The following is a 72,089-nucleotide window of genomic DNA, read 5'->3' as shown; positions in this document are numbered from 1 at the left end:
AATGTTTCTTACAGTTGAGAGTCAGATACTATTTAAATGCGTATAAAAATAATAATATCAAACGCTCGATTAATTTGAAAAACAAAACATTAAGTATACGACCAATACGAGCATAAAAGGATGTTGAAATTAGTAATAATTAGTAATCTATACAATCAATGCTTTTGTTCTAAATTAATATACAATAATAAAATTGCATATAATACATTGTGTATAAAAATAAATTTTAATAATATATTACTGCGGTAGTTTATTAGTGTTGTGTTTCAAGTCTGAAAAAGTTTCGGCGCGTAATCAAGGAATTACATACGTAGTATATAAATTCACACGCAATTATTATTTAGAAGCATCCGTGATCCAGCTTAGACTGCTTAGTCTAGGCGCACAGGCGCACTACATGGTTTCGCGGCCGTTTAAAGGTCCATGGCCGGAACAAAGTGTATTCTATGGATTTCGACCCCCTGATTACGAATTTTTCGGTCCGAAGTCCGAAAAGTTGGTCAGTCAATTGTTATAAACAATTTTTTAATAACAATAGGTAAATATCGTTTTTTTTCCTTGTAAAAATTCAGGCATATTTTTCAGACAATTTGGAACAAAAAAGGTCTCTACAAGTTTTTACGTAAAACTAATAGTTTCCGAGAAAAAAATTGCTGAAAATTGAAAAAATGCGATTTTTGCCATTTTCAGCACGTTACCACACTAACACATTTACATTTTTTTTTAATCTATTAGTCGGAAACTCTTCTTCAAAGCTTCAACAATTAATATATTATCACATTTGAACGCTATTTTCAGCATACCTTATGTACAATACCATTTTTAGGGGATGTTTCTGAGCAAGCGCCAGTCTGGGTTTCGTGGTCTATAATTTCTATATATCCATGATAACGATCAGGTATATTCAATGGTTTTCGATGTCCCGAACATAAAATTGTTTATATAATTAATGAAAATTAATAACAATTGTTAATAACAATTTGTGCATTTATTATACCTGATCGCTATCATGGATATATAGAAATGACCACGAAACCCAGACTCGCGCTTGCTCAGAAACATCCCCTAAAAATGGTGTTGTACATAAGGTATGCTGAAAATAGCGTTCAAATGTGATAATATATTAATTGTTGAAGCTTTGAAGAAGAGTTTCCGACTAATAGATTAAAAAAAAATGTAAATGTGTTAGTGTGGTAACGTGCTGAAAATGGCAAAAATCGCATTTTTTCAATTTTCAGAATTTTTTTTCTCGGAAACTATTAGTTTTACGTAAAAACTTGTAGAGACCTTTTTTGTTCCAAATTGTCTGAAAAATATGCCTGAATTTTTACAAGGAAAAAAAAACGATATTTACCTATTGTTATTAAAAAATTGTTTATAACAATTGACTGACCAACTTTTCGGACTTCGGACCAAAAAATTCGTCATCAGGGGGTCGAAATCCATAGAATACACTTTGTTTCGGCCATGGACCTCTAAACGGCCGCGAAACCATGTAGTGCGCCTAGACTAGCTATGGCATTGTCTTATTCGGTTTAATAATATAATACAATTTAATATAGATAATTTGATGTACGTTTTTAGAATCTTTTTCAATACATGAAAAAATTAGAATAATGAACAAAATGTATTATACAGTAATAATGAAACACGTTGCAATGTGTAATTCGGTTATCATTGCATTATAGATTTGAATTCTTGCATGCACCGAAAAAATTGTATTCTTAACTTAAGAATATCCCACTTACGTATATAGTATGTTTTCCTCTAAAATAAGCGCTGAGATGATCCTCTTAATTTAAGAGCATCTAAGAATTAGTATATTCTTAAAATGAGAATATAGAGTGTCCCATTTTAAACGATATTCTCAAGTATTTCCTAAACGATACAAACACGTGCAAACACGTGCCTACGTGAAAATTTCGTCCGCGTGGACGCCACCGTGAATATCCAGACTGAGCGTGAAAACAAATGCATATGAGCATCATCGAAAACCGCGTGAAACGCGCGTGATAGCAACGATCCCATTCGCAAATAAAAAATATATTCTTAATTTAATCTGTTAAGAGGAAATATTAAGTACATCTTTCAAGAATACAATTTTTTCGGTGTGTATTTGATTGGGAGAATGTTAAAATTTTAGGTGAAGAGAAATTTTTGCATAAAAGATTGACTTTAGGAATGATTTATATTTTTAAAAAATTAAACGAATGAATGTTAAAAATGGTCCGCAATTTTTTGATCCACTGTATTTGTTTACAACAGCTTGATGCTTCCCTTTTTTAGTTTTTACTATCTTTTTGTCTTTTGGATGTGTTTATACATGCCTTATTATTTTATATAATAGAACTTTTACATAAGTTTAAGTGTATTATCTGTTATTTTTTTACAAAATGACTTGTTCAAGCATGTAAGTTAGTATTATTACTCTTTCAAATCGTTACACTAATTTATTTATATTACACAGTAAATTTGGGAATTCAATGTACAATTAAATTGACGGACACAACGTACTTCTTGTGATAAAAAAGTTTTTGTACAATATTAAATCTCGTCACAGATTGTACTTTCTTAATTTAACATTTAATTCACATGATGATTGCTTATGATATTGATTTTTGTACATTTTATTGGTTATTTGAAATTCTTTTATATAGATATTGAGAAGAATCCTAATTCTAGTGTCTGGCTTTAATTGGTATTATTAATTTACTAAAATATATAATATATATATATATAAACAATTCAATTAAAAGTAGAGAGAGAGAGAGAGACTCTCGAAAATTTATATATAAATATAAATCTTAGTTGGTGTTTGCGATTGATGATCGACTGAAATAAATTTAACCCGACCGGTTTGCTTGTGATACTTTTATATTTATTATTACGATCTATATTATTACGTCTATACAAACGAAAAGATTCGAATAATCGCGTAGCCGATTATTAGCACCTTCGATACTGAATAACCTTTATCGAGATCGACGTTATGCCGAGAGATCGGTTTTCGTTACGCCTTGTGAGATTCAAGTCGTGTAATGGGCGTTCAGCCTCGACACTCCGCCTTCTTAGATATGCCCGCGACATTATCTGCGACTACGGCTTGAAGAGAAGAAACTTTATGAGATTATCGCAAAGAATCCCTATATAGAACCGAAACAATTTGCTGATCAGCTACATTCATCAAATATTGAATAATATTTTGCAAGGGACAAAAAATAACAAACTGTTACAGAGGAAAGAATGGCTTCATTAAAAAGTAAAAAACTAATGTATAGGCTTTTTAACTAACGAAAGATTTACGAGGAAGATTTTTTTATATTTCTTTAAATAAATTTACAATGATATTATTTGATTACTGTTAATATTATCACTTCAACAAGTTTGCTTACAAAATTAGATTTCTTCTGACTAGGTGATGAAATCATGAAAATTTGTAATTATGGATATTACTTATTTGCTGATGATATACCTAGATAAATGAATAATTCGAATTTTATTAATATTTCAGTAGGTACATATTTCATATTAGTTTAGAAGTAATTTATTTTTAATATATTTATATATATAATGTTACTTTTATATTCGTATTTCAACAATTATTAATCAAAGTTTAGGAACCAACCAAAAATTCATGTACATTTAGCTACAAAATATATAAAGTAAGCTATCTTAAATCGATATAAATGAATAATTTTATTTTAGAGAGTATAACACATGTATATATATATATATATTTCTACATTATTTTCTAAATAAAAATCTTTATATTTGGATTACACAAGATAATTAAAAACGCGTATTGTTTATAGATTGATACTCATGCTTATTTTTGGTCATCTTAAAACGGAATTGAATACGAAGTCCGCTAATATTTTGCGTCGTGCTGTAACAGAGAAGCGTCCATCTTGTAACACAAAAAGTAATGCAATTTCCTCAATATTTTGATGAATCGGAGGAACGAGCTGTATACGTAATCTATACGATGAGTCGTAGAGGGACAGTGAAATTGGGATTGGTGGGGACCTCTCGATAGAAACGCATGCGTGAGCGCATAAAACTGAACATCTGCCACGTGCGCGGGCGGTGCACAGTGCGTGGATTCGTGCGTGGACTGAAATCACGAGGGGGGGAAGAGGGATGGAAAGCATGGCCGCATCCGCCATGCGCGACCGCTGAGGAACGATCAACTAATTTCCTGTTTATTTCCAATTTCGATATTGGGACGTTAATTGAGGAATAGAAGCCATTAGAAGACCACGTGTAAAATAAGAGAAGACTTTCGAATTTCATTACATTATATTCATGAAGTTTAGAGGTAAAACGGATCAATTTTCTTTGCAGTAAAATGAACTTCTTTTTATTAGTTGGTGAAGTCATTAAAAGTAGTGCACGAGTATTTATTTATAGTATTCATTTCAAGTATGATCAGCTTTTATATGCGATGAAAGCATTATTTCATGTTGTTATATAATTCTTGTGGTCTTCATTGCAGAGTGAAAAATATCAAAACTTTTACAAATTTATTTAGCTTATATTTGTTTTTTATTCTCTTAAACTACGGAAGATTTTGAGAATTATTAAACTAATTTACTTTGATCGTAAATGCGCGTACATGAAAGCATGTCGTTGATCGATTCATTTTATTTCTTAATTCTTCAATCACAATCATAAATTAGATCGCAATTATAATCGCGATGCTTTTGTGACGAAAAGCGGGTTAATAACGGCACGCTTAGTCTCATCGACAAATACAGAAGAATAATACGAAAAGGATACAAACGAGAAAATGCAGTCGGCAGTAAGGAACGTTAGACGCAATCGATAGACCGCATTGTATTAATTTCCGCTTCAATTCGTCAAGGATTGCCGGGAGAGAAAAAATAATATCCGACTGACTATCTCCACGCATGGCAATAGCCGTGACCAATACCTCCCGAAGTGGATTTGGAATTAGACGCGGGAACCCCACTTCACAGACCGAGCTCCACTCTGAAGCTCGGGTGCTTCGCGATTCTCGAAAACTCCTCGTCATCCCTCTCTTCGAATAACTGCAAAAAAATCCGCTTCGACTACGATGCTTTCTTTTTTCATGCCCTACTTAATCTCCCTAGAAAAACTAGATATTTCGAGGACTGTAATGGGGAACGAATGCGTAAAGGATCAAAGGATTTTACAATAACAAAATTGCTCGAGAGAGAGAGAGAGAGAGAGAGAGAGAGAGAGAGAGAGAGAGAGAGAGAAAAGCGATGCCCTAGTTCGCGGGGATTCGTTGTTCGGCGAACAATTTTTGTGAACGCGTGATTCGATTTCTCGCCACGACGTCCCGAGAGGGAATCAATATTTGGAGCTGTGCGTGTTCCGCCATGTTAGTCCAGCTATGCCAGCCAACGGCGACCCCCATGGGGGATGTGTCTGCGAGGGCAGCTGGCGAGGCGTGTATGGGGGTTACAGGGATACTCGGAGCCATGACTTGCTACATCCACCCCTGTAACACGAGCACGCACCATTACTCATATCGCGGCTCGTTGCACGCCACGGATTCGGGACGAATCCAGGAGGGCACTTCCAGGAAGCCTCGGGATGAAAATAGGCGGCAACAATAGCCGCGACGTCATGTCTAGCTTCGTGCCAGCATATAATAATAGCGTAAAAATATAATCGCGCCAGTGCAATATGTAATGCAAAAATAGAATCGCGTCCATTTAGTTAGAACATTTTCCGAAAATGTAGCGTTTGTATGTTGCGATTTTTGTAACGATTCGAATATTTGAATGAATTTAATTATATATTCAAATGCCATTGTAATGGTATTTGTTTATGATGGTATCTATTTGTTTATGAAATTAGTTTAACGGTGAAGAAGCTTACATGTCAAATTATTTATAATCCGAACCATTTTCTCATAGAAAGGAGATTTTCATCTGCATTTAAATGCTCATATACATATATACATATATAGGCTTCATAATAATTATAGATAAGAGAAAACGTTCGACTCTTGCGACGTACCATCATACTATGCTTTCATGTATGTGTCAAATACATAGATTCGTGAGGGAAACTAACCAACTAATTAAACTAAATTCCATCTTCGGTGAAAACCGACAATTCCCGTCATGCGAAACGACAATACTCGAAATTATCTGGCGAATATCTCGCCAGCTCAGAACATACAGACATGTCTATAATGAAGGCTGACGTTGATAAATATAATTGTAATAACGTATTATGTTTCACTGTAATCGCAAACCGAATACGAATGCCAATCACAACGTTCGTAATTATATCCGCCCGGATTGGTCGAGCTTACTCCAATCCTTCGTCCAAGTATTTTAATTAATCCCTTCGTTAATCTCATATTAATAAAATGGAATATGAGGAAAGAGAGAGAGAGAGAGAGAGAATCGCTATAGAGCGTCCATTTTAAAGCCGCGTCGACGTGCTCAACAAAAGGGCTGGATTCCTTCTCGACGAGCACGAGCCCTCGCTCCTCCGCTCCTTCGCCACGTCCTTCGTATATCTCAAACGTTTCAATCCTATCGACGGATTAAAACATTAACATAAAACTCGTATTAGAGTCAAGCTGCACAGAGTGTTGGAAATGACGACAGTCGCCAGTAACGATGAAAAATTAAGTTCGTAGCATATCCTCCCTCTTTCCCTCTCTTCCTTTTCGAAGTTCTCGCCGTCGTACAATAGAGCTTGTATACAGTCTGTAGAAGTCGTTACCTGGTTGAAATCGTCTACGATTTTGTGAGGTTTTTTGCAAATCATGCTAGTTCTATAAGCGACCGGTGTGCCTCTCGTCGAAACCTCACCGAATTCGACTTTCGACTTTTGCTACCGGATAATAACATAATATCGTTCCTTTTAAGAAGAAGACTTTTTTTCTATCCAATATTTGTAATCGCAGCGATATTTTTCGTGCGTTTATTTTTCGTTATTCTATATCACACGGAAAAGGTTTCTTTGAATTTAATAAATTTTATTGTATCCAAATAAATTTGTTATTTGGAATGGTCCAAATCAATATTTGAATCAATGAGTACACTTGTTTGAATTTGAAATAATATATATTTTGTCTTAAATATATTTATTTGTTTGTATAGGCAATGCCTATCTTCGGCATTTGTGTGACACAAACACAATTGATACAATATAACACAGCATTGCTCGTTTAATCTTGTTGTTAGACTTGTAAACCATTGTTTCCGTAACTTTGACTAAAAAATGTGAGAATATATAATTTCTATCAATATATTTTGCCATTTTCAAATGAATAATTTGTTTCATTCTTCGTATTTATTGTAATCAAATAATATATTATTTGGTTAAGAGACATTACTTCAAATAATAATGTTATATTTGTCAAACAATAGACGTTTCTCGAAAGAAATAACAAAATTTTCATTCAAATAATATTTCGTACAAGCATATGTTGTTTCAATGAAACACATTTTATGCCCATTCCCACCAATATTAGATCAACTTTAATCTTGGTTAAATTTGCTCTTCGTCTTTCTCTAGTTTTAAAAATTAGAAAAAGATGAACACAGTAAGTTAAATCGAGATTAAAATTAATCTACAGTGGTGGAAACGGGAATTAGTCAATTACATGGGAATACCAAATCCAAAAAAAATTTTTCTCTGTATAATGTTGAAAGAAATGTTTTGATTAAATTAACAAAAGGTTCCAAGCCAATTTTGTGAGGCTTAGAATTCTGATTATATGTTAACAAAAATTCTGTTTGATCTCATTAAAATGCCAATCTGTTTAGGATCTTTTGTTGGTTTAATCAGAACATTGTTGTCAGTGAAAAAAATTGTAAATTACTATGAGAACATCAAAATTTACTAAGAATTGTACATATTTTTTTTTTAAATAAATATAATCAACATTTGTATTATCCTACCGGATAAATCATATTAGAACATAAAGTACTCTTGACTAAGCTGGTTAAAACACGAGCTTAAGTACGGGAAAGAATGCAAAGCTAAATATTAAATAAACAAAAGACCGCATTGCTAGTACATTGAGGTGAGGTTCTTCTGGTAGAATCTGGTGTTGGTTTAGGATAGATATGTATCAGACCGCGTGGGTTAAGGTCAGCCTGTCACCTCAAGTACCATTAGCCCTTTCTAGACACCCTCTCCGTTCTACCTCCAACCTGTCATTAATGCATCAAGGTATTTTTTGTCGATGGACTTTCCTGAGAATCTCTCGCAAGCAATAAAGGGAATAGCTATTTTGTATCAATCAGGCATCGGAATGAACCGTGTATAATAGAAGCAATAATGATACACGTAGATACTCGTTTCAAAGGCACACTTATTCGCAACTTTAATCACGATATTCATTACAATTAGTCATTATTCTTAAGAAATTTAATAAAGGAAGTATCTGCTGGAAAAGAAATTTGCACTTCTTGTGAAATAAATGTAATGAATGTATGTACGTATAGAAGTACAATTGAACTAGAAAAACATAACGTGGTGAAAAATATTCTCATTAAATATTCGAAGTATCTCTTAAATTCATTAAATAACAAATGGAAAATAATATATTGATTGTACGGTGTATTAATTAGAATAATTTTCATATGAAAATCGTTATTTACATGTTAATAAATTTCTCCACTTGTCTCCAGAAGAGACGAAAGTTCTTTCACATACGAAAAGTATGATAATAGTTAGAGATTGACCGATTTAAAATCTGTTTTGTCATGTGGGTTACTATGTCCCGCGGAAGAATTTGTGCATCACCACAACTTGCAACAAGGAACTTTGGAAGCTAAACCGTTATAAAGCAGCGTTTGCGAGTTAGACTAAGAAACAGGTATGGCAACAAAAGTTGCTGTATAATATATACACTAAAATATGTACATAAATAAAATATTGTTGTCGAGCACAAGCATTTCTGTAGCAATTCATATTTTTATCAGATCAATAGATTCATTGAATTTACCTGTAAATTTATATTATCGAGACGTGTCCTTTCATCTAAATGTCAGTAAAGATTTATTGTCGAAAAATATTACTGTTTGCAGAATTCAAGTTTTATCCAAAATAATGTCAATTTGTACACCGCAAATCTTCTAGCGCATAGCGCGTTATTCTGAACGTAAAATCATGATAGCACCTGTCTTTCAAAGCACGTTTCTCGCAAACAGACGCTGACTTTGCCCGCTTTTGCGAAATACCCAATAAAACTCGGACTTTATTGGACAAGCAACGCGCGGTACAATAAAATATTCCTTACGAGTTATCTCGATTTGCTCGGTGCAGTCTGGACGTTAAGGAGCATGTCTGAAGGAGAAACACCGTCGCTTCGTATCTGCTCGGTTAGCGAACGCCTCCAATATGACGGGTTAAACCGGAAGGAGATAGGTAACGGGAGACGAAGTTTTCGGAAGTCAAAATGAGAAAAATGCACCTTCTAAGCATGACTCGACTACCGCGTGGCTCTTGTGGTGGACGCGAGGCCATCGAAAAGTGCAAGCTAGACACGAAGAGAGAACGTCATACTATGAGGTGGCAACAATGCTCATTGACGGGCACCACCAGATCGAGAATGACTTGTACGTATGAGGTGTTAGCAAGGTTTCTGACCTCGTTTTCAGAATCTTCCTTGCGTACGAGTGTGTCTTGATTACCTTGCTCTTTCTGTCTGGCAAATCGGGAGAATTCGTATTTTGTGACTGTTTGCTTTACATTTAATATCTGCGATCTCAATTCTTTCTCTCTTGTCGTTTTCAATTTGATTTGATCGTATTTGTATTAGCAAAAATGTAGTAATTTTAATAAATGACAACGTTAAAAGTTCATCTTCATCAGTATAATTATTGGCAGTGCACATTGCTGCTTTCTTAACTTTGGATTTAAAAGTCTACAATGAAAAAAACATTTTTTCTAGAAGGTCTAAAATTTTGCTGGATATAGATCTGAAAATAATTTTGTTGCAAACTCAAACTGATTACCAGAACATCAACATTCTTTTGCAGCATTGTTCATTATTTTGTAATTTCAAACATAATTATTTTGATGGTCCAACAACATTATTTTCAGACTTGTTTCCAGCGAAATCTCTTTTTTTTTTTCTATATAGCATCGCAGTAATGTACAATAAGATCTAATATCGTGCATGCACTTTTATTAGAAAAGTATGAATATTAATGTTAACTATATCTATTACACTGTTTGACTTAGCTCCTCGTGTTTACTTCCACGATTATCGAACCGTATCATGACGTATTCACGGATCTGCAAACTGTTTGCTCGAAAAGAGAGGTGTGACATCGTTTTTGTGAACGTATTCTCGATTACGCGGCATGTCCGTTGTCTGAACGATGACCAACGTTTTTCACCTGCCATTATTCTCTTAATTACGTTACTTTACCGTGAATTTCGACACCCGACTCCATTTTACAATTGCCAGTACAATACACGTCTCATTGTTAGTCAAGATTCAGACTATTCGATGTATAAAACTATAATAGTTAAGCTGAACGCGTGCGCGTAATCATGAAAATATTTAAACTGTAAAATTTAATATGCTTTCTTTATCAAAATACTCTTTTTTTTATAACTAACACGGAAATTTTATGGATTAAAAAATTAAAAGTTTGAAACTTTGTGCAAAACTAAAATAAGTATTATTATTTTTAAAATGTACGAAATTATTATTGACTTTATTACTATTCCGCGGTCAACTATTCATGTATTAATTATTACTCCGGAATGATGCTTAAAAGTGATTGCACATAATTTTAATTTTCGACGATAAGAACGATAACGAATTTATCGCTTCGCACATTGTTGTATTAAGTGTTACGGGGTAATCGCCGAGTCAGATGTATGCTAAAGAAACAGTAAACGGGTTTAGGCCACTTTCCGACGGCATGATGCTATTGAGTGATACTGTTGAATAATAAACTCACACTACGCGTTTGATGAGAAAATGAAGAGAAAAAGTCAAAAAGAGCCCGTGTTAGTGTCAGTCGACGTTCCGGAACGAACCTGGAATATTGGCGGAATATTGGAAAGCACAACTTCATGCAACTACTATTATTTATCAACTGTATAAGGTGTCCCAGGCTGCGTTCTTCAGGACAATTCCGCAGAATTGACTGTGTATTGTTACGTTACAGTTTTGTCGATGGTCCTATAGTTCGTTCGCGGCGGCATATTGGCAGATACAGTGATTTGCACTTATTGGTTAATAAATCAGCGCTATGGTGCTACGTTTGCCATTAGGTGCCGATATTCTTCGACACATTCATGATGAAGTGACGCTGGCATGGTAAATTGAAATAGCGTCACTCTCCTCAATAATCCGGTTCGTTCCACAAAATTGTCCATAGGAAACGACGCGAAACGTTTTAAATCTTGATTGTAGAAAGTAGTAAGTGAGTCAAGTTATACTTAACCCTCAACTACAGTGAAAACTGTTCCTAACAATAAGTCCTAAAGCGTCCTATTTGAAGTACAGAATGCAAGTGAATCTTCGTTTCGCGACGATTGATAGAGGAAGGTTTAAATTTTTACTTATAATTTAGAAGTAAACCACAGCGTGGCAAAAGTGTGTTTCCGTGGTCAAAAAGCCCACAGACTACATAAATAATCGGATTTGGATGAAATTTGAACCACAAATACTTTAATAGATTACAAACAATGCATTATAACTCTAATTTTATGCATAGTCTTTCAGAGTGACAAAAAGTAGTTAAATTGAGAATTGCAAATTGTTACGCAACTAAACATAAATAAGTTGTCATATAATGTTAATTCGTAATATATTATCTAATTTCAGCATACATTATTTATTATATATTATTCCAAAATTCCATGTATGTATAATAGAATCTTAATAAATCATAGTATTAGTAAATAATTTTATTTTAAACAAATGATTATATATGAAAATAAAATATAAATATTAAAATATTATTCTATTTAATTTCATATTAATTACTTCCGATAATGCTCAATTAGTTAATTGCACTTTAAATATACTAAATAAAAATTGTAAACTTAAAAAAAAAACGCTGTTTAAAATCGGTTTTTCCTCTTTCGAAGCAAATATCACCGAAACTGTAAGAGATAGAAAAAAATTCTACAATGAAAATTTCATGACTTCAAGAGTACTTTAGAACTATAATTAGAAAAACTTTTTTTTTTATTATTTATTAAAATTATTTGTTCTTAAAAATAATTTTTTAAATTACAGTTCTAAAGTACTCTTGAATTTATGCTATTTTTATTCTCGAAATTTTATGTATGGGTATATGTTATATGGGTATGTATAAAAAATTACATGTCGCTTATTTTTATTTGGAGAACAACATACTAAAAGCTTATTAAAATCGGAGGGGGGATAGTTGGGTTTTTTCCTTGTTACTTTTAATTATGCGATTAATACTTTATGTAATCACTGTAATTGTTGCAGAAGCAAAGATGAGCAGCAATAATTTTTTGCTATTTATTACGGAATTCTAACTAAAAATTTTGGGCCCAATAACAATTAGTCTTTTGCAATCTTTCTAAATTACAATTCAACTAAAAGTATATTATCAATTTTCTTATCTTTAATTTTTTAAGAAGCAACGCAAATGTTTTATTGATTAAAACAATACTCAATGCATGTTTATATATCTATTATAAAGTATATTATAATATAAATATTATTAAAAAAATACATTCGCAGATTTTTATAAACTTTGATAATTTTTTAATGATATTTATCGTGACGACGTTGAATCATGAATAATAAAAAATGTCAGACATTTTTATTATATTTGCGCACGCATATTATCGCAATATTACTACTTGTTTTTACACTTATAATTGTTATTAAAAGAATAGAAATACTTTACAGAGAGAGTACAAGATTCTAAAAATATTAAAATTGTATTTTTGACCGCGATTTCATCGATTTGCCGCACTGTGGCACCGTATCAATCGTACAAATTGTACAATCTTTTAAAATTTTCGCTTCCAAACAAAATCACTGTACTTGAAGGTTACGATTTGCGTTTGGCATGTTTACAGTTATTACATGATAAGGTATTAATACCTAAGTCATACATTTAAAATAATTTTTTAAAATATTTTAATAAATTAGCAAAGTAAACCCAAGCAAGATTTCTCTCTCACATAAAATTAATTAAATATTGAAAAAAATTTATATTATACATTTCAACTTCGCATTAGGTTAATTTTAATGAACTTCTGATTAAAATCGAATATATTATTTTATTATATCTGAATCAAAATAATTAAAACGCTGTACGTAATCGTAATTGTCCGAAATCTCATAGAAGCAGTGACATGATCAAAATATGCGATGTCAAAGGAATAAAAGTTCAAATATACGTAAAAGTCGTTGTATTATAAAACATTTCGCAGAAAGTATGCATAAAAGTATGCATAAAGAAGAAAAAATACTGAATTTTTTCGGGGTAGAAATTATGTTTCGTTTAATTTCTGGAATTTTCAGATTTTAATCGACAATATACCTCTATATGAAGAATTGTTGAATTGTATCATTATCGCTGATTATCAGAAGGATTATCATAATCGTAAAGTTTATGCATTCATCAGAGATCTATAGCCATTGTCAAGTAGCCTAGAGTGCGCATAATAAGTATACTGACCGTATCGGTAGCAATTATGAAATTATTCCAATATATGCTGGTAGATCTCAAACTGCGTTCGAATGAGAGTGACGACATAAGTATAAGGGGTATCAATGGAGAAGGCATTTGACAGGATTTAGATAGCATCTTAACAGCAGTGATTTACAAGATTTATCATCCGGTGGTTTTAACCTAGTGACTGGCTTTTAGCGTGGCTACAGTCACTGTGAGAATTAAATAGGCATGTTTATACGAATGTATAAAAACAATGCTAATAATAGGTTATAGTAGTGATAGATCTATATTTACTCTTACAAGTTGCCTTTGTGATTTGTATTTTTTTTACTACTATATATATTTGTTATTAAACGTTAGATATAGCAACTTTAAATTATTGGATGCTCCTATATTATTTTTTAATACGAGATATTTAGCGACTGGAGTAAAATTGGTACAAAATTTATGATGAATAAAAAATTAATTTTCTTATTCATGGTAATTTAATATATAATATATGTTTATATTGACTTAATCCTGTGAATTTAAAGTTAGGATAAAGTAATAAAATTTATAAAATTTCTCTAAAAGCACAATATTTTCTACTTATATTTTTCCGACCATATATTTGACGATGTCAATACAAATTTTTGTATTGTATATATACAATCAAACATTTCTCTTGATAATTATGAGTATGCATCTTTGCATAAATTATAAAACACAACTGTATTACAACCCCTACAATAATTTTTTTAAAGGTAAAAGATTGCATAGATCGGTCTTGCAAGACTGATTCCCATTGCGACCGATGTTACGACAAACGCAATTGGCGCTATCCTCAGGGCGAAAGGAAGGGTTGCTAAGTCGAGGGATGACTCGGGGCTATGCCAGGGCAAGATGCACCCCTGACTAAACCCGAGGCAAGGCAACGAGGAGCGGATCAAGCCCGGGTATACGTTCCCGGATCGCAGTGGGGAGTCGGAGAATGGCATTACGGGTAGAGAGACCTTCCCTCTCTTCCCACCTCGCTTCCCTGCCACGTATTGTCTGGCAGCCATATTGGAGTAACAGCCAACCCCGTCGTGATTGGTCCGTTTTTTAACGGAGAGCCCGTGGCTTGGCACAATACTCAACCAGCCCGTGGTTAGGCAATTCCTGGCTATGCGATAGTCTATCAGTCGACTCCATACTGCGTTCGCTTCGAACTCGTCTGTTGATGGTGCCCGGGTATTATGACTTTCTTCAAGATAGGATCGTGTGACGCAAAAACGATCCACGCCACAGGGCGATAAAGGAAATCCCCTATTCCAGCCCCCAATCTAATCTGGTTTAGTCCAGTTTAGTTCAGGCTCCCCAGTTTAGTCCACGGTCTGTGTGCACCGAGTTTCCACAATTTTCCAAAAATCTCACGGGAATTCTTTGGCTGCCGACGGCAGCGATGATGACTTATGGCATTTTAAAGTGATACTGCATAAACCATGTGTGTAACATTTAAAAGTTCTAAAGAATGCGCTGAGGATTAGTCACCTTGGGAATTTTAAGTGCGGATAAATTTGTGTAGACATTTTGTTTCTTGTCGGAGTTATCTACTCTGAAAGATCGATGTTCCATCTGAAAAATAACTCTGTTTTAGCAGACTGACAGTGTTATTTAAGCTCGAAATCTAAAACAGTATGTATAGTGCGAGAACTTAGGCTTATCCTAGCAATTGTTTATGATAAATACGAAATAGTTGAGTGACTTAAGTACTGCCACTGTGCTTTCTCTTGTGAACGGAGTGTTGGATTATTTTCTGGATTCTTTGGCATTCTGGATTAGGATCTAGTGGACACAGGTAGGCGAAAAATGTTTAGCAACTGTATTTGTATATCACAACGCGACTCAGAATATTGCGTAACGCAAGCACGTGTAGTTGCTTTAACGACAATTTGTTTTAATCGTAGCGGTTTGACAACAAATATGCGACGCTTTGATTGATAATGTCTAAAGAGAAGAGCCCACGTATATCTTATATTATCGATTAATCTTATATTATCGATTAATTCCTCTTAAGCACGATGATAATTAAGGATATTTTTCAAATATTCTTTGTTTCTTTAACATCAAATAATTAATATTTTTAAATTGTATACATATTAAATTGTATACATATATTCTGATATATATATATATAATTATAAATAATTATTATTATATTACTCACAAATATTCTAGATGCGATTTGATCTATGATCTATGTTTAAAAACAAAAAATACTTTACAAGTACAACTGATTTTTCAAAATTTGAAAAATACAAATTCTACAACTTATAGTTGCTGATCATATTTTATTATTATTTGAAACGTAGTATTTTATTTTTGAAAAATGATTAAGAATACATATGTTACTTGTTAGACGCTATTGTAGGAAATTTGGTTTGATATTTGTACGAAAGAATATTTTAAATCTATTTGGAATAATTTAATAATTTTTAGTAAGAAATATATACGTACCAATTTATATTAATATTATTGCTGCGTAGCATAGTAGCAATTTCTCTTTTCATGTTTTCCAAAGTTGGACACTAAAACTATTAATTATCTTCCCGTTAGAGTTTAATCGTGTTAAATTTTTAATGAACTTCCATGTTTAGCTAAAAAGATCAACTAGAAGCTTTTAAAGAGATATGATAAGCACAAGACACATCGAGGACACGCGTCTATCCAATCGACCGACCGGTTCGCACACTCTTGACGAAACGAGACACGACGAAACGAGACACGACGAAACGGTCGACAGTTCGACATTGATCAGCGGCAGAATTGATGATCGCAATTACGATTTATCGTTCACGGCAGGTGACGCACGACGATTCGCGCACTCCTTCGGTTCCGAATGAGACGTCAAGCTCCGTTCTGGAGTTGACTGGTACCAGAACCGGATCGTCACCCTTTGTCAAGGGTACGAATGAGATTAACGCGACATGTATACGTATTGTCATCTCCGGGGATAGGACAATCGTGCCGACGCATTTGGCTTTGAGGATTCCCTTCCGGTGTCCCGTCGGATATATACGCTGTGAACGAATTGGAAAGAGGTCGAATAAGAGAGCGTTCTCCTGCGGTCCTCGGTATAGGACCGTCGACACCGAAAATTCTGTCGAGTAATGCAAGAATTATTATCCAACCGTCGGGTTGAAGGGAGAGAAAAAGGAAGAGAGGGGGGCGGAAGAAAATGGTCGTTAAGCGTGCGCGCGAAATATGAGAAATGATCTGTCGACGTTCCCGTGGCCAGGGAAAAAGCCGAACACGGGCTTCAAAGAAGCCGTGGAATTGAAAAAGCCGAAGGGCCGCGTCATTAGATGTAGCGTGATAGAGCGAATTCCGGACGACGGGCTTGGTCGAAGGAAAATTTATTCCGACGGCAAAATCTCAAGCACATCCAAGAAAACTGAAACTTTCTTATTTACTCCTTAAAATGACAAACGTCAGCAATTGCAACGAACTTGACACGATTGGAGACAAACTTTGAAATTTTTGTGATTTAAAAACTAATGCATTATATTATTAAATTATTTTCTATGAAAAATTTGATAAACGTATTCCTTAACAGTATTTGATAGACAGAAATTTTATGTTCTTAAACAAATTAATTCTCTAGAACAATAAGATCATCAAAGAATAATTGAACCTATCGAATCTAAAAATGAAAAATAATATGATGTTCTTATTGTAAAATTTTTTTGCTAAATATCTTTAAATAAAGAAAAGAATTAATAGATTTTCTTATTTTTTTAGCTTAAAATTATCTAAAATATTGTAACATTTATTTATAACGGTTTTTATACATATTTATCTTATCTGTCTATTTCTTTTGATTGAAGAATAAAAAATTGATGTATTTTCTATATTTCCAAGCTAACATATACGATAAATTTCTATTGCGAGAATAAGGATGTAACAGAAATTACATTTTGTAAATACTTGTTATAGAGCAGAGAGAAGCAGAAAATTATACACAATAATAAGTCACAATAAATGATGCTGCACTGGTTAAAAATTATGCTTGTACCAATTACGCGTGGCGCACGTTCGATGTGAAAGTAATTTCACCTCGTAATTTTACGGGGCTTTAAATAGGGTTTACGTCGACCGGGAAGGGGCTGTTCTGACTTCCCTCAAATTATAGACGGCCATTATCGCGCGGTCGGCCTCGCATTTGGGTCAGACAATGGCCGCCACCACTCGTTAATGTAATAGGCATCCAAAAGGTGCGATCTCTCCCTTTACTGGGAGGCACCGGCACTCAACGGTAGGAACCGCGCAGGACGAAAATCCTCATTCACGATCAACCTGTCTGCCGTTTCGTCAGGCGGACCTGTTCAGGTTCCAGGCAGCTCCCGAAAGAGGAATTATTATTTTATGAGATTATTATCTCTAATAACATCGCCCGACTACGAGGCGAGAAAGGAGTATGCTTTTGTGTTTGATGGAAAAATGTTTCACGCGTAGAAGTAGCTCGCTCGAGCTGTTCGATATTATCGATGTTTTGTCAAAAGTCCAGGTAGAGATTCTAGAAGCCTTTTTACTTAATAGACTTTTTGTCGGTTAGTCGATTCGTGTAGTTTATAATAATTTTTTGACTCCGTTTATTTATTACTAATTTTTGACTGCTTAAATTTGTGATTAATTTTTTTAATCATTATCGACGACACGATTGGACTTAGATTCGATTCTCCAAGACTAGTTGATTGATCTATTCTAACGTGATTTACATTATTTAAAAAATTTTGTAAAAATATAAATTTGCGATAAACACATCATGAGTACTATCTGGATTATCGATTCGACCAACATTCGATTTACCAATTTTCTGTCAGCGAATTTGTTCTCTCGGATAGTTTCTTGTTTAACATCACAATATAAACGAAGACATTATAATTCGACTGTTTCTGCGATGGACTTGATTTTTACATCTGAAAAAGGCCAATCCAAGAGCCGAAACATGTCATCTGTGCGATTGATTTTGGTTTAATTATATTTCTAATCTTTTATATATAATTGATATCTTATTTACATTTATCGATATCTCTCGAATTGCCCTCCACTTAATCCTTTTTATTGTTTTCACTTAATGCTCTAATGAAATGTGGACCATTCTGGCAAATAACAATCATAAATAAGAAAATTCAATATGAATTGAAGCTCCTAAAAATCAAATATAATGTAACATTGCTCAATTACTTTCATAATTCATATTTTACACAAATAGATGTTTTAATTGTACGTTTATTATTTAAATATATAAAGTACGATAAATATATATGTTCACTTATTTCGTATTAAATATTTATCATGCAAATTATTGCTAATTTTTTTTACTTACGATATTTACTTATTTTTATCAAACAGTACATAAGTATAATAATATTAAAATTTTACAGATTTTTAGTCTCTATAAATAAATAGTTGAATTAATTTAATCATTTTTATTGAAAACTTTCTCTCCTTATAACATATCTATCGAATCATTTACAATGTGCAAAATTATTTTAGAATTAAGAAAAATAATAGTCTTACCTAGAGTGAGATTCTAAAAGAAATGACAAATGCTTTTTCGAAGCTTTTATTGTTTAAATATAAAAACTGTTATCTGTCTATTTGAGACATATGGAAGTACACTGTTAGTTATTTGTTATGCATTTTGGAAACTACGAACGATTCGAACAGTCTTGTTATCCATGTTATCTTTTCATGCACGCGCGAGGGATTACGCGGTTACGCGATTGGCTGTAGGGCGGGAACATACGAGGGCTGTTAGAACTAGCAGGTGGATCTCCAACAACATCCCTCTTTGTCCCTCAATTAGTTAAGTTTTTTTCCTCTCTCCACTCCCCTGAAAAATTTGTTCTACCCGTCGCTAGCTACCAGTTTTCGAGCGCCGCGCTTCGAATCTATTTTTGTCAAGTCATAAGTTTATTCGTTGCAGTGAAATATTGTGAAATTATTTTTTTCTCACAATTCATGTAGGCGTAATAAGGTCGTAATAAACAATTAATCACAATGCTGCTAATTATTTTGTTGATGGTGTGGATACAAGAAAAGCGAAAATGTCGAAGACTAACAATTTTGTTGTATATCAATGAACAATGATAATAATTTTAATATAGCTATAGAACGATAATTATTTTTTTAAATAAATAATGTGTGAAATAGAATCAAGTATCGCGATTATTCTTTTATATTATTATGAATATAGTCTAATACATGTAAATAATATCAATAATTAATGTGCCGTAATTACTAGTTTTTAGTTTTAGAGATCACATAGATATCAATCTGATTATATGGAAACATTTATTATTTTCCATTCCGATTCTTAATCTTTAATCTTTGCAAATATATAAAAGTATGCAAACGACTTTTATCTTTGAATTTAAATATAATATAAATAGCATATAAATATTCTGTATGCATAATTATATCATATATCTAATCATTATCGTAATATATCATTACATAATTATGTCATTTAACTTTTAACAATACAACAATGTAAAAATAGAACAAAAATTTACAAAGTGTTCCATAATGACTACATTGCTGGATGAAAATTATAGAATGTATACAAAGTAACAGTTGTCGATTTCGTGTCAGGACAAAGTTGCATAATAGGATGGATAAGAAACCTGTATAACATCGCAATCAGACGACTAATTAAGTATTCTTGGATGATCTCTACGTGAACCTTGCGACTACACGCGAACTTGTTTACGCTCGCTTATGTTTCATCGTGCCGCTTCAAAGCATGCATATTTCTCACGATGAATCATATAATATTAGAAACACGTCTCTTTTTCATCAATCGTCGTTCTTGAAACAATTTAGCTATAACAATAAGTTTCAATCGATCATCTCGAGCGAATATATAATTCTTTACAGGCGAATACATTCTCAGCTCTGGCAGTCAGAACGGAAGTGGAAGTAGCATCGTCGAAGAGGACGATCCGCTTCTCAACGAAGCATCGTTGGCTTTGGACAATCATCCTTTGGCTGATTTAACTGATGATTCTCTCGGTCTAAACGACACTCTAGGACTTGAGCATGATTTTACTTCAGAATTACTCGGAGGTAGTCTCTTGGAAAGCACCGGTGTAGAAGGTCTGCTTAGCAACGATACTCTGGGCTTGCCCGACGAATTTAATCTCGAAGAGGCGCTTCAGCTCGTTGGCCTCGATGAGGCTCAATCAGAGGTTTGTGGAACTTCGTATCTTCTATTTGAAAGTAACTACAATTTGACGCTTTGTGCAAAATAGTTAATATTTTGTCTGTATTACAGTACTAAGTTAGCCACTTTGCAAAAAATAACAAAATTGTATTTACTTTTATATTTAATTTTTATAAATATATCTTTTATAATACTGTTTATAATACAAACCGAAAATTCGTGTAAAATTAGCATTAATTATTTTGTTGATTCTTTTTTAATATAATAGTCTTTCTTCTCCAAACTCTATTTAAATATTATATTATATATATTATAATGACGTAATGTTCCATTAGTATATGCCTGATGTTATTTGAATCTCTTCGTGATGGAAAGATATTTATATACGTTGAATGTATTGGAATACTTAAATTTTATGTGATTAACGCGTTTCGCTCCTCGGTGAAGTTGCAATATTATGATCATTATATAAAGATTGATTATTAGGAAACGAAGCCGGAAGTGAAGAAGAAGAAGAAGAAAGAAGATACCACCGAGGACTCCGCAAGTGCAGAGGGCGACGCGGCTATTACCGCCTCGAGTAACGCCGAGGTCGCGAAGTCATCTTCTAGGTGCGAGGATCCCGAGACCGGCGACATGATTCACACACCGCAGTTTCATCATCCCCATCATCCACACCACCGCTCCTTCCAGGTACGAGCGACCCTGATTTCATTGCCTGTAGGTTAGAACCAAGGCCAGTGCCTCTCATTACTGCGTATACAATGTCACTATGATTGCGACAATGTATAATGATTTATGTACAAAGTACACAGGCTTCTCCTATCGAACGTACATGTCGTTATAAATGAATCAATGAAAAATTATCTTGAACTATCCGACGCGGTTTCTAATCGAGTGTCATGGATGTTGAATTATCGTCACTGTAATAACAATCTCCGATGTCGCTTAATACATCTCAATAATCTTTATGTAAACAAATTGCCTAGGCTTAACTTTATTTTAAATCATTTTGCACTTAGAGCAGGTGTATGCTTTGATACGGCTGTGATGTAAGATGGTCTAACTTGACGTTTAACTAGAGCGACCTTTCTGTCGTCTTGATACTTTTAGTTCGTAATATACGCGGTTGTAGTTTTGAGAGACGCTGAAAGTGCTGCGAATGTTGTCGCCGGGAATAACCGCCGCATTTGCGATTTTTCGACATTCCTTTAATGAGAGGTTCGCAATGACGCGCGATGATACCACACGGTACAGCCGGTGATATACGAAGTAGGAAACAAACGTCGGGAAGATAAGAACGGCGCGCATAGTTAGAGCGGCGTTTACGATCCATAAACGGGACACTCTTTATTTACAACGTTGACCGCGAAAACGCCGTGGCTCCATTCCCGCGGCGCACACCCCCTTTTAAGAGGCCCCCATAATTATACGTCGTAACGGTATTTTTTATAATGTAATAACGCAATTGAAAATGGATCACTTCTGTATCTATATCACGAAAAAAATTAATTTTGGAAACTTTAATTTTTACGATTATTATTGTTATACCATTAAAATAATATAACACACAGAAATCTGAAATACAAATAATTTGGAGCAAAATTCTAGTTCGAAAAAAACATATTTGAGATTTTTTTTTACAAAACTCTTGGTGATACAATATTTTTAATAGTTAATAAAAAAGTTTCAAAATATTCTTTTGTTTTTATTGTTATAATTACGCTTTAAGTACATGTTTACTGTAGTATTTTGCAATTTAATGTTGCGCGTTTAGTTTTCATTAAGGATACCAAATATTTTCATTAAAGATATCAAAATATCTTATATGCATCTCTCCTTTAAAACTTCAATGCGATTGCATTGCTGAATCTGTGTACCGATTCTTTCACAAGTTTCATGCCTATACAACAATCTAAACACGGCAATCATAAATGGCCGTTACAACTTGTTTTAATAGGAGTATTATACTGTCATTTTGGACAGTTAAAGTGTGCTGTTTATATTTGGTGGCAATCGCAGATTTCCGCATTTTTTTACAGTCGCAAAAGGCTAGCTTGTTGATTATAATTATTACTTGTTGGGTTACTATGTGCTTGTATAACTTGCTATATCGCTGTAAGAGATCTTTCCGGAAGAATTCGTTTATGATTTATTACCAGTGACAATTTGCTCAACGTAATATACTGCAATGGTACACAACAATTTATTTCTTTACGATTTAAAAAAATTCAGTGATAATTAACGACGATAATCGTTTTCGAGAAAGAACTCCACTTGCTATAATTAATGCTTTTTATTTCTTTTTTAATAATTGGGATATTTTGGATACCGTATCTGTTTCTCAAGAAATTAAAATAATCGTTAAAAGAGACTTTCTTTTCACGTTTTCAAAAATTATTTTTTTACTCCAGAGTACAAGTTATGGTATCTATTCTCATTTAGTACTTTATTTATAAGGGATATCGCACGGCATTTCAGATTCTTTCCTCATTATCGCTTTATAGCATTATAGAATTTTATAGCACGCGCGAAACAAGTTTTAGATTCGAATGGATCATACCCATTAGAGAAAGCTATGCGCGTAAGCCTGATACTTCTTGAGCCGCCTGTTTTATTCGCGGCGTGTGTTTTATATAAAACATAAATTAAACTTTATCACAGACAGTAGCTGGACGATAATGCAAATGGCAATTCGATTATAGTTGTATATACAAACGTAATATAATAATCGTTTTCTTATCTTTTTAATAACTCAGAAACGTGAAACCAGGAACCATTGCTTGCCAAGAAAAGCAAATAATAACATGAATTACTTTTTATATCAGATCTATAAAAAGAATGCACTTATTTTAATGCATTGAAATGTTAATAATAAATCTTACCATATACATTTACACATATATTAATATCTATATTTATATATACCTATCAATACATTTATTTATATTTTAATACATTTACTTGTATTGAATTCGAAATAAACACACATTAGATCCTTAAAATGCATGAGCGGGTCAATCAAGTGTACGTAAGACATAACTCAAGATGAAGCCACGCTATGAACTGAAAATCATCCTGAGGAACCCTTCTAGAAAGTTGACGTTTCCCTGGACTTGAATTCCGACACTGTTGTCCGGAGCACATCATACAATGCGTCCCGTCGAGAAATCACGTCGTTGTAAGAGAAGACGATCGTGACAATGACCTACCAGGATAGTCCACGGCGAGTCCATCCAGCGTGAGACGTGACGCAACGCGTACGTGTGACTTCTTCGCGTGCACGTGGAGGAGCAAGTCTGAAAAGACCCGCCAATGGGAGAGGTGGCACGGGCCCCTACTACTATGAACCGCGGTGGACGCGATCGCGATGTTTGTGATCCTGAACGTCGGCGCTGACATTCGCGGACGACACGCGGCTGGAAGTGAACGCTAATCTCGCGGAAAAGTCACCTCCGACGATCACCTGAGGGAAGGCGAATCTCGCTTGGCGAACATCCGCTTCGTAGATGAGCGCGATAAACGGTTGCGGAAGGTTTCTTTATACTCGAGCGCGATTCCGCCGATAGTGCGACGTTCAAACGGTTCTCGCAGAAGGAGAAGAAAAAGAAGTTAAGATCTCGAGCTGGGAGACCACGCCTTCGAGGATACCAACCGAGTTTCCCGCCCAGACATCGCCGGGAAGACACTTTGTATTGTCAATGAAAAACTGGTTGCAAAATGAGATCGTTGGACTTCCGCGACCGCTCTGTTCCAGCCTTGTATATTTGACGAGCCGGTGGCTCTACCGTCGCGAGGTTGATAATTTGCATAAAGTTTCGTACGTCTGCGGTCTAATCTCAAGGATCTTGAATCGGTGTTACGTGAACAGTAAATTCTACGATGCGTAATACGCTATCGAGACGGAGATTAAACTACGTGAGATATAAGTGTGCGAGTGATAAAGCTACCTAGTACAATGACTATCTCTATGAAACGCATCACGTTCATTTGTACGAGGCTCGAAGCGATTTGAACGAGGCCAAGAAACCCTTCTCACGTCACTTCGTGAGACCGCCCACGTTGAATACACAAATCTCCTCGTCGTACCTCTCAAAATGATATTTTATGTATCGCAGAATCGCTAATGGACTGAAATATCCGAATGCAGGAATAACATCCTGGAATAACGCGATACTATTCACTAAGAAAAAAACCGTACCTGATTAAAATTAATTCAAATTTGCGTGCCAACGGATAAATGTGCAATTCTTGCCGCGGGATGGAAGTTTTATGAAAAAAAAGAAAAAAAAGGTCGTGTGAAGAAAGTTGTTACTTTAATAGTATTTGATTAATTTCACGTCAGTACCCGGTGCGTATCTCGTGCCTAATTTATATTTTGAGTGAAAAAGATACACATGAACGACGTGCAGCAAGCCCTCGTCAAACCTCATCCGCAGACGAACGAGCACACGTACCAAGGAAATACAGAATGTTGGAGTCTGATATTGGACGAAGGTCTTTTGCAGGTAGATTACGTTAATTGCGCAATATTAGCGATAGCCAAATAAAAATTCATAATATGATAACAGATACGATAACCCCATCACACGCGTATGTGGATTCAACGAATAAATAGGTAGAGATTGGCGGCAAGGTCTCGTGAGCAAGGCTCCGTGGATAAAAAAGACGTATCGGAATTAATAGCTAGGAATACTTAGCGATGGACTGTGTTCACTGCAATTAATTCGAGAAACGTAACCTGTTTTTCTTACGGAAAAAAAAAAAAAAAAAAAAAACTACTCAGCTTTTGTATTCAGACTCTAACTAAACGCAAATTATTCGCGAAACGTTGGAAGTAAACCTAAATATACAACGGCTGTCTTACATGAGAATGTGACGTGTAATAATTAGAAGGATTAAAATAACCAGTCAAAATGGCGTTTGTTTTTACCAAATCTCGATCGCGTTTTATAATGAGGCATTGTAACTGTACGTAGCTTTATTTGAGGATACGTATGTTAAAGAGCGGTTTATAGTTTGACATGTCGCTAAAATTCGCTTCCATAGTGATCATGCGTGCGCGTGCACACGCACGCACACACACACACACACACACACACACACACACACACACATACAGTCATGCGACCTTGCATCCCGCACATGTAGAACTGTCATTACACGCAACCGCCGTCGGAGAAGTATTACATACTCCGCACGCCGCGTCCGTGGGTCTTTCAATACGTAATGAGTACACTAAATTAATATATTCCTACGCCCGGGACCTTTGCCTACGGAGGAGGATGTGTCGTGCGTATTATATGGAAGGCTTACGCAAGAAAACGCGCCGTCGCCGCTCGCGAGCCATATCATTTTTGGAGCTGCTCTCTCACGCGACCGTCATATTAACACTGACCTCAGTCACCTGTAATTGCTACATGTTAGCGTATACATCGGAGATACAAACGACGGACACGTAATGCGACCCATTACAGTCGGGTGGCACACGTTCCGACGTTATCGTCGGATCCTTTTTTTCTTTTTTTTTTATTTCCTTTGTGAGGAGAAAGCTGCTTCTACGAGAGCCTCGGGTATGTGGTAGAGCTTTGGTTTCACGCGAACTTTTTTCATCCACTTCTATCACAGACGGTTCATAGTCTTCATCACATATGTGTCTTAGAAATTATGAATTATTTGCGTTTGAAGATGTAGGAAATCGTGTGATTATATTAATTTCATTGAGTATACTTGTAATATGTTACGCAAAATATATCAGAAGTTTATGCTAGTGTAAAGAAGACGTCCTTGATATATAAATCTTGATTTTTAATTCTTACTCTTTATAAATTATGTAGTCATTTTTTATGAAGTTTATTGAGCTCATGCTCTCGAAGGACAATTGAATACGCATAACAGATCGGATTGTGCACTAAATTAGAAAAAGTATATTGAAATCATCTATCTATTTGAGCGAATCATTAGAATAAATTCATTTGTCATATTTTATACAATAGTTTAGGCTTCAAAAAATGACATCCTTTGAAATGCGAAAGGATAAGAAAGGCCGCAGAAAGGAAAGTGTAGAAAAGTTCTTAACCATCTATCTTGTAAACAGCTGGTAAGAATTCGTAAGTATTCGGCAGGTACCTGTGTGTAGCAGGTTTCTCGCTTGAATGTGGCGATTTCGAAGTTTTAAAATACCAAAGGTGACCGAAACTCTGACAACAGTATAGGATCCTCCAGAGGACATTCTTTCCCCACAATTAAATTGGATTATCCCAAAGAGATTGTCTTCTTTATAGATTACAATAATGACGTTTCATTCAAACCGTAACCGAGACCAATGTCTGCCATTAAAGCTACAAGTATAAAAGAAAACTTTTATTTTGTTATGAAACGAATTTTCTGAAAGAAATGTTAATGGCATTCGCAGGACAAATCTAGGAAAATGTGATTAATAAATTTTTTCGAAATTTCAAAATATCGAAATTATGAAATTTTGTCTTAAATCTTTATTGCTAAATTATTTAGTAAACTTTTTTTATTCGGAGTACAAATTAGTTCGGTATACGATAATTAATTTTTTCTTTTTCATAATTTCACAAGCAATAATGACGAATAAATTGTTCAGAATAATGTAAAAAGTAATGAATAATTGCTATTTTTTATCATTATAATATTTATTATTTGTGTGCGTGTGCGTATGTGTGTGATACATCAAATTTAAAGTTTATTTTTCCACTACTGCGAGATCCACGGAATACATACTTAAATCGCTCAATACAGCAGAGGGATTAATTATAAAAGAATAATTAGTAATTAAGCATACAAAGATATAAAGTAGGTAGATGTTCGCCTGCGGGTAACGAGAACTCGCAATGTCTTAGAAGTTCCATGTAAATAATGAGAGAATGAATTCAAATATGTCAAGACGTGATAATAATTACCACTGCAACAGGCACCCGCAGGGTCCGACAAACACAGAGTGTAGGAAGTAACTAACTTGAAATAATTAAAATATCCTTATTATAATAAAAAGTCTTTGAGAGGATGGAAGTGGTAGATATATATTTTAATGTAAGAAATGTCCATCTCATTCTGTGGCTTGTTTTTTTTGTTGCATTTGTTCATTATACTTAAATACGTAATGCAATAAGACAAGTCTATTAACTCTTTGGCCATAATTGGGAAAACATAGGTATATGTTGCAAAATGTATTACTATACATATATAACGCAGCTGGATTAATCCTTTAAAAAACCATGCATATCCTTTTAATAAATGCGAACATCTAGAACAAATTGTCTGGCAATATATTACCAGAAATGATAAAAGAAAATTGATTAATTGTTAAGTTTATTTTTCTTTTCTTTTTTTCTTGATAATTACAGCGACACATACATATTTAAAAAAAAAAGTATTTTTTCTACGAAGACTATGCACGTGTGATTTTTAAATAAGTAGAATATTTCTTAACTTATTTAAAAATAAAAAAACATGAATATATGTACATCTTAAACTGATCGTTTTCAAAGTACAGATTATTATAATTGAGAAAAAAATATAAATATTTCAAAAAGAAAATTCTTAGAATTTATTCAGGTAAATCTAAAATTTAATTTATTCAAGTTTAATGTGCATGCATGTAGTAATAGAAACCATTTTCTCTAATATCTATGATACATTTTTACACTCATCTATATTTTGAAAAACGAAACGGTTTAGGACATATGTTCATAGGATCTATTCTTTCTAAAATAAATCAAAAGGAATGTCTTCGTCAATTTTTTTTACTTACTAAGAATCACTTTGTATATATAAACACTAATTAGATATATTTGTATATCTATATATATTTATGTTTATAAATATGGCATGTATTTATATAAATATTTGAAAAAAGTATTCTTTAATATGAAAAAATGAGTGACGCAATATAAGTTGATTGCTAGATAATTATGTGGAGCCAATCAACTAGTATATCGGTATATAAATAAATCTATATTGCCGTTCGTCGCACTATTGGATAACGCGGTATCGCGCCTGCGGCTCGGTCTCATAATCGGAGAATCAGAGAACTACCAGCTGACCTTTGGCCGTGATTGACGGGGACTTCTCCGTCGTATATATCTTTACACAAGGATTTGCTAGGCCGTGAGCGGCCGGTAGCGTGCTATTTGCCGTGGCACTTGAATATTTGCTTAGAACCTCGAGCGCCGGAGGAGGGCTCTCCAGGTATCCTTGGACTGCCGAACAATATTTACGTATAACACCGAGTTACGAATCGAGAAAGAAAGAAAGCCGGCGGACGGAGGATCGCGGCAGGGAAAGAAGTGAGTGCGGGGGAGATAAAGGAGCAGAGAAAGAAGATCGTGAGAGAGGGCTATCCGGCGTGATGGAAACAGAGACGGAGTGGCGGATTGCGAGACCGAAGAGACCGTAAGACGAAATTAATAAGAGAAACGAAATGTATGCTATGGAAATGAGAAAGACGATGGGAGAGAGACGCGCTCCTCTCGGACATTAGGATGCACTTGTGGCGGATAGTCGGAGGAACTTGGCGCGCGAGCGTAAACCCGCCGGCCGCGGTAACCCACGCCGCTGTACATTAATCTGATGACTATGAATCCGAATGAATCATAATTAATATCCTCGCCCATTAATCGTAAGAGTACAGCAGCGACCACGGTAATGCACACGTTTTTCTCGCGTACCTGTCTTTAATTAGTACTTGCCGATGACGCATTACCGAGATCGCCGTTTCCGGCCGCCCGCCGCGCCGGTGTGTCTCGACAAAACGGTGCACATAACATCCGGTATTTATCGAAATTCGCGATACAGTCGGCAGTAGAAATCGTCCGCCTGTTCAGGAACATTTGTGAAATTTATTTCCTTCTTTCCGCATTAAGATCAATTTCATTCTTAATGTCGGTTCCATCAACATGTCGCGTCTGATGATATAAATTTATCTCACATCTTTCTATTTTCGCTCCTTTAAATTGAAATGACAATAGTAACAAGTTTATCTTATTATTAATGATTCTATTAGACACACGTAGACGTAGGCAGTCTCAAGATAATTGCAATTATTTACTTTGGCGTATTAATTAACTGGAAATGTTGCTCACTCATGATAATACGAAATTTCATTGCGTTATACGAGCGCACGTTCATAAAATCCATGATGCACGTCAATTTCAGTAATATCAAAAGTTTCACGAGAAAGTTAAGTTTTTAGCGCACTTCTGTCGTCCGTAAATTCCTTCATACGCGCACCCCGACAAGGCAATTTTCACCAAGAACCAAGAAACGCGACGGGGCGTCACAGTCCGTTCCGTTCGCCAGGATTCCAAGCAGCTGCTGGACTTATGCGCTGTGAAATGCATAATGCGCCTCCGCGGCTGGGGCTATCTAGGATGTGTGAAACGAATTTCTGGCTTCGTATGGTCATTGAGGCCACGCGTGGATGCAACAAAGACAACAGACAATATCGACATCTGTGAATGTTGAACGAGGCGCTTCGATGTAATTTTCAGTGATTTCACTAATTAATCCTTCGCCGGCGATATGGAGTCTTCAAAGGCACCATCGATACTTTGATGGTAAATTCTAATGATTTAAGTCTGTGAAAAATTATTGAAATATAATCCAACTTCTATGATAGTAAAAACTCGTTGAAGCTTTGACAAGTAGGGTAACTGTCTCTATTACTGTATGTGTCCCTATTAGTGCCTTTGTATTTAAATAAATCATAAAGAAAATTAGCACAAATAAATAAGATAAAAGACTTTGTTGAGTTAAATTATTAATGAATATGATACCAAAGATAATATATTTTATTTTTTAACTATTAAAGTATAATAAATATTTTGTCGAAAGACATGAGATATGAGTCCAACAACACCGCAAGATTTTAAATTTGTCTTTATTTTAGGTTTTTCATTATCTAGTTAACTTGTGGTTAAGTTTAACATGATGTTTCACCCAATGGACTTTGTTCATGACATCACAGATGAAGTCCATTGGATGAAACATCAGGTTAAGCCTAATCATAAATTAATAATGGATAATGAAAAACCGGACCTCAGTGTGTTGTGTATGGAAACTGAGAGCGTGTTGAGTGTACATTGAAATTGTAAGTAATTAAAAAGATGCTTTATGCAACATTAACTTAAACAATTAGCTTACATTTGTTATCTGTTTCTGTGCGTTAAAATGAGTCAATGTGGATAGGCACACAAATTAGCGGCACATTAAGTAATGGAGCCATTGTCCCTTTTAAAAGGATACACTAATAAGAACAAAACAATTTTTTTTTTATCAAAAACATAAAATATATTGACATTTTTTTAGATTAAAAGATATTATAAGAAAACAAAATAATTGAAAAATCAATGATTGATTTCACGCAGACAAAATTAAAGCTACAATATTTAATAATACAGTGACGAACAATTTAAAGGTACACTGGGATTTAAAGGTACAGGGACGGTGTTCTATTGTGACTAGAATTTTTTCAGATTTTTATATAGCCCGAGAGAAGAAAAAAATTGTTTTGCTTCTTTCAAAGCCCCCTAACGAAAGAGTTAAAATTCCATACTGCCGGTGGAGGGTTAAGGATAGTCTCTTGCTGATCAAACTACGCAACCTTGGACGAGATACGATCGAACGGTCCTGTCATTACAAATATATACATATGATCACGAAAGCTTGGGAAAAATGTCTAGCTCGATGAGGAATGAATCGGGGGTACGCAGACATAAATATATTTTTTTCCACATACCACGATACGTATAAAGGGTGAGGGGCTGAATCCGTATCCATCAATATTTTCATTCACAACCTTCGTGACAGAAACGAGCTTTGCCAGCAGTCACGTACGAAAACACACGCGTCGTGTTGAGGTGAAAAGTAGGTAACTCGAGGTAACTGATCGAGAACCGTAGAGAGAGAGACGATGGGTTAAATGACGGTGATGGCAGGTGTCAAGCGGTCAGTTGATCACTGTCAAATAGATCGAAATAGTTTCGCTGCAGTCGCGACGTTATATAGGCGGAATAAAAACAAAATTGCAGACGACAATCCTGAAAGGAGAGACTGATCGCGTTTTATGGCGTTTTAAAGAGAGGTGACCGAACGAGAGAAACAGACGAGCATGATATTTCCATGAAGCAGATTCGGCGCAAAAAAAAAAAGGACCATAACGATAAACCCATTAATTTAAATATCGCGCGTGCATTGTTTTGTTGATAATTGATAGTTGTCGATTAAACTGTTCTCATTATTAGTATAATAGAGTTGATTTCAAGATTGTTTTCATATTGGAAACCGTACCCGATTAAAGTAGTGCGATGAATGATAATATACAAGTGCAAATACTGGCGATGAATGCGCTTTCTAACGAACCGGAGTAACATCAGTTTTATACAAATCTCAGAAATCTGTTTCTACGCGAATCTCTTGTGATGGATTTGATAAGGCATCGGAGATTGTTGCGATATTAATGAATACCAGAAGAAAAAGAGCACATAGCTGCAAGGGAAAAGGGGGGTAAAGAGAGGAAACAGAGAAAGAGAGAGAGAGAGAGAGAGAGAAACCTCGGAAGAAATCTAGCGAGTCCTCGACAGCGCGTTTCAAACATCTGCCGCCGTAGATATCTTTCCTGGCAGTCTCTCGCAGATTCATATACGTTCCGCGACGACTCTGCCGTGCACGCGAAGCGAGATCATACACAGCCGTGGAAGAAGCGCACATACGTGAGCGCCGTACATGAGGCCGTACGTACTGTGTGTGGTACATAAATCATAAGCGCCAGTAGCTGAGGAGGAATGCGTAGCGTAACGTTCGTTTACCACACACGTATAGATATACCGGACCAATCTGGAGACGTGGATTCGTCAGAATGAACGTTATGTCGGGCAGCCCCAACGGCTGTCCAATAAATCACGCATCGTGCATCTAATCGCGTGATTAACAGCCGGCAAGTCTTCGCGTATATATACGACATCGCCCGCATCCTTATGAGAATTCCGCTGTAGTTTATAATGGCAGGTTGAGCGTATTGTATTGATATTCGCATTGTGGACGGAGGATCAGATAAAATCGCCAATTAAAAAAAGTCCGCGCAATCGCATCTTTATCTCTCCTTCAAATTGATCCCAACCCGTTCGAGGACTCCGGTTTCTGCGATTGCGGCGCGCGGCCACGACGTCCGTTAACGATCTTCGTCACGGATTAATCCGCCACGAGGTATAACGAATCTCGAGTATTCCCGACGATGATTGAAAACTGGAAGTCGCGTCCCGGCGCGGCGGAAAGCTGGTCGCGCACCTCGCCGTGTCGCGCGGGACAGAGTAATCGGGCCGCCTGTCTTCTCGCGCGGCGGCGGCAGCGGGACAGAAAACAGGGGGGAACTAAAAGAGAGAACGAGTAAGAGAGAGGCGGAGAGCTAGGCTTTAAACGACGGCGCGCGCTTTTTTCCTATAACTCAATCACGGCCGTTACGTCGAACCAGGATGAGCCGTAAAGTCCGGCCATTAGAAACGCGCGGTGTGCGCGTCGCGCTGCACGACAAATCGCCGGTGGAACAAAAGTCCCCCGTCCTACATTTCGCCGCGCGCCGCGCGGCCTTACACACAGGCCCCGGCAGATGCGCTGACAAGCGAGAATCGCCTTAAAGGCGTCGCGCTCGACAGATTGCACTGGCGACTGATTGATGCACCCGTGAACAACAATCCAAGCGGGGCCCCGGCCGCGCACAGCCAGCCGCGCGCGGCAGCGCTTCCCTATTCATCTTCTTCTTGCGCCCAGGCGCATTAGCGACAATACCTATGTGCATTAAGCGCCGGTGTGGGTACGGTACGTACCCAGGCCAAGCACCACTACCGCGCTTACGCCACCGCGCCGCGCCGCGCCGCGCGATATACAGCCTCGCGTCTCTCTTTGCCCCCGCCCCCCCCCCTTCCTCGCCCCGACTTGTCGAGCGGGACAGGAAGAAATCAAGAAATTTCGTGAAAGTACGCGACTGTTCTCTCACAATTAGCGGACAAATCGTGATTCTCTTCGCGCGCATGTCGCCGAGAGAGAGATTTTTACACTCCTCGACCGTATGAAATTTACAGACGCTTTTTCCTCGAAAGCGTAAAACGCGCGTCGCGAGAGAGGAATCGAAGATAACTCCGCGTTTCCTGTTGTTACGCACTGCTACCAAGTTGTATACATAGATATAAGAAATATGCTAAAACACACACACACACACGATACTTATTATTTTCCCGTGTGATATACCGTTTAATATGATCATTTGTACATTTATTTCACATTTACATGATACACGTAACGTATATTTTACATGTATTGGCGAAGACACAATTGATGACACAAATGAAAAATAGTACAGTTGTAATTTTTTTGAGCAGAAACAGTCACACATTATATCGTTCCAGCGAATCGGCTCCGCTCCTCTCCTCTGTCGTAAAAACTTATTTAGTAGCCACTTATAAACATGCAGTACGTTCCTTAATCATAAATTTCGCCTGTCATAATTTCCGCATTGATTGACACGCGATCACGATCGATGCCCTTACAAGAGAGGAAAAGGATACTTTTGACACGTAGTACCTCTGTTATTAATATCCTTTACCGATCTTGCGTGCAGCCAACACCTACACGATCAGCGGGGTTCCTCTTTGGAATCCAGGTGTCTATCTGGTTGACATTTGACAGGCACGACGGCTACGAGATCCCTCTTGTGTGACATTCGATCGATCGATGTTTGATTCTATGATAATAGAATGTACCAGATAAGATAATTGCTACGACAGTCAACGAACACGTAAATTTCGTGGATTTGGTTTCAAACGCGAACGAATGGTCAACATGTGAAGAATTCAATAAAATTGCGATATTTTAATTATACAAATTATATAAGCTTGGAAAGAAAAGGGCACTAGGAATCAAGCGCAGATAACTTTAGATTTTAAATTAACATCAGATTTTATTTCTCAGTTGTGGGGGAGCTCACTATGATTAAACATCATTTGATACTTTATGTTATTTTTTATTTATAATTTATTTACGTAATTTACATTGTCTCTGAAGAAGGTTAAAAAATGAACTGAACCATGTAAGCACAATTGTTATAATAAATAAGTTTTGCTTGTTATATATCAGCGTTTGCGTAAAGTTATTTGCGCTTGATGTCTAGTGCCCTTTTCTTTCCAAGTTTGTTTTTGAATTGTACAGGACTTTTTGTTATCTAAGAATTATTATATGTTATAAATTATATATAAAACCTTTTTTACGAAATATTTTAATAATCCACGTTAAAAATGATGAATTTCTCGTTTCGAATGATTATAAAATTGTGTTCACTGAGAAACAAATTCTGTTCATTCAATTGAAATCTATATCACGGGCTGTCACCAACACGAGTAATTAATTCATATATATTTTTATTGGAATACAAAGGCTTATTATTGTTTTAATAATCAAGGTCTTGATATCAATAAAAATATACATGAATTAATTACTTAAAGTGACAGCTCGTCGTGTTTTAATTGAATCAATAGCAATTTTTTCTCAGTGTATGAAACATATATTCTGAGACATTTAGAAATTCTTAAATAATTAATGATTATTTATCACACACATAACACGCATTAAAATCATTCATAATTTTATAAATACTGTAATTTTAAAAGAACGGAACTTTTTTATTTTAGGGTCGCATGCCGTTCATGCGAGCGATGAGTATGGAACAGCGGTGGCAAGATCTCGCGTCTCTTTTATCCCTGCCAGGAGCACCGGACCACTTCGCACATCCAGCGCATCCTGGGTATCCAGGACACGGTATAAGTCACAGTCATTACGAGGCGCAACGTAACGTATTGCTCCATAATCCTACCTTAGCGCCTCCGGTCGGGGATCTCAATTCAACGGGACCTTACCACAATGTGGGTGAGTGTTCAAAGTTTTGTTCCCATCTTAACGTTATATTATTATCTCTTCCTTTCTGATATAATAAAATTTCGCAATGTGAATTACTGAATTTGTATCGTTGAAATAAATGAAGTTAACACGCAATGTATACATCAGAAGCGTATGAAATCCAATTTTCTTAATATTTAATTAAAATATTTTTTGTACTTGTGGTAAGCCTATAAATATAAGTTATAGCCTAATATATAAGTTATATAATCTTTAAAACATAATTCACAATTTTATGTTTTTCATTCATACACTGACACTCGTAAAAACTTCAACTAATGATATCAATTTTTACAAAAAAAAAAAAAAATAGGAGAATGCAGTAAATTAAAATATCTAAGAAATTTCATTGTCTGAACTAAGCTGCTCACTGTTACAGGTGGGACGTCGAATTTGGGTTCAGCTGTGGCAACATCGATGAATTTGACAAACAGTAGTGAGCCAATGGGTGCAGAGAGCGGAGCAAGTTACAAGTCTGAACCTAACGATATGATGTATTATCATACCCCGACGACAGATTCCATCAACCAAACAACTGACGGATTTCTTTCGTCTCTACTCAATGATGAGGACTTGCACCTAATGGACATGGCCATGAACGACGGTAAGTATTATTATCGTTTATGTCATTGTTATAAGAGCGTACATTTTTTCTCCTAATAAAAGCCTCTCGCTCATTAATGCGTTAATAATTGACAAAATTTAAAGAATTTTCATAAAATCTCTTAAGAATAAATACTTTAACCATTTTTAATTATAAAAAAACTGCAGAAAATGGAAAATTAAAAAAAATTCATTATTTTTTAAAGATCAGATTTCTTAATTTTCTTTTATGAATGTTAACTTTTTCATTTGTTAGAGAGATATAGACTAATCTGTATATAGTAAAAATTAATAAATTAGACTGAGAGAAAGAGAGAATTTAAAGATAGAAACAAGGTAATAGCATTTTCTTAACGTGACTCATTTGTGACCTCACTTTATCCTTCTCACGTATATTTAACTATCCTAATAAACAATAATAATATACTAATATCACTGTCAATGTGTGAATGTGTTAGAATATATTAAAACAACTTATTGTTGGAGAATTTATTTCAAAAACACAAAAGTTTTATTATAAAAGTATAAAACTATATTATGTTATATTTGTTATAATTTATAAAAATATAACATCAAGAAACAAAATAGAATTGTATTTTATAAAACAAATTATAATCATGAAATATGAATAAATCGTTTAAGTTTTCAATAATCGCGTGGAGTATGAAATATATACTTTATTATATTAGAATATTTCTTATATGTATATCACACTGTTAGTTTTAGGTAAATGCAAGTTTTTCCAAAAATTTAAAAAAAATTTTAACTTTTTAAAGATTGCTGTTGAAATAAAACGTATGATGTGAAGACAATGAAAAAAAAAATTAATTATAAATTATTTTATATAAAATTATATCTTTCCACGCAATTATTCATATTTTGAAATACTGTATCAAGAATTATTTATCAATGATACACTTTCAATGATAATCATAAGATGGCAATATCTTAATTAAAGCAAAAGAAAAATTATTAAATCATAATTCTTAAGTCTACAATCCGAAATTATAATTTTTTTTCAATAATCAGATTTATACAAACAGTGTAAGCAGTGTAAGTGTATGTGTAATCTAAAATTTTATGTAATTTAAAACTTAATTACTGGAAATAATAGTATTAACTCTATATTCAAGCCTGAGGTAGTAATATAAATTTAAACGCATTCTTGCATTCTTTCTCACTTATTAAGGAACGCAGTAATAAAAATGTATTATATACTAAACTAAAGAGAAAAAGAGGAACAAAAACCAATTGTCACTTCTGCTTACTGCATTTGTAGAAGCGATTATATGTACTTTTTGAAATTGAAGAAAGCGAAAAGTATTTTACACGTGTGTAAAATATGTAACTTCCAGTCTCTACCATTCTTCTTCTGGTTCTGCTGCTTGTGTAGGAGCTGCATAACAATTTTCATCTTCATATGCACTCTTGTTCTGGACAGAGAAAAATTCGTATTTATTAATATCATAGGCTTATCAATAATTTATATTATAAGCTTAAAAGTTCTAGTTTTATCAATTCTTCATTATTTATAAAACAACTTAATACATAATTTTCAGTATTCAACGGCAACATATTAGAAATATAATAGAAATGAATTGCTATAAATATTCAACCAGAAATTTCAATTGCAATATCACTTACGCCTCTAATATCTTCTCCACCAAATTTCCTCCCTCTTCCTGGCATGAAGGTTCTGCTTCCGCCATCGCCACCAGATTGTAACCAGTCAGGTATCGGTTGACCAGCTTGTTTCAAAATTTTGATCAAATCATCGGTGAGAGGCATATCAGTAGATGAATCAAAAAATGAAGTTGCTTTGCCGCGATTTCCAACCCGACCAGTTCGTCCGATTCTATGAACATATTCGTCGATCGTCTTTGGTAAATCGAAATTAATTACATGTGAAACATTTTTAATATCCAAGCCTCGCGCAGCAACCGCGGTTGCCACCAAAATCAACATTTTTCCTCGTTTAAAATCCCATAGAGCTTCTTCTCGTTCTCTTTGTAATCTATCGCCATGTATACTTGTTGTTGGAAAATTGCTCTCCGACAAGAAGGCCGCTATGAAATCCGTGTGTCTTTTCTGTTCAACAAATACTAAAGTACCTTCTATATTTCCTAGTTGATTTTGTTTCTCTATCAAGTCTTTCAGCAATTTTCGCTTTTCAGACTGACCGGATGCTTGATAAAAATTCTGTTCGACATCAGCACACGCACCACCGACAATCCCAACTGCGAGGAATAAATAATTTCGTAAAAATCGACTCGCAAGTTCTTGAATTTCATTAGGAAACGTGGCGGAGAACATAAGTGTCTGCCTCTCCTCTGCAGGTCCCATTGTTTCATGATCTATTAGCTTTTCAATATCGGGTAGAAAACCCATATCAAGCATTCTGTCAGCTTCATCCAGTACAAGAAACCGTAAGGAAGAAAGTCGAATCTTGCCTCGTCCTATAAAATCTAACAATCTACCTGGAGTTGCAACTAGAATATGGCAGCCATTAAGCACTCTACTGGACTGATGCATAACTGATGTTCCTCCGTAAGCAAGCTCGGCACGTATGATAGAGCTTAAAGAAAATTTCTTGACCTGTTGATGTATCTGCGACGTAAGTTCGCGTGTAGGCGATATAATAATCACATGTGGTTCGCAGTAAGTGGATGTTTTAATTAAATCTTTTGGACTTTCCAACAGAGTGTGTAAAATGGGAACTACAAATGCCGCAGTTTTTCCTGAACCTGTTTGTGCGCAAGCCATTAAATCTCGGCCGCTCATTATAATCGGAATGGCGTACTTTTGAACAGGAGTAGGTTTTGTATAACCTGACTTTTTAATATTATCTAACAGGATAGCTCTGAGGCCAGACTGTTCGAAGGATTGTATTAAATGCGGTGCATTCTCACCGGTCACTCTTACTTCAATATCATCATATTTATCGAAATTTATTCCCATTGATACATCATTTCCAAACAATGAATTTTCGTCATCAGGTTGATCTGGTGGAATATAAATCTCTCTCTTTTTTGGTTCTTCTTTATCGTCACCTTCTTTGGACTCATCATCGTTTCTTCTACGTCTCCTGTTTTCGCCATCATTATCATCACTATTCTTGTTTCTACCGTAACCACCACCTCTTCCACCTCTATCATTATCATCGCCATCCCTGTTTCTATTATAACCGCCACCACCTCTTCCACCTCTGTCATTATCATCGCCATCCCTGTTTCTACTATAACCGCCACCACTTCTTCCACCTCTATCATTATCATCGCCATCCCTGTTTCTACTATAACCGCCACCACCTCTTCCACCTCTATTTTCATCTCTATCTCTTCTAGGTCTGTCCTTTCTATCGTTCTGATAACTTCCGTTGAAGCCATTATTTTCAGTTTCATCATCATTATCTCTGTTTTGCCTACTATTGTTCCTATTGCCTTGCCACCTACGATCATTGTCACCTCTATTATTTCCATACCGCTTATTATCTTGTCTGTTGCCTTCATTATTACTATTATCTCTACTATATCTGTTATTTTCATTATCTTCGTTACTATCAAAATTTTCTTCATTTGTTTTTTTACTATTATAGGAACCTCCTACACTGTAATTTTTGTCATTGTTGTTGTACAGTATTGCACCACGTCCTTTACCATGACAAGGGGCGCGTCCTTCTTCAAACTGTTAAAACATAATATCGATATTAATGATTATTTTGTTTTATTTCTATGATACATATTTAAAAAAAAGATTCAAATGAAATATCCTTACGGAAGACATAGTAACTGGTGCCTGACCAAAATCCAATGAGTCATCAACTCCCCACTGTTCTTCAGCCATTTTTACCTATAATAAAGATATTGCACATTAAATATACATATAATTGTAAATATATATACTCAACATAAGAATATTTAATATAATAGAATATATATTAAATATTTAATTAAATGAAAACTGCTCAGGTTTGATAATACAAATCATATTATAATAAATAATGTTTAAGATTACAAGATGTAAAAATTATCAAATGTAATTAAATGATAAACATCATTAAGTACATAAATTGAAAAACAGTAGATAAAATTGTGAATAAACTGAAAAGATGATTATTGTAACCTAACGAATTAAACTAACCAACAAAAAGAACATAAAGGGCGAATATGAGTATAGCGTTATTATTAATAAGCAATGTGTAATAAAGTGAAAATTTCTATTACTCCTTTTTATTCCATATAACTAAATAATCAAAATCTAATAATTTAATTATATGATTGAATAAAAAAGAAGCAATAGGAATTTGCACTTCATTACACATTGCCTATAAGCAACAATACTCTCATCCATCCTTCATGTTCTTTTTGTTAGTTTGAATTTGGAGAATCCATAATAAGATTATATTTGAACAAATTTAAACTAAACTAATAAAAAATAGTTGTAGTTTTCATAGAATTCATAGAAGTTTTGTTAAAATTCTACCCAATCAATAATTCAAAAGTATTAACATTATAAACAATTACATATAACGAGATAATGTGATAAGAATTTCTGAATAATTTTTTTCTAAATAATTATTCAATAAAAGTCAATAAAAAATATAATTTAATACTAATAAAGAGAAACAGGGCCACGAGCCAATAAATTCGTTAAAATCTTTAATTTATTTTAATATATTGCGAAAAATATAATTTAATCTTTTAAAACCACTTTTGGCAATACATGTATGTGTGTGTGAGCGTGTTATATTAGATAGTCTACATTAATATTTAAGAAAAAAAAATTGCTTGTTTTTGCATGCATTATTTTTTGCTTGGAAATAAGGAAACCAATAAAATAGGAAAAAGATATGGTCAACAACCAAATATAAACTGAAAGACATACAACAATCGCAATTGCAATTTCTATTTCCTGTTTCGTGTTCACCAATGTATATAAACTTTAATCTCGATTCAACTATTCTAGTTCCAAGAGTTACAAAAAGATGAAGATAGCGTTTTCCATTGAAAAAAAAACTAGTGCAACACTGGTGCACACTAAGTGCAATTGAATGCGAATCAATTCACATATTTTCAGTGTTAACAAATAATTTAATTCTTTTAACATTATAAGGTTATTGATAACAAAGAATATCTAACTAAAATGGTTAAATTATTTATTAACACTGAAAATATGTAAATTGATTTGCATTTAATTGCACTCAGTGTGCACCAATGTTGCATTAGTTTTCCCGCCAGTGGAAAACTCTACAAGTTAAACCAAAATTCGAATTAATCAATTGTTAGAAATGAATGTGATCTCAATATTATATTCTAATCTAATAATCTAGTCTGTTCTTTTTAGCTAAACTTCTTACACAATTCATCTTTTCTCCTTTTCTCTCTCCACATTGGAGAAGAAAAAAGAAACGATAAATTGTAAGTTAACCTTAAGACTGCCGGAAAGCCGATATATCGGCTCAACAACAGTCTATGATATGAATTTTGTATAGTTGATATAAGACACAAATTTGGCCACTTTTAAAGGACGGTTTAATATCTCAAATCCCGGCAGTCTAAAAAGAACCAGTCCTCTCTATACATATATATTCTATGTTAACAATAAATTTTCCCTTTCTAATAACACATACATATATGATATATACTTTATATTAACAATACGAAGCATTATTTTTCAATTACTATTACATCAAAATTATTCATCAGATCACTTGATATTCCGATGGCTTTTTCTAATTTCTGAATATTTTGAGAACAAATTTCTAGCTCTTTTTTTTTTAACTGAAAATTAACTCTCTTAAGTGATACATTCTCTTACCTTTGTTGTAATGTTTACAATGGAATAATTGACAAAAGAACGTGTCCATCGAAAGTCCTTCAAATAATTCTATAGTACACGTTTTGTTGCCAACAGAAATTCGTGAGTAAAAAAGCGCGCGAACCGACTCTCTCAGGCAACACCACATGAAACAACGTGTGTCTCGTGTCGTGCGGCATTTTACTTTACACAAAAAGAACTGGTTTTCCCATTATCGGAAGACAACGTATCACCGTCGGCGAATTGATATCTCGTGTCCAACGAATATATTATTACGATGCATATACATGTAATGCATTACATAATCATAATTACATGGACGGTCGATAATAAAACAGTGCTAATAAAACCGACATGGCCGCGAGAAAATGCGTCGTCGCTTTCCCGGCTGACTCGCACACGTACCTGTGTTTCTGCTGGCGAGTTTCCCTGTTTCACCTCGATAACCCGCAATACCGGATGAACGGTTAACAGTAGAGTCAGCTGAGTCAGCTAATCAATAACTGGCGTCGATGTCGCGAGAATCGCAGTCTTTACACGTACCAAAGAGAACCAAGCTATCCGTCATGTTCGAGCGACCTGCGAGATCTATCCCTCCTCGGACGCCCAAAGCCCCCGGATCTGCACCGTGTCGCCACTGTGCGTCGTTTCTCGACAAACCAGATACGCCGAGGAACTGGCGCGCGCGCATGCGTGTTACTCAGGGTGCCCCCCTCCCCCCCTCCCAGATCTCTCGAGTCATGTCAGCGTCGCGGGCTTTCAGCCGGCTGGTTGGCGGGCTTCAACGGGCTTGGGTCGATCAGATCTTTCCATTCTTTTGTTTGTCAATAGGCCTGTTCGCGCGTTGCTTCGTACTCTTTTTTGCACGCGGCAGTTTTGTTTTTTTTCTCTCTTCAGGATTTGAATGTATACTTATTTCTGTTTAAAGGCAAATTTTCTTTTTTCTCGGGATTTCAAGCAATGCGACAGAGACCTAATATCGGCGTACTTCAAAGGTAAAACAGAGAGAGGAATTTACAGGCGAAAGATGAAAAGGGTCACTGAAGCGAAAAATCCGTATTCATATGTCTAAGCCTAAGCGAACAGAAATCCTCTCTGTCGAGCGAAACGTAAATCCATCAATTTTCTAGGGAAAACCTGCCTACATAAATTATTATCTGTAGAGTATTAAAAATATGTTATTATACATGTATATGTATAATAGTATTTATAATAATTAACGCATAATTTCATTAAAAGATTGAAGACGTGGTTTATAAATTAATCCTGCACATTTAATCATTGTGTTTTGAGTGTCCAATAAATTGGCTTTGAATTGCTTAAATATCAAGGTTTTGCAAAGTTTTAATAAATATTTGTAAAAATTTTATTAATATCCAAATCGTTTGAAGTTAGATTATTGAATACTCAAAAACACAATCGTGCTCTTGCAAAATTAACTTATAAATATTGTCTCCAATCTTTTAATAAAATGTTATCTGTAGATTATTATAGATACTATTTTCTATACAGGTTGTATCACCGTTTCTAAGGCACGTACATAAAGCAAAAATAAATACGTTTTTATTTTCATATATATAATTGAAACCTCGATTACTGATTGCAAAATCTTTCAATTCGTCATTGATGAGATAATACAAAATTCTCAATAGATGATCCGATTGCTGTTACCTGTGCATGACTTGACACATATCTCTTGACAGATACAATTTATTCCTTAAATAAAAATATGCTGTTATTTCAATAATTTGTATTGTATAATGAGATACGTTAAAGCTGCATTAGTCAATAAATAAATTTTAAATCACTCTTATTTACTATTAAATTTATTATATAATAACGGTTATTTATAAAATAATATTACACATTTTTGTTAAGTTGTCTAGATATTTACGTATAGATAGACATACATATATAGATCTATGTACATGTAGTACCGATATTATTTTGCTTACGAATAGGAAAGGTTTACTCTTTATATATAAATATTTACATTTATTCCTTATAAATGAATTAAATAATTGAATATATATAAAGTTGCGAATATTTCATTATTGTACAAATTATTTTCTTGTTAATTATACAAAACGTTATTGATTTGTAACAGTGGTATTACAAAAGTCATATTTGAGGCAATAAATAATATATTTGTAACAATGCGCGAGTTTATTTCTCAAAATAAAATAAAATAAGGTCAAATAAAAATCTTGAAATAAAATTTTATTATTGATTTCAACTAATTTTTTGACTATTTTTGAATGTTGTAGTGACCTGTATATAGAGACCTGTAATAAAGTTAATTAAAATTATAAAATAACAAAATGATAGTTATATTCATATTTTATTTCAAAAATTAATGCTAAAAACTTGTATTTTGTGTTTTCGACTTTGATATCGCCTAGAAACTTTTGTTTGTCATAAGTTTGGGTTAGATATATAGGTCGGCTCATAAAAATGTATTATCTCAACTTTAGAAGTGAAATATAGCGAAAAGTAATAGCGTCTGGTTTATGTCAGCAGTCGGTATTGTAAAGGACACAAATGAAATCATGTGGTACTATACAGTGGAAAGAAAGAAAAAGTAATACAAAACAGAACACGTTTTCTTCACTGAGAGATTGTATGTTTACTTACGCGGAGGTCGAAAGATATATCTAATATTACTTTAGTCTTCATACTTGTTTACATAACACGTTCGCGAGAACACGATTTTCTGAATTTCTTGAGAAAGAAAGAGAAATAAGTAATAAAGGAATGTGAATTTTTAAAAATATTGTTTTCCCCCAACATGGTGTATTAATAATATTATTATTTATAATTAATTAATTTGTTAATAAATTAATATTTCATATAAAAAACAAACAAGACCAATATAAACTTTTAAAACTTTATATTCTTCTTAAAATTAAAAAATTAGAAAGAAATAACGTATAAATAATGAGACAATAATTATACATAATTATGTATAATTATTATTTATAGTTGTTTATTACGTATTATTATCTATAACAATTATACCATAGTTTCTCTAATTTTACAAGTTTATGTTCTTGGTTATATATTTATTTATGTAAAACATCGACATATAACAACGTATAACACATGTACCTATTGTTTGGAAACACTAATAATGTGGAAATATCCAAATGATAATTCAGTGTGTACACGTATTATTTTAATGTACGCCAAATCAGGCCTGCGCGAAAATTTTTTATTATGATTGTTTTAGCTTTGCGTTAAGATATAAAGGTTCATATCGCACACGCGCAACTGACACTAATCTGTAAACGCTGAGTCACTCCGTATCGCGTCAAGTTTCGTATTATTCTCAAAGCACCTTTGTTCATGACACGAATATAAACTCGATAAAAGATCAAATCGACAATATGGAAAACTGTCCGTGTTATACATTTAAAACGTATTTTTTTAGAATGCGTGTAAATACATAACAAATCTAGAATCCATCGTTCATGTTTACATAAAATCCACTGTGTGAATAATTTCTAATTATTGCAACTATTTAATTATTTTTTTCTTCGTTCGTTACGTTATTTCCTTAATATATTTTAACGAATTTCTCGTTTGTTGACTTCTCAATATTGATTTTATCTCGCACTTTTAACAGAAAAGAAACATGGTAGGCATTTAAATTAATGTCTAAAAACTTTGTTAGATGATAGTAACGCTATTTATATTTAAAGTATATAAACACACAATAGAGAAATATTTTTTATATTGACTATATATTGGCATATGTTAAACCGTAGTAGGTATGATGAAATTACAGTGACACCGATTTCTCGCATTTCCATACAATGACAGTCAAACTTATAAAAGACGCTTCATTATTTTTTCCTTCCTGTGACAATGCCCTTATATCAGTGAAATTCATGAACTTGTTATCCTTAAACGACTACTACTTGTTATTATACGGAAAGAACGATTATTGAAATATTTAAAAACTTAGCTAGAGGGATAAGATCTGAAAATAATTTTGTGGTGGATCATCAAAATAATTACAAATAATTAATTTAAAATTTCAAGTATGTCAGTAAGAAGTTTTGATTGTTTTGAGCACTTTAATAACCAGCTTGAGTGTTCTAAGTAATTATTTTGATGTTAATTTTTTACACTTTAGTAGAATCTTTTTCTCCGTTTATATATATACAATGACCTTCTATATTTGATAATTATTTCACACGTAATTCACTTCGATCGTTCTGCGCGTCTCCCGACCTCCCCTACTCTAAATCAATTGTACAGCCTTATCTATCGTTAGTAAACCGCAAATATGTTGATAATCATTATTCGAGCTCTTGATAATCGTTTCGAAAGCGCTGTGTTCTTCGACGTGGATAATAAAACGGAAAAAAAATTGGATAATCGCGAACGCGACGTGAGCTGCATCATCAGTACGAGCAAATGTGATATCCTCGCTCGTATTCCCGGCGTTATCAGAGTTAAGCCGTCATTCGGCACGAGGATGTGCCGCACGTAAATGTGCGCGGCGAGCGATACGCACACAGCCGCCCACACAACGCACGCGTGAAATACTCGAGTGTAGGTGCCTCGGCGCAAGTAAAGGAAAGAGGAAGAAGAGAAACGCGCGCGTGGTACACCTTTCGTCACGGTGCGGAACGATATAGGGGCCCAGTTTCCAGTAACGTGTCCGTCGCGTCGCCCGAAGTTCCGCGACACGCGCGCGCGACGTCGTGCTCGGGGAAACGCACGTCTTCAATTATATTATTATCGTCTTCGTCACCGCACTGCGCGCGACGTCCTCACGGTGGAAAAGTTCAGATGGTGGAGTAGTAGTGCGACACGTGACTTTTGTGCGCGTGTGTGTGTGTTTGTTCCCTCCCCAACTATACGTATCGGTATTCGCAACGAATCGGAAAATGCAAACTTTATTTCCAATTGCAAATTTTTATCTCCAATCTGTTTGACTTAATTTGCATCCTAATTACGATGCGATCGCGCGTCCACGCAACTTTTTGCATCGCATACGGAAACGGAGCGCGTACTTAATAGAAGCTTCATTCGATGGTAACTAAAGACGACTCGATTGATCATCAACATCATTCTTCTTTTTCTTCTTCTATCTGAGAATTGGATCGCATTCCTATCTTCGCAGGTCACACCGGTCACCTTTGATTCGCTCGCTAAACGCTGTCAAAGGCAGCTTCTATATCCCACGACTTCTTGCACTGCATCATAAAAAATATCGCTATGGATTCAATACCATCACGGTGTCTACAGAATTCTCATTCTTAATATTAACATCAATAGTTATATAGATATCGCATGATGTTAAATCTATGCCGATATTTTTTAGACTATGTGGGACGCAGTTGTCTTTATGTTAATATTAACACCACACGGCGAGAATTATATACACCGCATGGTATAATGAATTCACACTAATTGTTTTTAAAGTGCATTTTTGCGAAAATCACAAGATCTCGGGTCGAGCGAACGTTTGTAGGAATCGTGGAATTTCCAATCAGTAACGCATAGCACGCAGTTTGTTATTTGAAACCGTTGCGCGCAGACGAACACGCGAATATTGGATACTTGATCAATTCATTCGGAATTCGGGCCAGAGCGCGGGTATTCGTGTTTGAAAAATGCGTGGCCGAGTGTGTGACGAATAATAATATACGGCGTATATACACCACGGATAAGCGGAAGCAATGTTGCATAAAGTATGATTTTCATTTGGTGTGATTTATCGCTATTTTAAACGCCTTTAACGTTCTCCTATACAACCCGGATCGTGCGCAGTATAAGTCACGTGACTGCTTCGACTATATGGATGCAATAAATTTTGCGACCTTCAACTGCACATATTTCTAGGAATATTTGCGTGAATGATCAATAGAGCGTATCGAAAATAAGAGATTGACATGTCTTTTATATAACTGGGGAAATCGCGATGTAATTCCAAAATGTGATTTCGGAAACGCAATTCACCTTCTCGTACATGAAATCGTTGGCTCGTTGATGAAGAAAAATCTTTGATTATGAGCGCGCTTTTTAGTTTTCCTCAAAAGTCATTTGCATTTTAATATTTATTCAATTTATTTCACTACACGGATAGAGCAGTTTTGCTAAAATATACAATTTAAAGATGGATACAGATCTGAAAATAATTTTGTTCAACTATCAAAATAATGATGAACGCTCAAGCTATAGTTGCTGGAGTACCATAACTTTTAACAGTATTGCTCATCATGCTTGAGATTTCTGAGATAATTATTTTTATCGTCTAACAAAATTATTTTCAGATCTGTATCTAGTTAAATATTTAGATACTTAAGCAAAATTGTTCTTTATGTATATTTTTAATAGTTCTCTCTCTCTCTCTCTCTCTCTCTCTCACTTATTTTGGATTATTTTATTGCGCTTTGAAAGAAAACGCGCGGAAACATCTTGTATATTAAATATATCTAATCGTAATAGCCACACGGATCGGGTGAACCGTATTTGCACACTTCTCCATAATGCTCGACAGACGAACGGCAGGATCTTTTTGTGGCACGATGACGAAAGCACGCGATAGCGTAATTTCACGTGTCGTTTATTCCATTTACGAACTATTTTAGCATCCGCATTTTTTAAAAATATGTATTGCAACCGATCATCTTTTTGCCGCTGTAGACGGAATGAACGTTCGATTAAACTAATCAACCTTACGCGAGAAAAGCAAAGTTCGTATTACGCCGAACGCGTGCCACAGTTTGTAAATATTCATGGCACATGAATCGGCAACTTTGGAGCAATATCACGACCTACCGGGCGCTAAATCTACGCGTCTTTCGTATGTAGACGTTCACGTGCAGCGTATGGTGATCAGGATTTTAAATTGCGAAAGTGAACGCTAATGTATGTTGAGTCACTTCGCGTCGTAGAACAAAAATCGTTACTCTGTAAATGAACGAATTTATAAGAGTATCTTTATGCGGTAAAGGCTAAACATGAGGTAGATTATTTTAATTAAATGCTGATTAAGATTCTCTTTTTATATGGAATTTATTATATTAACGAAAATTAAAATTTATAATTCTCAAATCTAAATCAGTGTGAATCCACAGAAAAATTCAACTAAAGAATGATGAAAGAATTCCTAAGCCAGCTAACCTTGCTTTAGTATATGCATTTAATATTGTATTGGAATTGACATGCAAATATTGTACTTTTATAATTATATACTGCTCAAACTTTCTTCCTTTTTCAATGGAATTTTTTCTGTTTACTTAATGACATACTTGGGAATGATATCAGTATAATTATCCATTGATTTAGATTTAGCGAATATCAAAATTAAATATGCAATCAAAGTGCTTGTTTAAAAGTGAGATATCTGCTTGCTATGTGTGTGCTTTAATTTGATTGAGAATGCTATAAACGATAAATGAAAGAGATATGTGCGTGAATTCTTGAAAGCAATTACAATATAATGTGCGAAATATGAGACGTGACTACATTGTTTTACCAAATTGAAGAAATGGGTCTGGATATCTCCACGGCACTCTATCGCATGAATGGTAAGACTATTTTTTTATCGAGATCTTTAATTTCTCTGATTTATTAACGAATTATAAGCGGGCCCATTTTATAATTAATTTTGAGAGGTATAATACCATCATGATGATAACTCGGTTTTTTAGAGAGAAATAGCGTCAAATTTAAGTTTTCTAAAGAAAAAGTTTGTATTAAATTTTTAGATATTTTGTATGTCACAAATTTTTGAATTAATTTAACATATAGAATAATTATTTTTTAAAATGACACAAATATTCGAAAAAATTAAGAAACGTTAATACTGGCAATTTGAAAAGCAATCATATATTTCTTCTCTCATTAAAATTACCATTTTAATAACTTAATTAATTAAAATTAATTTTATAAAATTTTAACACATTTTATCAATTCACATTAGAATTTACATGTTAAAATATATTTTTTAACGTTATTTGTTTACTTATTTACAAATTATTTGAATACTAAGAAATGTTAACTATCAATTTAACATAAAATATTTACGTAACACAGTTTTTATTACATTAAATTAACACTGAGATTAAAAATTAATGAAATTTTAATAAAGATTTCATTGTTTCTAATGTAAATAAAGAAGGTTTTTGACTGTATATGTGAGATGTAAGATAAAAAATATGTTAATTTTTTTTTTAATACAATTTTTACATTTTTATGAACGTCATGACTGCGCGCATTTTTAAACTGTCCTGTCTACAACGTGGAACTAAGAAATATGCCCAAGGCCAGTCACAGAATGAAAAGTAAAAGATAAATAACGCGATAGTGCTCTGGCACACTCTGTGTATAACGCACCGTCGACTGCCGTTTCTCAAATATTGGTTGCAGTCGCGTTTAATTACTAACGCATCGCGTGTAACAAGTGAGGAGGAAAATAAGACGATGGTACTTCATCGAAACGATTATACGCCTCAGCTGATCCAGAGAGACAGTTACGATGCTGTTATGCAAGTCTCTTGTATCAGCGATTCCCAACTTGCGTCAAACAGTTTCGCAATCGAGAGATACTCTGCGTGATCTGCGTCTATTTTAATTTGTTTTATAATAATAAATTAACAATAATTCACTCACGTTGGAAAAACGGTTGATGTCTCATCGAAGTATATAAATATTCATAAATAGAAGCGATGGAATTTTAATAAAATCTTTCGGAAATTGCAGTTTCGTTTCATCTTTCAATAACGGAATTTATTTCACCCCGTCACAAGCGTGTCTCGTGTAAAAAAAAAGTTAACAAGTTGAAACAAGTTGGGAACCGCTATTCTACGCCAACGCGAGAAAAAAGAGAAACTCATACGCGTTTAACGTAAACGCGCACAAGTCTCTCGCGCGTGCATGTAAACTGTTTGCCCGGAACATGATTTGCATCATTCACTTAGGCGATGAGTAATGAAGGAGAGAAGCGGCGATTACAGCCAGTGATCATTGCAGCGCGGCGCGACGGCTCACGCCTTCCTCTCTTCGCGCGCGGAATCGAGGAACGTCCGTGTGCATACGCACGCACACACACACACACAAAACGCACACGTACAACTCGGCGAAGTGAGTCATCTCCCTTCTTTCGCAGTTGCATCTCGTTGCAGCCCGATCGTAATAATAGAACGAAATTGATTCACCCGAGGAGCGTCGACGAGCTATATGTTTCGATCTCCTCTTCGCAGGTTGACATTCGACGAGCGTTTGTTGATGATGCTGCGTACCGTTACTGTTTGACTTCGTTAAAAAAACTTTCTGAACTTGTGCAATAAGTTGAAGTTAAACAAACTACATTTGCATATAATATAAAAACAGACTTATTGATTCGCAAGCATGCATCGCATACGTTTATATCGATGATGCTGTATCGATAACGGCTGCATTAATTGATCTCAAAACGTTATTATCATTGCAACTAGTATTTTATAATCTTAGTTAAGATAACATTGACGCAGAGTGTGATCGGAGTGAAGAGTATAATAATGGCAATAAGTAGATACAATCTTCAATTATCTCAACAAATTATTTAGTTATCTCCGCAATCGTTTCTCTCGCTATTTTTTATTTCCAAGAAGTTCAGTTAAAATAATTAATACGATTTACGATAAAGAGCATGTTGATATAATACAATAAACTATTATATCATAAAATAATTTACTTATATAATTTTATATTTAATTTTTATTGTTAACAACGTTACAAAGTATTCAGAACTTTAACAGCCACGAAATATTCCAATTACATAAAAAAAAACTTTCGGTATGCTCGATAAATCGAGGAGGGAACAGTGCAACGTTGCCTCGTGTGGTATTATCTTGCAATAGAAATTGCAGCTACTCACATTACAGCTATGAAATCGCGCGTTCAAGAATTCGCCTACATCGGCATGAGATTTGAGTCGAGAAGCGAGCAGTTATAAAAAAAAGCAGCTTCTAAATGATTCATTTGTGTCAAATGCACTTATATAATAAATTTATCGCATTGTGCGTATAATGAGAAGAACGATGAGTAAATAAAGTACGTTACACTAAAATTTTTCATTAATCGCATGATATATATAATAATTAATTAAATTTTTATTATGCAAGAGAAAAGTAATCTACATTGATTCGATTCTTTAATCGGGAAATAATCGGGGAATTTTTATACTCCATAAAATGAAAAAAATGAAATATTAAATATTGTTTTAAGAATATTTAACATATTTTTTTCTTTTATTATAATAGCTATTTTTTTACCTTTAAATATGCAATTCTTTCAATGAAAAAGCATTATATTAATTAAAATTTCAATTTTTTAGAAATATCTGCTGTCAAGCTTTGTCCTGATCTATTTAATATATATCTATTTTTTCAGAAAATTGTAATTAAATCTATATAATGTTCTCAAATACACTAATAAATTGGACTACAATCAATGCTGTTAGATATCAAAGGAGCAATGATAGTTCAATCCTTTTTAAATAACATTTTGTTATTTTTAACTTTTATATGTGTCAAAATGTAAATTAATTCATTTCTATAGTTTGTTTCAAAGTATACAAAGTATACGTCTATATTATAATACTATATATAGTTAGTAAATAATATATTAAATTTGATTAAAATTTTATGCATTTTCTTGAATTTAATTTAACTTCATTTGTTTTAATCAAATTAACATCATATTGAATAGAAGCAGTGGCGACCTATAAAAATAACTAAAAATAACTCAAATTGGGTACAATTTGACATTTGTAAATTTAACAGTAAATATATAATATGTTATCACAACAAATTTAAATATAAATATACAATGCGTTATCAATAATAGCGATTTTAATTGGAGTATAAAAATACCCCAGGTGATTATTTTACAAAAAATCAGACGACTACTTCGGGTTAAGTAAGTACATACAGATATGATATCTCTCCTTCGTCTACATTATTAATCGTTACATTATTCCGTTGACACGCTTTTATACAACTCGAAGTTCGCCTCGGCCCATCGAACGAGCGCGAATGTGCGAGCAAACGAGTCTTTCGGAACCGGCTTGAGAGGATTTTCGTCTCCATCGCTCTAAAAGGCTATCCAATACACGCATCCGTTTAAATTCCATTTGCTCGGTCGAGTTAGTTGCGCGGCTCATACCGCGCGTTTATACTCAAATCGAGTTCGATTTGGATATCGGTTTACCTCGTTGTGTTACGGCTATTTCCGTTACGGATTTTGCTGCTGCGTTAGAATCGTAGTGGAACATATTCCGGGACTGATATTACCGTGTCCGGTATTATCACCGACGTATTCCTATTGTATATATTCCGATAATCGCGCGTGGTTTCCCGATGATGATGATGTTTAACATCGCCCTTATTTTGCCGATTCTTAAAACCGGCGACACATGAGCTGACATCGACGTTGATCTGCCTTCGCTTACACTCGCCGACCCTGACCGAGGATACTATCGCAACCAGCTTGCGAGTCGCTACCGCTTGTGATTTTTGCGAAGCTTCTTTAGTTCGGGTGTGCGACGGCATAGCGGTTTTTGCAAATTTGCTTACCTGCTCGCTGCATGCATGCCCGCTATCGCTCGTGCAAGTCGCGTTATTTGCACAAAATAGCATCTGGAATACGGAAGTGGTATTTGTCATCGCTACAATGTTGCGTATCGTCCTTGAATCTGATTAAATATCGAATATTTTTGGATTGTATTGTATATAAAGGTAGAGTTAAGTAAGATAGATGATAACTGAGAACATATAAAATTACGTGACTGATGCTATGTTTAAAATCTGTGACGGCACAAGGTGATACAAGAAAATAATTTATATTATAATAACGTAGTAATAGTAGATAAAAGAAAAAGTAAGCGGTAAAGAATTTTATCGAATATAATAAAACTGTTAATTTTTTTAACAATATATTCTTATTTGTACAAGCAAAATGAAAGAACTTAAGCCTATCGCACATGAAATGCATAACAGTGCATAAACATAACATAAGACCGCTGGACCAATGAGCATCTTATGTTAATCAATATGGCAACTTTATGCTGGATGCTTATTGGTCCAACAGTTTTATGTTATGCTCATGCTCTATTATGCATTTCATGTGCGATAGGCTTTACACGTACATACGCAGTATACGAAATTCAGTTAGTAACTTAAAATATTTTGTAAAAAAAATGTAATAAATTATAGTTTGAAGATTGAATTAAATTTAAAAAAATGCTTGAAAAATAGATTATCCCTTAAACAGAATATTTCGGAAATCATCATGTACCCAAGAAGGAGGTGATTCTTCATGTAATTTCTCAAAAATATGTAGAGTACAATCTTTTTACATAAGGCTCTGTTTTTGAGAAAATCGAGTTTGATTATCGCCTTCAATTAAGAGATAATATCATAAAGACATTTGAAGCAAAGAGAGAGAGAGAGAGAAACAAAATTTAAATACATTATCATTGGTCTAATACAATGCTTCTTTACTTTGTCGAGCAAGAATTTGACAGGCGACATTTTTAACAATGTTTTATTTTACAAAGGAAACACATTGTTGAATATTTAATACAATGCAATAATTTGCTCATTGCATTATTTTAAACTGTATCAAAAATAGATGGACATAAAAATAGCGATAAATAATCCGATTGGATGAATCAGGTAAATTATAGTCAAATGCATAATAATTATTCACATTTAATCTTTTCGACAACAAAATTCTGTACGAAATATTTTGTTCGCAGGTTTGATTTTTACATGAGGAATTATCTCTTTTTGGGTTGTACTGACTTTTGGAACATTGTATATCGAGGCATTATTTTATAAATAGTATAAATTAATAATTACATATTTTTTGTATAAATAAGTGTTTATATCTGTGAAAGTAATTAATATACTTAAATAATTGATCATCACATAAAGAAGCATGAGATCATCTCAGTCACATAAATGAGATCGTGTATACAGGAAAAAACAACCGACCGCGGTCTCTTTATAGCAACCCAGACCCTGCAAGCGCAAACTTTATCATCCTTGACGATTGCGGGCGACGTTTCTTTATACAATACGATAACGCGACGCATTCTGCTTCTCGGCTTCAAGTCACGTTCGTGACAAATAAAACCGCTAATCCGTCACTTGGCCGTTCGAGTTGCACAATTATTGGCGTCTTCGAGAATGATGCTCCATCATGCGAAGATGCTTCACTATGCTACTTTCATAACATTGTTTTATCTTCGCACACATATAAATATATGGACATGTGCTTCGTAATCGAATATTCGACGTAAACTTCTTTCAAATATTGACTCTATCCGTCATAATAAGTGTCGACTGCTGCTTCATTCTACCGCGTACGTCACGCAGATGTTCTACCCGCAATATTTCAATCGATTACGCATCGAGTGTAATTTCAGGTCGCTGGAAGTAGTTATCGCTCTAGGCGAGCAAAACTTTTTTCCGTGTGCTCTATTTACATGGTTCTAAGAAACACTTGCCATTTAACTGCAGGAGTAAAATTAACCAAGAGTGTCATTTGCGCAATATGTTTGTACAAATGAATAGGCTGGTATTCATTGTAACACTGAATGCAATTATATATATGCATGTTTATTTGATATTTATCAACAATGCGTTTAAAATAATACAGGTAATGTAAAATAACCTTACAGTATGTATTGCATATATATGGTTCTTAAAAAATTAAGTACATTTATCTGACAATGAGTGTAGAAGGATTGATTGTCGGTTTTCTTATATTCTAATATTGTTTACAAAATTAATTGTAATAAATGTGAGGCGTCATATAACAGACGTTTAAAAACTAAAATTAAAGAGCGTCAAAGTTATTAGTACAAAAATACCTCTCAACGCTTTGTCATTACTGAATGTACAGAGTGTTGCAATAACTATTAGCACCTGAAATATTTTCTAATCTAAGGTGTAGGGAAAAATTTATAAAACCAAAATTACACGACGTAAAGGGGGCTATGATATGGTGATAATAATTTTTGTCCAGGTGGAGGCGCTTCGGAGATTTTAAGATCGACTTCGTGTTTTTTTAAATGGAATTATATGAATTTTTTTACGCAATATGGTTCCTCTAATTCTTCTGCATAAAAAAGTATTAAGATCATAGTACCGAAAAATCAATAGTGTTTACGAGATATTTTACACCTTATTCTGACATTACTTTTTACTCTTCGAATAATTTCGTGTCTTCTCTGCTTGTGGGTATACCGTTAAATCGTTCAAGTGTAAATAAACATTGAATCGCACATAGCATTATCCATATTTACTAATCAGTTTGAATTTATCTATCGATCGAAGTGCGTGTCTTGCGAAATATATAGATCACAATAGATAAAAATCATATCGACTTTTCCCGCTTTCGTATAACGCATAAAATGAATTAAGGATATGATTAATTTTGGAAATAATTTTTATTTAGAAACAAAAATAAGGTTTAAATTTTTAAAAATAATACTGAATTATTGGATTCGTTATATCTCGATTTTTTTTACTAAGTCTGATCTCTTTATCTTTTATTTGTTATATTTATTTATTATTATTTTAATAGTTATATAAATACGTATTTACTTATTTTGGCGTTCTTTTATTAGTAATAATAATATTTCGCAATAAATGTTTTATCATATGTGCGTACGCTTTAATTTGACAATTCATACATAGGATCTTTTATTATTTTAATGTAAATTTTTAAGCAATTTGTAATCCAAGTTGAGAGATATTTCATATAGTTAATATTTTAGTTTTAATATCTAACTATCTGACTTTGCTAAATACTAGATAAATAGACAATTTGTGAATTTATCCTTGGATTGGATTATTTTAGATTTTAAACTTATATAACATATGTATCTCCTGTCTGTGTTTTATAAAGCGCGTCAATTACATTCTTCTATTACACCAAATTGTAATGTTCAATACTTAATTTTGTCAATCTCTTATGATATTATACTGAAGCTGACGTAAATAATAAACTGTTGTTGAAACGTTTGTTACTTATTATTGTTATAATCAGGGAATGGAAGTAACTCGTTACTTATAACGAAGTTACAGTTACAAGTTACTTTTTTGGTAACTTTACTGGTAACTGCGTTACTTTCTTTTTTTGGTAACTGTAACGGTAACGTAGTTCCATTTTTTAGATAACGGTAACGAAATTTACAGTTAATTTATCGTTACTTTGCATACGATTGGACACGTTATTCCGTTATATAATAATTACATATTATTAATTACGACAGCTGTAAATGTGGTTGTAGGACATTGAGTGTTCTTATTTAATACAGGCGTAAAAGCTACATTTAGTTTAACTTAATCTAAACATCGTATATATTTTGTTTTAATTTAATTGTGTGCAAAGCTTTACTCTGTACATTTCTGTGTACATTTATGTTGAGCAATTGAAAAACACCCCTTTTTGCAAAATAGATTAAGTAAAAATATATAGCTGTATTATAATATATTATGTGTATTTCTTAATTTTCCTTTTAATTTCTAACTTATACCGTGATTCAGATAGTCCTGTACAATCCTATATAATCTTCTAGTTTTCTACAAAGTATAAAAAATTCCTGAAATATTTTAGCTGTCAACTGCTGTAGTGATCCTGAAGTGACAGCTGAGAAATGTATACAGTACCATTATTTCAGGAATTATTTTGCACTTCTGTCTTCTATGTGATACATCGGACATATGTATATCTCAGTTTGCTGCATATTTTACAGATTTTAGATTTTAGAATTACGAAATTGTGTTAAAAAAAATTAAAAAATAAAACTATACATAGTGTCAGTGTTGTACATGCTGTATATATATTGTTTTTATTAACGTTTAAACAAAAAATACTGCAAAAGTACATTTTCAGACTGATTTTTAAAAAGTAACGGAAAAATAACGAAAAATTACCTTTCTAGTAACGGTAATTTTGTAACGAGTTATTTTTAAAAAGCGATAGCTAGTAACGCGCGGTAACTTGTTACTTTTTTTAATCGGTAACTGTAACTTGTTACTTTTAAAAAGTAACTTTCCACATTCCCTGTTTATATATACCTAAATTTAATAAATATCACACGTTTTATATACATTCTACTATCCTATATGTTGGCTTACATTGGCTTACATTTCTGATTTATAAAATAACATATGTATCCAAATTGAAATGGCAACTGCGAGATAGCCATCTATTATATTATATTATATTATATTTCTTTCATTCTGTTTCTCGACATACGAGTATCCACTTACGGAGATATAAGAAACACACGCTTTTATCCCAAAACAGAATCCTGGATAAAAACATTGCGTTGGCACTCCGGTACAACTCGGAAACCACACACAGTTATAAATAGTTACGTGCACGACCGCATGTTCTTTATTACCACTCGATGAGGTTGGCGAACAGATATCGCGTCCATATTTGAAACGCTTAGTCACGCGACCTCAGTGACTTGAAAGGCTTCTCTACTAGTTTTCCAATTAACTTCTGAAAAATATTGCCCTAGATGCCTGAAATGCCGCGCTTCAGAAATCGCCACGTGCATTGTTATTAAAGAAGAGAGGGGGAAAAAAAACAGAAAACCTCCGCGATTTCTTCAGACCCGAAATGTTCCGCATGAATTCGTCTAACTATTCATACGTAGAGAGATCTAAATAAATTTTCCGCTCTACCACACGAAACACGAGTTCTTTAGAGTGTATTTTTACATCGTAGTTTGCACGGGGCGAGGACGGCAATTTTTGCAAATTGCTCTGGAACAAAAAGATGAGCTTCTCTTAACTGGCTAGCCTTTAGTCCTTGACAAAATGATACATTTTTTGTACATAAAATAAATATTATTAAAAACAGGGTGATTTTATAAGATTTTGAGATGCAAAGAAATGAAACACGCTATTACTAATCATTACTTGATAATATTAATTGTAGAATAATTTATTGTATTGTGTGTAAGCTCAGTTTTAAAAAAACTTGCTGAAGATATTTATTTATATTTCTATTATATTATATTGTAAATTGTGTGGCTTTATTTCCTACATATAAATAGAAAGAAACACAAGTTTTTTTTGCAGTGTTTTAAGATATCTTTTTATTTGTACCGTTATTAAATTAATGGTCACCTTAGAAGAAATTATGGTTTTATTATTTCAACTTCAGTTTATAATTACGTATTCGTCAGTAATCGGCGCGCAGTTTATATAATTGGAACGTGTTTCAAATTTACATATAAATATTATTAGACACCGAGATTTGGCTTCGACTAATTGACTGTTTATAGTTCGTTATACGAAAAGAACACTCTCTAAAATGTATAGCTCCTTATAGTGAGATTTACTCCAAAAGTTTTAGAGAGCAGTTTTGTTGAAGAATCTAAATATTTCGTTAGAAACAGAAAATAATTTTGTTAAACCAATAAAATAATTATGTATTATCAGACTTTTTTGGAACATTGTTTTGTCATGCTTCATTTCATATAATTATCTTGATGATCGAACAAAATTATTTTCAGATCTGTTTCTAATTAAATTAAATACACACTGCAGCAAAATTGTTCTTTCCATGTACTTATTTGATTTAATCACGCAAGTGTTAATTGAAATTATCTTTAAATAATTCTCTCTTGCTATTTTCATTACTAGAAGTAACGAAATCAATTAATTCTCGCTTGACATTAACTTAATAATGTTTACGGGAACGGCTGCGTGTAAGTGTCGCAAATACGCACTCACTCACACCTCTTTCGGAATGAAACGCACTCGCGCGTTACTCACGTATAGCAGCTATTACGGGAGAACCACACATTTATAAACAGATAATCATCAAAAGATCGTGCCAATTAACATCTTAATTTCGCATTACGCACCGAATGTCTCTCAGCCTGTAAGGATTATTAAAGCGGCGGAGGTTTTACGCGCGCTCCACCCATTCGTCGCGCACCACGGCGAGATATAATTACACGCATGCACGCGAAACAACATCGCGATTTACACCCACGACGGACGGTGAAAGTACAAATGACCGCCGCCTGCATACTTATGCTGTTACGTTCCCTCGTCGGAACTCTTACATCGCGCGATTATCGTGCCGAACTCTCTCACGTTACATTCGCGCGTTACATACGCTTAATACTAAATAAAGCGCCGATAAGTATCGGCATCCTATACCCCGCGCGAGACATGCCGCATTCTTTCGCTGCCGGTTATTGTGCAGTCGCATAATCGAATTGACATGGTATGTCGAAATGAATGCGGTCCCTTCTTTCTAAGAAAATATTAATATGCGCGCTCGGTGCGCCAGGGACTTTGTATGTAAAACTTTGCGAAATGGTGTTGCCTCATGTCATTGTAATGTCGCTTCCTAGCTTACGGGATTTACGACCTCGCTGAGAAACCACCGTAATCGTTACAATAATACTATATAATAATGTTAATTTATTGACATTTATTTCCGTAGAATGATCTAGTAATAGCAAAATATGATACGCGAGTATTGTATTGGCTGATTCACATTTTCGTATACAAACAATCGTTCTTTCTTTCCATAACAATGAGAATATTTAAAAATATTCTTGGTATAGATTTTCATTCATTAAAGATCAAGGTAAATTTAAATAAATGACATTTATAAGTTTACAGGATGATAGTGCACATTTTGAGATAGCGATGAATCGACAATTATCGCGAGGTATAATTATAGCGAAGCGAACCATATCGCGTTGCGTTGCATATCATGCGGATGTTATAACACATGTATGATTTATCTCGGTTATCAGGAGTGGCCATTTTCAGACTTGCCAATTTGTTGATAAAAGAAACTCTCGATCGGTGATTATGGCATTGATTTTCTGAAATTATAGATATAATGATGTATTATTAATTTTTCTTTAACCGGCTAAATTATAACCGTTATTGATTGATTATCGCGTTTCATTCAAGAAATACGATACCCTTTATATGCATAAAAATTGTGTCACATAACCTCGCAGGATCATTTTCGAAATTTGAGATTTTTATACGGCAAAGATAAAAAAGCAATATGTCATATACGGAAAGAACGGTTTTGCTAAGTATTTATAAATTTAGTTAGATACAGATCTAAAAATAAATCATCAAAATAATTATGTAGAACGCTCAAGCTGGTTATTATTTTAACAAAGTCGTTCTTTCTATTTCAACAAAATTCATTCAGTAGATTTAAAATCATTCAAAAACAATCGTATTATGTTAGTATCACGAGAGGACAAAGCGAAAAAAAATACGCCGCGGGAAGAAAACACGAAATTAAAAACATTGAAACTTATTTTCCGGAAAACTTTGTTTTCTGAATGGCTGTGGTAGCAAATATATAGAACAATATCAGCGATATATACAATATACATAAAAAGAATAATTTTGTTAATGTATTTAAAAAAATAGATACAGGTTTAAAAATAATTCAATTTTATTGAATCATTAAAATTATAATTATATTATCTAAATTTCGTGGAAATTTCTGGAATCTCGCTCTAAAAGAGTTAAAATATTACAACTATCGAGAAAGAGTGAAAAATTTGCACAAGAACGGCAGATTTTCACTCTTTTTGTTTCGAAGTGATTCATTCCGAAGGAAAGAAAGCTCATTCCTTTTTCGGAGTAAATCTTACTCCAAAAGTGTGGAAATCTCATTCCAAAAAAGAATGAAAATCTGCCACTCTTGCTCAAGAGTCCAAATTTTGCACTCTTTTTTTAATAACAGCAGTATTTATAACTCTTTCGGAGTGAATTTTCATTACAAGAAGTTATAAAGGACACATAGCTATTATAAGTTGCTAAGTCAAAATTTTTTTGTAGCATTCTTTCTCATGCTTGATTACTCTCAGATCTGTATTCAACTAAATTTTGGAATACTTTAATAACATCGTTATTTCCGTGTACAGAGGCTCTTTCGACGAAAATCGATGATCAAGAATGAAAGTGTACCGCATGCGGATCGCTGAATCGATCTTTTCGCCGCACCGAGCGCGCCTAATAACAGTTACGATTTCGGATCGTGTTAATGATTCATAAACCAGCCTCGCGGCCCGTAGTACTCGGCGCGACGAAATTACACTATACGCTATACTATATAATTATAGCGCGCAGTCAGCAACACGGTGCTCCCACCGTGTGCTCGGGCGCCGTCCAATGCCGCAGTGAAAAGTGACGTTAGTCGCCAGCCTCTCCGAACGAGTGGTTACGCCCCGTGCAGGGTCAGACTCGCGGATCCGCGCCGCGAGTACCTAGTTATGTTTACGCGACCAGCGCGGATACCAGGCTGAGAACGTCGTCGTCGTCGCCGCCGCCGCCGCCGCCGCGCGCGTGTTCGCTCCAATCGGAACCATATAGTTGCCACAAATTGCCACAAGTTGCCGCGGTGCGGTGGCTCCGATTCTTATCTATACACGACGAATAACTTGACGACTCCTTGTATGAACGACGACGGTCGCCGCGTGCATTTTCCACGCCGTGCACATTCGCACGTATCGTCCGTCGATCACGAATGCAATTCGAAATAAGACGTCCGGTGAGGTATAGATTTGGAGTAGCGTCGACCACCTCGCGAAAATATCAGAGCTGAACGAGAGAGTTCTATCGACAGAATGCTTTCTCTGCGATCTGACGCGGGAGTTCGCGTGTGTTATCGCGAAAACGTAACATTTCGATAGGAGTGGTATTATTATCACACAGTCGCAGATTCGGCGCTCGTATTACCGCCGCGCCGCTCGATTATACGATATATGACGCTTCTGACGTGAATTAAGGCGTAATTTTTTTTGGAGCAAACGCGTTTACGTACGTAACGGTATTGCTGGATGCTTTTTTTTTTTTTTTCTACGCGACGGAAGAAGTCTTCCAGCCTCGGCCACTTTATCCCATAAGCGAGACCGCGGTAGTTCCTGGTGAAAAAGTGTGCGGTCATGTTACGCTGCGAGAGGATCTTAGGAGTGTTGATTCTATTAGCCGAGACGCGCGGCGAGCATGTTAGCTTCCATTAGCTTGGTCGTAATTAATATGCGCTAGCGCGAGAGGTAGAGCCGAGGGACCCTCTCGGTGACTATTGTGAAAGAGAGAAAGGAACATCTGGCGTAGCCAGCGGAGGTGCTAAACGCAACAGCCGCGTACTCTGGAGAGCGGAGAGCTCGATCTCGTGTCCACGTGTCTTCATCGTGGCGAGCTTCGTCGAGTCGCGAGGATCCCGAAATTTATGGACTTCGCGAGAAGCAGTTTGCACGCGACGACGAGACTTTTGCCGCTCCCCTCTTCATGAATGCTCCATTAATAATTTGAAACGAATAGAAGCAACGCAATTATTTCAACAAGCTGTAGGACCGACGAAGAGAATCGAGTGATTCTTCGCCGAACCGCATCAAGCTCGTCGATGAGCTTGAATGGCGACGATGGGAGTTATCGTGTATATTCCAAGTAGGTAATTTCACTTCGGTGCGTTTAATTCTTACGCACTTCTTCCTGTCATTCTGTTTCATTTGAAAACTCAAGCTTGTTTATTTACGTCTTGAAATCTTTTACAATTACCAGAATGATATCGAAATATCGAGTATCTCTATCGAGAAAAGTGATTAAACCAATAAAATGCTATTCTCGTTGATCTCTTTTGTTAGTTTGAAGGGAACGTTTTTCTTACAATTGTTATAATATTTCCGATAAGGGGACTTGGAAAAAAAAAGATGTCGTCGACAATGCGACTTTCGAAAAGCATTTCACGTATTTTCCTATACCGCTTATCTGTTCCGCGGCGTAAACGTTCACTCAATATCCGGCCAGTAGAAACAAAACGTGAAAATTGCAACGTCATTCGAATTTTCATGTCGCGATCGCGTTGCATGTTTATCGACCCTGACTTACACGACCAGGAAATCAGAAAAATATGGATAGCGTCTCTCAATCGATGCTTTATAAAAAAAGATAGCATATATATATATATATATACATATGTATTTACATTACCCGATCATACGATTTGCGTCATCGGTGCGATACGCTGACCTATATGACAACTCGAATGGCTCGCACGCACCGCTAATGAAATCATCTTAGAAATAATAAAATTAGAATGAGAGTTAAATGAGGGTCTAATGAGTTTAGACGAATAAAAAGGGGTATTATGTAACGCGGCATCGAATTAAATGCGCGGCTGATCCTTGAGAAGTAACGCTTGACGACGTGATAACAGTATTGTCTGTGTCATGCTGAGTCATGATAATTTGGTACCTGATATATACTCGCGCTTACAAATTGATTAAAAATAGCATGCGATGTTTTTTTATAATCTGAGAAGTAATATAAAACGTATTTGTGAAGAATATTCAAATAATAAAGTAAAATATCAGATTTTTTTTACGTGTGAAATATATTACCTTCTCTTTAAAGAATATCTTTTAACAAATTCTTAAATATACTAATAAAATATTTAAACAGTAAGACTGTAAACTAATTAATATAAGATATACGAATGTACATGTAATATTAATTATCATTTATAGTAAATAGAAGTCTGAGTATGTGTAAAATTAAATTCAAAAAGCAAAACACAGAAGAGAAGGAAGGAAATTATAAAGTCCTACAATATTGCGAATATAATTCTAGGAAGCTCGCTCTTATCATCTTATTTACAAAAGGAGGAAATGAGAGTAATATCTCTTGCTAGCATCTATCGTTTGAAAGCATGATAAGAACGATCTATCTCATATGTATAATAATATTTAGTAATCAATGGCAGACAGCATTTTGCGTTATAAATTTATGCTAGAGAAAGTTGTGCTGGATTGATTAGAATTATATTTATCTTAAATTATTTTATCACATCAGTCCAGAAATAAATTATATTTTATCATAATATATCTCGCTATAAAAAAATAATAGACGCTTGCTTACGATTTCACGATATCTCTCGTGATTAAGATATCGTGAAATTGTATAAGCGTCTATATTTTTTTTTTTATTTATTTACATATTTTTAAGAACTGAATAGAGAATAAATCAGATGAACCGCGCAATATGCAGAAGAGCAAGTTAAAAAGAATGCGGCGCATTTTCTTTCTCGCAACTGGTTGATAATAACGACTTAAACCTGGAACTAGTCACGTACAGTTCGGTGGTACTTGGTCACGCTGACTGCTTCCGAGAACGTTGTATCAGCTGCATTGTATCTAGACGCATATTCTGTGTCATTTTAAGAAAGCACACGTGTACTGTTATGAAAATGAAGAATTTTTTAGATAATCTCATCTTCGTTACCACACTACTAACATAAATAAGTAATAATTAAGTGTAAATGTTGCCTTTAAACATAAAAAAATTATTCCCTAATGCTAATTGATGCTCTAGTTTGATCTACTTTGAAAATTTAATTTATCCATTGTGTGTATTGTGAATGATTATAGTTTTATGGATAGTATCGAAATTGATTGTGAATTATAAAAATAAATCTAGCTTGTTTTCGAAAAAAATAAGATAAAGTTGGCGTGGTTAGCCATAATTATCAATATCATTCGTAATTATCATTTTATGTTTATTTTAAGTGAAAACAATATTTTTATAAGGTACGATATAATTTACTAATAGAATTAAAATTTGATTTACAAATGAAGATATTTAAATTATATAAAATATTAAAAATATTTTGTTTAACATCTAAAAGATCCAAAATTAAAAGTTTCTAATTGTTGAATGATGACCTATCTTTAATCAACTTCACTGACAATTTACGAAAATAATCTATTAATTTACAAAAATTATTATAAACAAGGTTGTTGAATTTTATTATTTATATATATACATATATATATCGATTGACATTTGCTTATAAAAATAATAGGACTTTACCTATTTATATAATGAATTTAAAAAAAATCAATCATTTATTTCAAAATAATTGTTTATAGGTCAATGAAGAGCTTGCAGTAATTTTATTTCTTATAACTAGAGCAACATTGTTTGTAACAATGATAATCTGCTGATAACAGAATTTATATGTCATGTATCTTTCCTATATATTTGTACGCGCCTTTTCTTGTCAATTTTATCTCGCACAATCGCTATAGACTTTAAATCCGATTGATGTTAATAGGATGTTTGCATGTTTGATGAATGATATATCCTATATTTTCTATTATTTTGAGTTGTTAAATCTCCTTAAATTTTAAAAAATATATATATCCTAACAATAAATTTATATATGTAAATATAATAAATTTGCATTTTTATATATCATAGTAATGAAATTGACATAAAGTAAATAAAAATCCTGTCATATGTATACATTACAAAACATATGAGTTATATTAAAATGATTTCTTTTGAACAATAATAATGAGACAATCTATATAAGTACTAAATTTTACATTTTTTTTTTTATTTTTACACTAACGAAGAGTATTCCGCAGATGTTGTATATCGGTAGTCGTAAAACTTGCGTATGTTGTAAATAGTCATCTGTGCAAAAACCGGTTGTAGCAAATGTCATGTTTGCAAAGAAGTGTTTGCTATCGAAAGGCCCGAATACCGACGTATCAGAAATTGCATTCGTTCGTCTGTAAAACGCTTTTTGTAGTCACGTTAAACTTGACGTAAACACGATGTTTGCGAGTGAACGTTACGTCCCCGAAGAATTTTCACGCGAAATATAGACGATGGCCTACTTCGGTACGCATATGTTTTTAGGATTGTAGACACAAAGCTATATTTACAAAGATAAGAGAAGTGATTATATCAGGTAAAAGGACTTAAATATACTTACACTCTGCATCGCGAAAGCATCATATTAACCATAACTAAAGTGAAATAAACAATGTGATGTAAACAATATGAAATTGTTAAAACATACTCTTAATTACGCTCATTCTGTACAAGATAATAAATTATAATATTGTAGAATAAGAATCTCTAATTTATTGTATTTCTATTATTCTGTTCCAGGCATGTATACCATGCGTATGTTGGACAATGGTAGCAACAATGCATCCGGACCCACCGGTGCAACGGCTTTATCAGGTGTCCAAACGACTGGCGGCACAACTTCGACGGCTACGGGTGTTACAACTTTACCTGGTGTAGCCGACGAAAGGATGGATGCTTCAAGCGATAGTGCTGTCAGTAGTATGGGTAGCGAACGCGTACCATCTTTGTCGGACGGCGAATGGATGGAAACTGGATCCAATTCCAGCCATACTCAAGCCGACTCCCATTACACTATGGATTATGCGAGGTAATTAATATCATAAATGCGTCATTCATAACAAAGATTAGAAGTAAGAAAACGACAATCTATTTCTTCTTGGATTAATCGTGAATCGTGAATAATAACTGTTATAATAATATATAGTAATGTAATATCAGTGTGAATAATCGAGTGTCGAGATGTAAAGTATCAGATAAATGTCACATTGAAATAAAACACAGTAGTCTGTTTCTGCAAGAGAAATAATATTTTCAAGATTTTACGATTGTAAATGAGAAAGATTTAAGTGTAGTATACTTCGCAACGTTTATCAATGATTATCTTTTGCATTGTAGCAAATATCGCATGCCATACGACTGCAGCTACTCAGTGTCCGCAAGAAATGCCGGCTCGCCAAGATGCCAAACCGAACGAGCAGTACCGCCAGTCGCACAGAAGAAACATCAAATGTTCGCCAAGCGATATTTTCAGGAACAAGGCACTTGTTAGTATTAATAAGTAATCTTATGATTGTAGCCACTACGATGAAAGAGTTTTAATCGTTAAACAACTTTCAAACTAGGCTCACCTTTAGGGGCTACCGCACACCCAACCACTCCGATGAAATATGACTATGATACGCATACAGTCGGAGCAGGTGCACCGGGAAATACATATTCTGGACCAATCGAGGGTGCGACCGGGCCGCAGCAAGAAATTAAATACAGTTGTAGCGTGGATTTCAGCCGTCATCAATCCGGTAAGAAAAAATTTATATATTGTATTATATTACCTCCTATTATACTAGAGATTTCATGAACAAATAAATATTCGTGCAAATAAAAAAAATTGACCTATTTTTATTTTTAGGACGATCTGTAATAGAACATGTTCATCATAATCACACTTATCATTTACCTGCTGAGAGCTCAGGATCTCTACAACGTCCCATTTCTCGTGACAAGAAAGGTAACTATCTTTTCAATACTTTTGATTATCCTGATATTTTTTCTGAGATTATCAACATTAAATATTTTTTATCTATATAAAACGTGAATTTCAGTCCGCAAAAGCGATGCGGAGGAACATCTAACGAGAGATGAGAAAAGAGCAAGAGCATTGAGTGTACCGATTGCAGTCAGTGATATCATCAACCTTCCTATGGATGAGTTTAACGAACGTCTCAGTAAATATGACCTCAGTGAAGCACAACTGTCTTTAATACGCGATATTAGAAGACGAGGAAAAAACAAGGTTGCCGCACAGAATTGTCGCAAACGCAAATTGGATCAAATCATGAATTTAGCTGACGAAGTGAAAGAGATGCGAGATCGTAAACTGAGGCTCGTTCGCGAGCGCGAGTTCATGATCGTTGAGAGACAGCGGGTAAAAGATAAATTTAGTCAACTTTACCGTCATGTTTTTCAGGTCAGTATTATCAATTAGTCTCGTTTCTTTTACAATATAATTTAAACAGTAGATAATTTACTTCATTATTTTTAACTATTATTTTGTTAATTTGTTTTCTTCAAAATGTTAAGGGTGAGAAAAACAAAATTGTACTTAATAATTTATATTTTAGTCTTTACGGGATCCAGATGGTAATCAGTACCATCCATACGAATACAGTCTTCAACAGTCTGCAGATGGGAACGTTTTGTTAGTTCCCAGAAATCAGACGAATCCGCACCAGTCACGACAGTCTTCGATGGATCCGAAGACCAAACCTGATCCTGAGCACAAGGAATGAACTGCTAAAGGATCGTATGCCAATGTGATTGATTATTGAAAAACTTCTGTTTTTCTTAGGCAGCGCGTCCAAAGCGTAATGAAAGCAAACACGGTGCTGGGGAGCGAATATCGTACGCATAATTATAGATTTATTGCGTGAAAAAATAGAGTTCATGATCTTAAATGGACTTGATATACCTCGCACTGTGTCCAAATAAACAACGAAAATTCGAGGATACCTCCTTATTAAAAATTGCGACTTCTATGCGGTTTCTGACAGTTGACTTTTTAACATATTTAGAGATTTTAGTAGGAAGAAAGATAGGATTTAATAATCCTGGTATGATTTTTGTGTGCATGGGTGATGCTACAGTTTTCAATTACTTTGATTACCCGTGTTAATACATTTTTTTCATCTTTAAAAATCATAGCTTCATGCATTATCTTTCCATTTCCATAATCAAAAATTTTTATATTACAGAAAGGAGAGTATCGGGCAATGTTGTATTTGTTTGTATATAATAATGTACCTTGTCTGTTGTGACTGTCTTTAATAAGACCAATAATTAATAATAAAATAAAACCGAAAGCTTCATAAATTTCCTATACTTTATTTAAGTAACATTAATAGAGGATCTTATGTTTCAAGAGCCTATACTGGCCTTGTAGCGATACTTATATTGTGAAAAAATAATGAAATGTGTTATAGTACGCGAGTTTTTCTGTGATTGTCTAATCAAATCACAATATCTATAATTATTAATACGTATAAATACTAAGAAAACGTAGTAAGATGGTTATCATATTGTGGAATTACACACGAGAACTGTTGTGTCACCATAATTAAAGCAACTCTAAATTAACCTCTTATTCCAATTACTATCTTCCTGCTTTAAGCGTAAAATATGCTCGTTATCTTCTTAATATACGTAAACATGTAACACGTACAGTGATATACTATACATTTAAAAAGCTCATTTTTTTTACATTTACAAAGCAAATTTTATCGTATTTCGATATTATTGTTTCTAGGAATTGTATCTATGATTATGATATATATATAAATTGAATTTTATATATATATATATATATATATATATATATATACATTTCAGAGGTATAAAAGCACAAGATTGCGTTAAACGTACCTATCCAGTGATTCTTACGTTTATTACCTGTCTAGTTGATTGAATGCGTGATTATTGTTAATGATTGTATTTAATTGCCAAAATTATGACACACTCTCACAAAAAATTGCGAGGATAAACGCTATGGCATTGAGTACATCGTACGCATGTGACCATACTAGTAAAATAAATGTTAACTACGCGCGTATGTATTATTAAATAAACTTTATTGTGTTATGAACTTAGAGACTACACATGATTTGAAACACTTACAGTTTCAGAAGCGGTAGCGTTATGAATATATAATGCAAAATTGTAAAATTGCATTTAATTGAGGAAAACGTAGGGGTAAAGCGATAAAAGGCAAATGATTGAGACATTGGGATGCAGCAAATTTGCAGTAATTAATCCCCAAACCATTTGTGTTCCATATAGGAAGCAACTTAAACAGATCTGATAAAAAAAATCTATATAATCAAATATAAATATATATAATTATATATATAAAATATCTGTATATATATTTTCTTTTTCGTACAATCTCTGTTGATATATAAAAATAATTAGAGAAATGAAAAAATAATAAGAAGGCTAATATTTTCACATTGTTTCTTTTTTTATAAAAAGTAAATTTAAAGAAATAAAAGAAATTACTCTCATACAATAATTATTTATAATAATAATATATAAAAATTATGTATGTATTGAATATTGTATAATAATTGTAATTATATAATATTCTTTTTTCTAACGAAAAACAACGCAAAAAGTTATTTTTCTATTTTCTTTTCTCAGTCTACTCTTTTTAGTCTTTTCATTTTTTGTATGTAGACATTTTAAACAGTATATAGTTTTATATATATATTTATATTTAATTATATATAGTTTTTTATTGATGCTTGTATTTCACTCCATTCATATAGACCACAAACAAAACACATTGTAATGTATATTACAAATAAAATAGTGAATAATACAAGTATGTATGAATATACATCTACTGCGACGCGCTGTAATGCTACAATATATTAAGATAGCATTCACTGAAATACGAAAAAACATAATAAAAACACATATTTTTATAAAATAAAGAGATGAGAAATGTTCAGGTATTTCACATTTGCCTTTTTATGTATATATTAATGTAGCTAGTATAATTTTCTATAAATATATATATATATGAAATAAATGTATGTATTTATGTATATGTACGTGTATATATAAATACATATACACAAAGATTAATGATAAAATATATGTTACAATGTTAAAAAAATGAACGAAAATGCAGTTTGTGTCGGTAATTATTAATAATCTGCTCTTTATTAACATTTACATACGCAATTGTATTCATACTATTGGGTGTAGGATGCCTTTTACGTATTGTACTTAGCGAGCGGAGATCACGGCAAACCATTGTAAAAGATAATAATATTAATTTATAAGAACTCTGTTCGTCTATTGTACAAACAATTTGGATTCGTGCAAACTTACAAATCCATCTATTTGCAATGAAGATCTCCATCTGTCATTAAATTTCTATATTGTATAAATAAAGCTGAATAAAAACCTTTGGGGAAAGTATCGTATCTGGCTTGTACTTGTTTAATTAATTAGGATCTATTTTTTATATGAACATTAGTGCATTAATATTACTATAAGAGTACAGTGTAATAGTACATGGTGGTTTTTTGATGAAACTTCGATCGACCCGAAACAGGAACACTTATTTTTATAATGCTAAAGGAATATATGACTCTCTAG

The 72,089-nt window shown here is 34.1% G+C and overlaps 2 protein-coding genes across 2 annotated transcripts; one reads left to right on the top strand and one right to left on the bottom strand.

Annotated features, from left to right (window-relative positions):
* Positions 1-20,602: 20,602 nt before the first annotated feature.
* On the top strand, positions 20,603-69,690 carry cnc (NFE2 like bZIP transcription factor cap-n-collar). The gene is made up of 10 exons (XM_018540625.1): positions 20,603-20,869; positions 21,331-21,537; positions 35,550-35,784; positions 36,194-36,418; positions 67,227-67,515; positions 67,824-67,972; positions 68,051-68,227; positions 68,338-68,436; positions 68,531-68,895; positions 69,050-69,690. Exons 2-10 carry the CDS (start codon positions 21,481-21,483, stop codon positions 69,215-69,217), a joined length of 1,764 nt encoding a protein of 587 aa, XP_018396127.1. The 5' UTR covers positions 20,603-20,869; positions 21,331-21,480; the 3' UTR covers positions 69,218-69,690.
* vas (ATP-dependent RNA helicase vasa) lies at positions 37,776-42,838 on the bottom strand. Its single transcript, XM_018540624.1, has 4 exons — positions 42,640-42,838; positions 40,192-40,266; positions 38,062-40,101; positions 37,776-37,850 (listed from the first exon to the last, which is right to left on the bottom strand). The coding sequence occupies exons 2-4, from the start codon at positions 40,258-40,260 to the stop codon at positions 37,776-37,778; spliced, it is 2,184 nt and encodes a 727-aa protein (XP_018396126.1). The 5' UTR covers positions 40,261-40,266; positions 42,640-42,838.
* Positions 69,691-72,089: the final 2,399 nt, after the last annotated feature.

Source organism: Cyphomyrmex costatus, unplaced genomic scaffold (genome assembly GCF_001594065.2).
Source record: "Cyphomyrmex costatus isolate MS0001 unplaced genomic scaffold, Ccosl1.0 scaffold255, whole genome shotgun sequence".
NCBI lineage: Eukaryota > Metazoa > Arthropoda > Insecta > Hymenoptera > Formicidae > Cyphomyrmex > Cyphomyrmex costatus.
This window is presented reverse-complemented; position numbering and strand designations above follow the sequence as displayed.

Excerpts from the sequence above, each read along its gene's own strand:
- cnc (XM_018540625.1), top strand. The coding sequence starts at position 21,481 with ATGATTCACACACCGCAGTTTCATCATCCCCATCATCCACACCACCGC. Across the intron at positions 21,538-35,549 it reads CACACCACCGCTCCTTCCAG|GGTCGCATGCCGTTCATGCG; the intron begins GTACGAGCGACC and ends TTTTTATTTTAG. Across the intron at positions 68,896-69,049 it reads TTTACCGTCATGTTTTTCAG|TCTTTACGGGATCCAGATGG; the intron begins GTCAGTATTATC and ends TTTATATTTTAG.
- vas (XM_018540624.1), bottom strand. The coding sequence starts at position 40,260 with ATGGCTGAAGAACAGTGGGGAGTTGATGACTCATTGGATTTTGGTCAG. Across the intron at positions 40,102-40,191 it reads CACCAGTTACTATGTCTTCC|TTTGAAGAAGGACGCGCCCC; the intron begins GTAAGGATATTT and ends ATGTTTTAACAG. Across the intron at positions 37,851-38,061 it reads GTGGAGAAGATATTAGAGGC|AACAAGAGTGCATATGAAGA; the intron begins GTAAGTGATATT and ends TTCTCTGTCCAG.